This window comes from Vicugna pacos, chromosome 12 (genome assembly GCF_048564905.1).
Source record: "Vicugna pacos chromosome 12, VicPac4, whole genome shotgun sequence".
Lineage (NCBI taxonomy): Eukaryota > Metazoa > Chordata > Mammalia > Artiodactyla > Camelidae > Vicugna > Vicugna pacos.
In genome coordinates this window covers 65,960,249-66,017,644 of record NC_132998.1, presented here as the reverse complement: position 1 = coordinate 66,017,644, position 57,396 = coordinate 65,960,249, and the positions used below count along the sequence as shown (strand labels likewise).

At 57.8% G+C, this 57,396-nt stretch overlaps 1 protein-coding gene across 6 annotated transcripts; it reads left to right on the top strand.

Moving 5' to 3' along the window:
- The first annotated feature begins 18,013 nt into the window (after positions 1 to 18,013).
- Positions 18,014 to 51,447, top strand: BRD1 (bromodomain containing 1). Of its 6 annotated transcripts, XM_072973725.1 has the most exons (14): positions 18,021 to 18,214; positions 18,841 to 18,980; positions 21,059 to 22,436; positions 30,010 to 30,166; positions 34,528 to 34,659; positions 35,271 to 35,399; positions 35,804 to 36,116; positions 37,721 to 37,981; positions 41,981 to 42,475; positions 47,939 to 48,071; positions 48,448 to 48,575; positions 49,275 to 49,384; positions 49,543 to 49,697; positions 50,366 to 51,447. In XM_072973725.1, exons 3-14 carry the CDS (start codon positions 21,073 to 21,075, stop codon positions 50,547 to 50,549), a joined length of 3,561 nt encoding a protein of 1,186 aa, XP_072829826.1. In that variant the 5' UTR covers positions 18,021 to 18,214; positions 18,841 to 18,980; positions 21,059 to 21,072; the 3' UTR covers positions 50,550 to 51,447. The 6 variants fall into 6 exon arrangements, 5 of the variants coding, with proteins under 5 accessions (XP_072829830.1, XP_072829826.1, XP_072829825.1 ...); XM_072973724.1 differs by lacking the exon at positions 18,841 to 18,980; XM_072973727.1 differs by lacking the exon at positions 18,841 to 18,980 and having other exon boundaries at positions 18,022 to 18,214; positions 42,371 to 42,475.
- The last annotated feature ends 5,949 nt before the right edge of the window (positions 51,448 to 57,396 follow it).

Below are 57,396 nucleotides of genomic sequence, written 5' to 3'. Positions count from 1 at the left end.
ACAACCATGGTGAGCAGGCCACACTGCCTGGCTCCTACCACCCCTACCCTCCTGCTGACCACGCCTTCATTGACTGGGCTCCAGCTACACGGTGCTCCCCCAAGCCCCACACCACCCCACCCCACCCCACCTTTGCACTGACTGTTTCCCCTAACTGGAAAGCTTTTCCCCAGATATCTGCCTGTCTCACCCCTTACCTCTTCAGATCTTTGCCCAGAAGTCACTGGAGGCTCCCCTGATCTCTGCATACAGTGCCCCATGCCCCTCAGCCCCTCTCCCAGCCTCATCTCTGACATTTACTTGTTCCTGCTCAGCCTCCCCAGGTAGAATGAACACTCCAGGAGAACAGGGCTCTCTCTTCATGTGCAGGAAAGTACTATGCCCAGTGCTGAGAAGAGCAAGCACTCTGAATTCTTGGTGGAATGGCTTGACTGAGTCCACAGTGTAACCAGGCACTCATGGGGTGTGGACCTACAAGATTCTCTGTGCAACAACTCTTCCCAGAGGGACTCAGCAGGTCCACCCTCCCTCCCTTTCCTCTTCTGCAGGCCAGCCAGGAGGGGCCTGCTCTGACCCCTCCCCTGGGGGCTTTTGTTCTGTACCTGGGCTGGCCAGATAACGCCCAGTGGGGCACTGTGAGCAGGAAACGGGGTTCTCCCATCAGGAGACTGGCACCAGCATACACAGTTCCAGTGAGTGAGGACATCTAGTGACCCTTTCAGCAGCTCTACCAGCAGGCCAGGTGGGGAGGACTCCGGGTGGGCCAAGGTGGAAGGGAGTGTCAGGCTGCAGGGAGGGCCCTGGAGTGTCGAGCACCTACCAGGACCTCACCACGCTGTCTCCGTCGCCTGTGTGACCCCCCACCCCATGCAGAAGGTAGTCATATTTCGCCTCAGCAATGAGGACCCCAAGCTGGAGGCGGCTGAGGGGTTCCCCGAGGTCACACGGCGACAGGGGCAGAGATGGTTCTCACGTGGTCTGGGAAGCCTCGTTGTGACCCCAGGAGAAAGTTCAGAGACGGCCCCTTGAAGGTAGGTGTGGAATCGGGGCTCCTGGAAGAAAGAGCAGCCCCAGCCAGGAGGGAGCTGGAGAGTTTGTCAAGGGTCTCGGGTTTCAGTCTGAGCCCACATGGGCAGGGGATTTGGGAGCCCCTCCAAGGACCACACCTTCCACGCAGGCATCAGCGGGGTCACCTAGTGGGGAGGAGTCTCCACAAGGCTCCTCTGAACTGAATTCGAGTCATTTTGCAACACTGACCCTCCCCACCTCCTCACCTGGGGGGGGCCCTTCAAGGCCAAGCTTGACCATCCCCACCCTAGGCCTCCCAGGAGCTGGGACGTTTGTGGGATGGAAAGGAGTGTGCAGGGGCGACAGAGGACGAGCGGTCACTGGGCAGACTGGGTTGGAGAGGAAAGGTTTTCCCGGGGGCTCTGTGGCTGCCAATTCAGGTGGGGGTGCCCTTGGGGTTTGGGGGAGGGGAAGGGGCGCAAGGACAGCAACTTGGAGTTCGGGAGGGAGGAAGAGGGCGGAAGGGGGCAGAGTGACACACACACACACACACACTTGCCCAGGCTTGGGCCATGGGGATAGGCACGGGGATGAGGGGAGGACCCCCCACTCCCCAAGGCCACAGACCTTACACCTACTCGCCCACCCTCTGGAGCCTGCCCACCCGTCTTTCCAGGGCCTCTCCTGCCCTGCTTCTGGCTCTGCCCCAGGAAGCCAGCCTGAGGAGGCAGGGCGGAGGGGAGTCCAGATACCACCCCCACCCAAGTCTTCCCCCATCCAGGTATCTCGGAAGACCCTCCCAAGCCTCCTGGGGTGGGTGGGGCCTAGAATGGGCCCTCCAGGGCCTCCCTCCTCCCTGGGACCAGCAAAGAGGAAGTGCCTCTGCAGCTTCCACTTTTGAGCCGGTTCCTGTCACTGTGCTGTCAGAGGCGGGAGAACTCCAGCCCCCCGTGCTAGAGGTGTGACTATGTCATTGTGGCTTTTCTCTGGGTGGAGGGAGCTCAGGGCCCGGCTAGGGCAGAGGAGCTGCGAAGGCCTGCACTTAACCACTTCTGGAAAGCCTGCCTCCGGCCCTGGGACCTCACAGGGGCACCACATGGTCCTTGTCTCTGTGCAGGAGGTGACGTCCATGTGCTGGTGCTGCCAGCCTGGGGAGTGGCGGCCAGAAACAGGCGGGTGCAGGGGCCCCGGCACCGGGTGTGCTGACCCCGGTGGCCCAGCTGACGGCATGACAGGCCACCCCGTGTGCTGGGGGCCCCTCTGTGCTGCTAAGATCTCCAGGGCCCTCTGTTCCTCACTTGAGAAGTGGGAGTGATGGTCGCACCACCTGCTCCGGGTGGGAGGACAGTGAGAGGCCAGGGGAAGGGCTGCATCTGCCAGACTCCCAGCCCTCCAGACCTGCGCCCCTGCTGAGAGGACCACAGGGTCCCTCCCAGGTGGAGGCTCAAGGGTGGAACCACCCAGCCGGCTGAGAAGGTGAGGACACAGAAGGGCCGGGGAACAAATCTGGGGGCACTTAGCTGGAGTTTGGCCCACTCCTGGCGTGCACGGGAGGGGCTTGAAGGTGAACTGGTGATGGCTGTGTTAGAAGACGGCTTGGGTTGCTGGGAGGCAGTGAGGTGACAGTCCACGGGGAGGAGCATAGCACCTTCGGGAGACGCCGCAGAGGGCCTTCAGAGAGGACAGGATCTGGTAAGGGATTAGTGTGCAGGAGGGGTGCATTGCAGGGGGGGAGGACCCCAGCCGTGATGGAGTGTGTGGGAAGACAGCTGCGCTTACCTTAGTTTTTTTGGGGTGGGGCTGGGCAGGGAAACATAACAGTAGTGAGTGCCACCAGTCGGGAGAAAGAGAGGCTGTGCGGCTGGCATGGGGCGCTTGGGGTGCTCCGGAAGGAGCATGCAGAAAGTGTTCAGGTGCAAAGGCCCTGAGGCAGGGGAAACACCTGCGTGGGTGGTGGAATGGAGCCAGGTAGTAAGGGGCAGGATTGTGAAGGGGCTTGAGGGCCTGCCAAGGGCCACGGGGTCCAGGGAGAAGGAGAGTGGGTGACAGAATGCCCCTGTAGGGGAGAGCTGTGGCAGCTGCAGGAAAGAGCTCGGGAGACCCCAGAAGGCATCCTGGGTGAGAGCACGTGCTCCCAGGGCCTGGAGAGGGCATGCCCGTGTGCTAGCAGGCCCTGACTCGGCCAGAGGGTTCAGGTCCCCCCAGCCCCCGGCCTTCAGGCACGGAGGGCACCAGCTTACGACGGCGGGTTCTGTTTCATCTTCCAAGGTGGAAATGACTTCGGAGTTCATGATCATAACTAGGGTTGCCAGATTTGCAGACAAAAGTATAAATATTGCATGGGACATCCTCAGAGTAAAAAATTGTTGTTTATCTGAGTTTAAAATGTAACTAGGTGTGCTGTATTTTATCTAGCAATCCTAACCAAAACAGGAATGCTGTCCCCTATACACAGTCCAGCCAACACCAAATAAAGAAAACCTGAGAACTATCTATGATCATGCCCCACAAAAGACACTTTCAAATACAGGTGTGTGTCTTGCCCAGGCTTCACACACAAAGCTGTAGATTTTTAGAAAAGAGATTTTTACTACATGTACTTGTTTCTAATCTGCTGTTTCCACTTAACAAAATAGCTACTTGCAAGTATACATACTGATCGTGCAGGGTAATTTTTCACGGCGAGCACACAGCTCTGGGGACGGATCCCAGACGTGTCCGGTTCCCCATCAGCAATGATTCCCAGAGGAGCATGTCTCCTCTTGTGCCTTTGCAGACCCTTTAGTTATTTTTTCAGAAAACATTGCTAGCAATAGATTTTTTAAAATTGAAAATTGCATTGAGGTAATTACAGGTTTACATGCAATTCTAACAAATAATGCAGAAGGATCGCTTGTCCACCTGAGACCATTTGCCCCAGTGGTAGCTAACATTTCATAAAACAGAAGTAGAATATGGCAGCCAGGATAGTGACACTGATGCCACCCACTGATCTGGCTCCAGCTTCCCCAGTTTTACTTGTACTTGTGTGTGTGTGTGAAATTCTGTGCAATTTTGTCTGCCAGGCTGGTTTGTGACTCCACAGTCAAGAAACTGAAGAGTTCCAACAGAGCCTGCTCCTGCCGCCACCTCGCCAACTCATCCCAGACAACCGCGAATCTGTCCTCCCTTCCTAAGGTTGTGTCATTTTAGTGTCCCACGGGTGGAATCGAATAGTACATAACCTTTCGGGATTGGCCATTTTGCTCAGCATAATTCCCCAGACACTGATCTGCACTGTTGTGAGTGTGGATACCCGTCCCCCTCTGTTGCTCAGTGGTTAGTGGTCCGTGGTGTGGATGGACCGCCGTTTGTTCAGCCAACACCGTTGGAGGACATCTGGGCTGGTTCCAGTTTTGGTCGATTACAGATGAAGCCCCTACGACCATTTGTGCACAGGTTTTGGTGTGAACAGAAGTCTCATTTCTCTGGGATAATCACTGGGTTGTACGGTAGCTGCATGTTTAGTTTCTGAGGAAACGGATAAGCTGTTTTCCAGAGAGGCTATGCCATTTGCCGTCCACGCTAGCACATGTGCGCCATCCGGGGTTGCCACATCCCCTCCAGCACAGCTCGTGGTCACAGCTCTGCATTTCTGTCATTGTAGCAGGTGTGGTGTCTCCTGCTGCTGTGGTGGCGAGTTTGCATGTTCTTCACTGACATCTGGATATGTTCCTCCTTGAAATGTCTCTTCGTATCTCTCGCCGATTTTTAAAGTTGGATTATTCATTTATTTATTTTTTACTGCTGAGTTTTGAATTTTGAGAGTTTTTATATATTCTGTACACTAGTCCGCTGTCAGACGATGGGCAGATATTTTTCCCAGTCTGCAGCTTGCCTTTTCCTCCTCTTCACAGGGTCTTTCACAGACAAGTCTTACATTTGGACGAGATCTAGTTTATCAACATTTTCTTTTACGTCTTTTGCTTTTAGTGTCAAGTTAAGAACGTTTTGCCTAGATCCTGAGGATTTTCTCCCATAATTTTCCCTGAAAGTTTTATAGCTTTACATCAAAGTTTGTGATCCATTTTGAGTTAAATTTTGAATAAGTTATGAAACCATTCTCCTCCTCCCCCGCCCTCCCCCTCCCTCCTCCTTTCTTCAGCATGATTTGTTGAAAGGCTATCCTCCCTCCATTACAATGCTTTTACATGTCGGTCAAAAGCCATTTGGACATATTTGTGTGGGTCTGTTTCTGGGTTCTCTATTTCATTCCATTGATCTGTGTGTCTATCCCTTGGCCAACACCACAGCCTTGATCACCAGAGCTATAATCAGTCTTGAGGTTGGGTAGACTGAGTCCTCCCACTTTATTTTCTTTTTCAAAAAAATTTTTAGGCATTATAGTTCCTTTGCCATTCCATATACATCTGGGAATAATCTTGTCCATATCTACAGAAAACCTGGCTGGGGTTTTGATAGGAATTGTGTTAAACTTGTATATCAGTTTGGAGAGAGCTGGCGTTTTCATTATGTTTATCTTCTAACCATGAAAATGCTATGTGTCTCCATTTGTTTAGATCTGATTTCTTTCATCAGCATTTTATTGTTTCCAGCATACAAGCTCTGCATATGTTTTGTTAGAATTACACTTAGTTTTTCATTTTATTTTGAATCATTGTAAATGATGTTATATTCTTAATTTCAGTGTCCTTATATTCATTGCTAGCATGTACAAATACAATTGATTTTTTAAAAAATGTTTATATTGTATTCTGAGACCTGGCTGAACTCACATTAGTTCTAGGAATTTTACTGGTAGATTCTTTGGGATATTCATGTAGAGAATCATGTCATCTGCAGATAGAGATGGTTTTATTTCTTCCTTTCAGAGATAAATGCATTCCCCCCTTTTCTTGTCTTCTTGCACTGGCTAGTACGTCCAACACTGTGGTGATTAAGGATTGTTTCTGATTTTAGGAGGAAAACATTCAGGCTTTCATCACGAAAAATGTTAGCTGTAGCTTAGTTATAGTTGATCTTTACCAAGTTGAGCTCATTCCGCTCTATTGCTACTTTTCTGAGGGTCTTTAACCATGTATGGGTGTTGAATTTTGTCGTATGTCTTTTGTGGATTGACTGATATCATGTAATTTTTCTACTGTAGACTGTTAATATGATGGGTCACATTAATTTATTTTCGAGTATTGAACCATCCTGGCAGGCTTGGCATGAACCCCACGTGGTCATGGTGTGTTTGCACACGTATGTATTTTACACTTTACCGAATTCCACTTACTAATATTTTGTTGGATTTTGTATTTGTATTATGAAGGACTTTGGTCTGTAGTTTTCTTTTTTTGATACTGTCTCTCTTTGGTTTTGATATCAGGATAATGCTTGCTTCATAAAATTAATTTGGAAGTGTTCCCTTTTTTTCTCTTTTCTGGAAGAGGTTGTGTAGAATTGGTATTGATTCTTGTGTAACAATTTGAGAAGTCTCCACTGAAACCATCTGGGCCTGGAGATTTCTTCTCTCTTTTGAGTTTTAAAGTTATGAATTCAACTTTGTTAGCAGTTATATGGCTCTTCAAATTATCTATTTTATTTTGGGTGGTAGTTTATGTTTTTTAAGATATTAGTTCATTTCATCTGAGTTGTCAAATTTGTGTCTGTTGAGTTGTTCATAGTATTTTCTTGTTATCTTTTTACTGCGTGTAGAGCTCATAGTGACATCCCTTATTTTCTTCCCAATATTGGTTATTTGTCTTTCTTTTTTTTTCTTTCTTTTTATGATGAGAGTTTTCCAGAGAAACAGAACCAATAGGAGATACGCGCGCGCACACACACACACACACACACACACACACACACACACACACACATATGAAGCAACAGGCTCATGAGATCACAGAGGCTTGGTGGGTTCAAAATCTGATGAAGGCGACCAGCAGGCTGGAGACTCAGGAGAGGGTCAAAGTTCAAGTCCAAAGGTTGTCTGCCATAGAACCAGGAGGAGCCGATGTTGTAGGTGAACGCAGAAGGCAGTCTGCTGGGGAATTCCCTCTTGTTTGCCAGAGGTCAGCCTTTTGTCTGTTCAGGCCTCCTACTGATTGGATAAGGCCCACCTACTCAAAATCTATTGATTTAATTCTAAATCTCATCCAAAAGCACCCTCACAATAATCTCCAGAATAATATCTGGGCACTGCAGCCCAGCCATGTTGACACATAAAATTAACCATCACAATTCTCTTATTCATCTCTGTTTATAGGATCTGAAGTGATGTCTCCTGTTTCATTCTTGATATTGGTGACTTGTCTTCTCCTCTTTTACTTCTTTGTCAGTCTTGCCTGAGATTTGTCAATTTCATCGATCTTTTCAAAGAACCAGCTCTGTTAAAAAATCTTTGTCTCTAGTTTTTCTGTTTTCAGTTCCATTGATTTCTACTCTAATTTGTATAATCTTCTTCCTTACGCTTGCTTTGTGCTTCTTTTTTCTTTCTTTCTTTTTTAGGTTTCATTTATTTATGTATTTTTTATTGGAAGTACTGGGGATTGAACCCAGGACCTCCTGCATGCTATGCACATGCTCTACCACTGAGCTAGACCTCCCCCCCTTATTTTTGCTCTTTTTATTGTATGTGTGTGTAGGTTCTTAAGATGGGAGCTTAAATGATTGATTTGAACCTTTCCCTCTTTCTCAGATACATATCTAGTGCTATAGATTTTTCTCTCAGTGCTGCTTTAGTTGTCTCTCAGAAATTTTAATATAATGTATTTCTGTTTTATTCAGTTCAATACTAAAAAAATCTCCTTGAGGATTCCTTTTTGACCCATGGCTTATTTAGAAGTTTATTGTTTAGTTTCCAAATATCTGGATGTTTTCTTGTGGTCTTTCTGCTGTTGATTTCTAGTTTGATTCTATTATGATCAGAGAACATACCCTATGTGATTTCTATCCTTTTAAATTTCCTGGGGTTTGTTTTATGACCCAGGATATGGTCTATGTTGGATAATGTTACATGGGTTTTTGAAAAGGATGTTTATTCTGCTTTTGTTTGCTGGAGTTCTGTAAATGTCGTTTAGATCCTGTTGGTTGATGACGGTGTTGAGTTCTTCCATGTCTTTGTTGACTTTCTGTCTAGAAGTCCTATCAGTTGCTGAGAGTGGGGAGTGGCAGTCCCTAACTATAAGGTTGGATTTGTCTTTTTCTTCTTCAGCTCTATCATTTTGTTGCTTTATATATTTTTAGCTCTGTTGTTTGGTGCATAAATATTTAAGGTTATTATATCATGCAGCTGGATTGATCCTTTTATCATCATGTAATGCTCCTCTTTGTTCCTAGTAATTTTCTTTATGTTATCTGATTTTAATATATAATAAATATGAATATAGTATATAGTGTACATAATAATATGTAGTAAATAATATACTATAGCCAGTCTTACATTTTTGGCTAATATTTGGATTAGTCTTTTTTCATTCTTTTATTCTTACTCTACCTATGTCGTTATGTTTGAAGTGAGCTTCCTGTAGACAGCATATAATTGAGTTGTGTTTTTTAAAATCCACTCTAACAATCTGTGTTTTAATCAGTGCATTTAGACATTTCCATTTAAAACTTTGCTATTTTAAGGCTCAAGTGTGCCATTTTATTATTTGTTTTCTGTTTGTTTCCTCTCTTAATCACTTTTCTCTTTCACTTCTCTTGCCTTCCTGTGGGATACTGAACATGTTTTAGAATTCCATTTTGATTTTTACAGTGTTTTTGAGTATGACATTTTGTTTTAGTTTTCTCAGTGGCTCTCTGGGTATTACAATATATGTAAATAAATTACCACAGACTATTGATATAATTTTATTTATTTATTTATTTTTGAGTAAAGGTAGATTTGTTTAGAGAGATACATTGAAAGACGAGAGAAAGGCCACGAAGTGTGGGGTTGGGTGCTCAGATTAAAGTAAAAGTAGGTACACACTCCATAGACAGAGTGCAGGCTGTCTCCGAAGGAGGAGAGAGAGGGCCCTATTGATATAATTTTAGCACTTTGAGTGATGTGTAAAACCCTTACTTTCATTTAGCTCCCTTTACCATCCTCATTTAAAAAATAGGATTATCTGAAGTATTTCCGATGCATACATTTAACAGCACACCAGATAGTGTTGTAAGTTTTGCTTCAACCATCCTGTACGATGTCAGCAACTCATGACTAGAAGGATAATTATCATCATATGTACCTCTGTCTTACCCCTTCCATTCTTCTTCTTTCCTTCCTGAAGTTCCAAGCCTTCTGTTATCACTTCTTTTCTGTTTGAAGAACTTCCTTTAGCTTTTCTTTAAGGGTGGTTCTGCCAGTGACAAATTATTTTAGTTTTCTTTGTCTGTGAGTGTTTTTATTTCCCCTTCATTCCTGAAGCATATTTTCACTAGATCTACAATTCATGGTTGACAGTCCTTTCCTTTCAGCATTTGAAAAATACGCCACTTCCTCCTGGCCTCCGTGGTTTCTGATAAAAACCCCACCGTTATTCCAGTTGTTCTTCCCTTCAACGCAGTGTGCTATTTCTCTGTGCTTTCAAGATTTTCTCTTTGGCACTAGTTTTTAGGAGTTTAATCATGTGTGTGTGGTGTATATTTCTTTGGATTTATCTTGTTTGGTATTCACTCAGCTTCTTGAATGTGTAGGTTTATGTCTTTTGCCAAATTTGGAATGTTTCTCCCATTTAGTTCTTCAAATACTTTTTCAGCCTCACACTTTCTCCTCTCCTTCTGGAATCCAATGACACAAATGTTAGATTTATTTGTGTTTATAGAACCGCAAGTTCCTGAAGCTTTGTTCTTTTTTTTCCCACTTCAGTCTGTTTTCTCTCAGTTGTTCAGATTGAGTAATTTCTACTGTGTATCTTCTAGTTCATGGACTCTTTTTCCTGTCATACTCATTGTGTTATTGAGCCCATTCAGTGAGTTTTAAATTTTGGTGTATTTTTCAGTTCTATAATCCCACCCCCCCCCCCCTCTTTTTTAAGAACTAGCTTCTATGGTAAGATTTTCATTCTTCTTCTCCTTCTCCTCCTTCTTTTTTTTTTTTTTAATTTATTTCAGGATAACTTGTGATTGCTTGTTGAAGCATTTTTGTGATGGCTGCTTTACAACCCCCATCAGGTAACACCAACATCTGATTCATCTCAGTGTTGGTATCTGTTGACTGTTTTCTCTCATTTACATTCTTGGTATGACAAGTGATTTTCAAAATTATAATCTAAATGGTTTGGATATCATGTTGGGAGACTCTGAATCCTGTTTAAGTCTTCTATTTTAGCAGGCAGTCACCCTGCTACTGTTTAGGTGAAACACGTCCTGGCCTACTTTTGTGGGTTGTGGTTCCAACGATAATTTAGTTTTCAGAGCCCATGCATGTCTATTCTGGTATGTTTTGTTCATCTGGTGCCACTGGAGTTTCCACTGCATTTTGCTGGTGTTGCCTGTGGGGACAGAGGAGATTCTCCAGGCTGCCCAGAGCTGGTGGGTGGAGAGTGGGAGAGGTTTGACCCACAGAATGGAGGATGCTTCCTGAGACCTGGTGCCAGCAGGGTTCCTGCTCAGTTTCCCCGTGGGAGGACAGCCGGGCTTCCCCAGGGTGCGGGGTGGGAGGGTGCCCGGACACTGGGCCTCTGGTGGGGATGGGAGATTCCAGGCTGCTTTGTTTTCCCTTCAGTTGTATTTTTCTTTACCTACCAGAGTCCTGTAATTTGTCTGCTGTATTATTTCTCAATTTTTAAAGTTATTTTTAGTCAGAGGAACAGGAAGAGATGAGTCTACATCATCCACTCCTGAACAAGAAGTCTCTGATGTTATTCTTAATTTTTAAATTTATGTAGTTATTTATTCAATGAAAACAGCTTTATTGAGATATAATTCACATACCCTACAGTTCAGTCGTTGAAAATGTACAATTCAGTGGCTTTTAGTAATTGCACAGGGTTGTGCAACCCTTACCACAGTCAGTTCTAGAACTTTTTCAGCATCCCCCAAGAAACTCCACACCCATCTGCAGTCACTCCCCATCTCCCCTCCCCCAAGGTCTTGGCGACCACTAATCTGCTTTCTGTCTCCATGGATTTGCCTGTTCTGGGCATTTCATGTAAATGGAACTAGGCAGTCTGTGGCCTTGTAGCTTCTTTCACTTTGCACAACATTTTCAAGGTTCGTCCCTGTCCTAGCACGTTGCGGTGCTCTGTTGCACTTCACTGGCACACAGTATTCGATTTATGGCTGGACCACATTTTATTTATCCATTCATCAGTTGATGGACATTTGGTTTGTTTCCACATTTTGGCTAGCACGCATATGAATGCTCATGCACAAGTTCTGTGAGGACGTGCATTTTCCTTTCTCTTGAGCCTAAACCTAGAAGTGGAACTGCTGGTCACATGGTAGCTCTGTGTTTAGCATTGTGAGGGGCTGCCCAGCAGCCTTCCAGAGCTCTGTACCGCTCTTCATTCCCACCCGCCAGGCAAGAGGGTCGCAGGTTCTCCACATCCTCACCAGCACTTGTTACTATCTGACTTTCTGATTCCAGCCATGCTAGAGGGTGTGAGGTGGTAACCCAGCGTGGTTTTGATTTGCATTTCCCTGGTGGCTAATGACGTTGAGCAACTTTTCATGTGCTTATTGGCCATCTGTATGTCTTCTCTAGAGAACTGTCTATTCAAGTCCTTTGCCCATTCCTTAATTGAGTTATTTTTTTGGTTGTCGACGGGAGGACTTTGGCTTTTGCTCTGAGAGAGATGGGGAGCCACTGGGAGGTTCTCAGCACAGTAGTGGCCGTATGGCTTGGGCTGCTGGGCAGAAACAAGATACGGAGCTGCCGGGGGGGAAGCCGAGAGACTAGCCAGGACACCTGGATGACCCGGGTGAGAGACAACAGTGCCTGGCCCCGGGGTAGGGACAGAGGAGGTGGTGACATGGGGCGGGTTCTGGACACATTTTGAAGGGGGAGCTCACAGGATTTGCTGATGGCTCAAATGTGAGTAGGGAGACTGTCTCACTCTGGAAGCATGGAGTCACCATTACACAGGCGGTAGATCAGTACCCTGGGCGGCCGTGACAGAGCGCCGCAGCCCGGCGTGTCAGCCACGGAGACCGCTGTCTCCCCGTCCCGGAGGCTGGACGTCTGAGATTGAGGAGCCGGCAGGGCTGCCTCCCTCTGAAACCCGTGGGGGAGGATGCTTCCTGCCTCTTCCGGCTTCTCGGCGTTCCTGGGCGTGCAGCTGCGGCCCCGTAGCCCCGCCCTCTGTTGTCACGTGGCCCTCTCCCCGGGTGTGTGTTCTTACGGGACGCATCCCTGGATCAGGCCCCGATGACCTCACCTTAACTTGATCACCTGCAAAGACCCTGCTTCCAAGGCAGGTCCCGTTCACGGTGCAGAGATTAGGATGCTGATGTACATTTTTTCTGGGGGGGGGGCGGGGTGAAGACGGTGAAGGCAGCAGAGGAGACGTTTGGGGATGGAGGCCAGGCACGATGAGTTTGGTGTGCCGAGCAGACATTGCAGAGGAGATGCTGGGGAGGCAGCTAGATACAGGAGATGCCAAAGCACCGTTTTCAAAAAGTTAAACGTATGACTCTATGGCTCTAAAATGAGGATGTGTTAAAGATTTATTTAAATTGTTCATAAGGAAACTGGCATTGGTGGTTGGTGAGGCTGGTTCAAAAGACTTGCGAGAGGGAAGAACTTGTAGTGGCTGAAAAAAGCTTGTTTGACTGAGCTGGCTAATTTAGATTGAAAATTGGTGAATGTCCTACAGGGCCGTACAACTGCAACCTCTTCTAACTAATCTTTTCTACAGAGATAATTTCTGCCACTTATCCCTGGGCAAAATTCACTTGCTATCAGACAAGAATCACATGACCTGGCCACCCATTCTCTGCAAGCTAAAGGCCACACTTACAGAGTTGTAAAAAGCATCACCAATAGTGAAATAGAGCAAGTGACACAGCCGCACACCCTAGAGAATCTAAAACCCACCTTGGCAGCTTTGCCAGACCACACCCAGCCTCCCGTCGGAAGGACCCACCACTGCCCTCTGCTCACTGATGTTTTGGAAAATTTTCATTAGCCCCCTCTGTGATGTTACATAATGTCGCAGAAGGCTGGTCTCGTGTTTGGACCTGATTCACCCCCACGGGTGAGGGGAGAAGTGGTAATTAACACGCTTGCACCTCCCTGCTGGCTGGCATGTCTAAGCCATGTGAGGTCACCCAACGACCAAGGCCGGAAAGTCAGCTTCTGTCTGGAGGTGTCATCCCCAGAAATGTAGGGTCGAGCCTCTCTCACACCTGAGGTTTCATTTTTCTTGCAGGCTCTTCTGTTCCTAGGTTAGGAAACCGAGCCAAAGGACTCTCCCTCCGGTCTGCCTGCAGCAGCTGGGCGAGGAGGGAAGTCTCCTTGCGGCTTGTAAGACTGAGACCTGGTGCACAGTACAGGTCCTGGTGTGGGCTGTGGCCCTGGCTCAGCACAGAAGCTATAACCCTTGTTCTCGAGGTGGGTGGGTCAGGCTGGGCCCCAGGAGATGTGCTCTCAGGTGTGACACCCACAGAAGGCGTGGAAGCACAATCATTTTGTCTAATTACATCCTGGTTAAAAAAAACAGGACCGATTTCCACTGAACCTATGCAAATAACTAGGTTTCCATTAGAGGTGAATAGTCAGTAACCACGATATTTCCCAAATTCTGAAGTGAGAAAATGCCACTTTAAGGAGGTTCAGTTTGCTTGTGAAAGCTTGGTCTACTAAATGAAAGGCTAGATGTGAAATGAGAAGAAAGAAAAAGGATTTTATAAAATTACTTCTACCAGAAAACAGGACATTACAGAGTAACACCAATGTCTCCTTGCCTTTGTTCTTCATCAGTCTGAAGCTCTCAGTCACAGATACCCTGGGGTGAGGTGGGTGCGGGGCTGTGGGCTAGGAGGGGCAGGGGTGTCCCCAGGGCTGAGCCTCTGGAAGATGCATCTGATGGGGGCTGGTGGTTGGTGCCTCTTGGGCCAAGTTTCTGGCTGGGAGAGCCAGACGCACAATGGGGATTGAGCTGCGAGCTGCATGCAGAGGCTTCTCACTGTTGAAAATCATAAACATAGAAAGGGGGGAGGACAGAGCGAAATCTGTCGTATTGGAACTGAGGCTGTCAGTATGGACTCAAGGTTCATTCGGGGATAGCGGAAAAGGTACAAGTGTGTGTTGGTGTGCATGTACCGACACGCACACCCCCAGCTCTGCCGAGGGGACGAGGAATCTCACTTTGTAGGGCACTTCTCCTGTTTAGCGTCACGTGTCTGAAATGTGGCCCCGTGGCTCCAGGTGGCGTGATTCATTCATCACAGTGGCTGTGTGCTATTCCGTCACGTGGACACACCTCACTTTATTCATTTTATTGTCCCTGGACACTTAAGGGTCTCCCCTCAGTATTTTTGCTGTTAAAAACAGCGCTGCTTGGCACCCTGACACATCTCCTGATGGACCAGTGCAGGTTTCCTGGCATAGGACGTACCCCAGAATATGTATCAGCTGAACCCTACGAACCCTACAGCAGGGAGCAAGTGTTTCCCAAACTGCTGCAATGTCTCCCCGCAACAGGCACCTCTTCTTCCACAGGAAGCGGGGCGTGTCTCTCACCTCCCGAGTCTGGGCGGCTTTGTGCAGCAGGGACGCTGTGACCTCGGAGGCTACGATGTGATCCAGTACCCACCTGCTTCCCCTGGGACTCTTGCTCTGGGGATCTGGCCACCCTCCCACGAGGAGGTCCCCAAGGTCCTCGGACAATAGTCTGAGCCAGCTTGTCAGCCACATGAGGCACTGTCTTGGCTGTGGCCTCTTTAGCCCCCGGTGGAAGTGCCCCCGGGGGTGGCAGGATGGCACAGACCAGCAGAGCCCTCTGAATCTTGCCCAAACAGCAGACTCACGAACAAAAGGAATGACTTGTTTTGGGCTACAAAGTTTTGGGGCTGGTTTGTTATGCAGCAAGAGATAACTGATGAACACGGCCAATTTCTCTGAGGAAGGCCATACTGTCTACCCAGACAGCAGTGCCACCTGACGTCTGGCCAGCACCACATGCGAGTCTCAGCTGACCTGCCTCATAGCCATCACTGGGCCTTGTCGGACTTTAACAGCAGTGCTCATTGATGTGGTTTTTAGCTTGCATTTCTGAAATTGCTAGAGGTTGCTGGCCCTTTCTGTGTTCTCCACGAGGAAACTGGTTATGGGATCTGCTCATCCTTCTACGGGCTTGTCTTTTTCTCATAGACTTGAAAGGGTTCTTTCTATATTCTGGATTCTAATCACTTGCAAGGTATGTATGTGTTGCAAAAACCTTCGTCTTTAGTTTTTCATTCTCTTCATGGTTTTTTGAGGAATAAAAGTTGTATGGTACATACTTTCCATCCTTTTATTTTCAATCTCTGTGACATTTTAGGTGTGTTTCTTGTAAACGGTATTTAACAATATTTACATTCTAATTTGAGAGTCTCTATCTTTGAACAGAGGAACTTAATTCAGTCATGTCTCCAAAGACTCAATGTTTGAATTTACTCCTGTCATCTCATACGATGGTCCTTACTTATCAAGTATTTATCTTTTCCTCTTTTCTGCTTTTTGTAGGCACTGTCAATTTTTCTTCATTTCAGCTCTCCCTAGGCTGTTTTGAAATCTATAAATCCTATTTCCATTTTTCTAGTGGAAACCTTGATATCTCACCATTTTGGACTTTTCCCCACAGATCCTATGAGCCTCGGACAACACGAAGACCTCAGCATGCTCTCTCCCTGCCCCTTGCTCCCCTGCCATAGGCCACGGGAGCTCACGTGGGGCTCCCTCTCAACTTACCTTTCTTTGGATGGTCTAAACTGGCTGCTTCTTTTTTTTCCCCTATTTTTCTTTTTAGATTTACAATGCTGCGTTAGTTTCTGGCACACAGCATAGTGGTTCAGTCACACACATGTATACATGTATTCCTTTCCATTACAGGTCCCTATAGACCACTGAGCACAGCTCCGTGTTCTCTGGGAAGGCCTCGTTGCTCCTCTGTTCTGTACGCAGTATGAACTGGCTTCTTTGTTGGTGTCCATCCTTTCTCTTGGACTCACCTCTCATTTTGTTAGGTTGTATCTTTTAGTCCTTCTTGAGAGACTCACAGTGTGTGTGGATGTTTACAGGCTGTGAAGACACCTGTACTTTGCTGTCTCACTTGAATGCTGACTTCACTGTGTGGTGTTCTAGGTTCTAGATTCAATTTTCTTAGAATCTTGACAGGCACCCCTTCGCCAGTTGCCAATCAGGTTCAGTCTGACTGAAGATTCTTTCCTCTCTGCGTTTTTTGAGCTGGTCTCTTCATCCTTGGGATTCCGGGAGGTCACTCCGACAGGCCTTCGCTCCTCCTGGGCGTCACTTGGTCATTGGAGAAGCCACTCCTCCCGATGGTCTCCGGCTTGGGGGCTTGCATCTGGCTTGCCCTGGGGGAGAAGGTGCAGGCCCTGTATGCCAGCCCTCTGCCGCTGCTGCCCTGGCACACCTGCACTCAGAAAGCCGATGTCTGTGGGAGCGGAGTGGACAGCTGCAGCTCCGGCCTCTGTGCTGATGTGGTTGGGGCCCAGGGCTGGGGCTGCTCACCTCCATCCAAGCATGTGTCCAGAGGTGGGATCTCGCCCAGGGCCTTGACCACTGGCTGACCTTGGCTGCAGTCCTACCCGCTCCACCCCGAGCCTTCACTCTTCAACCTGTACACTTGGTGCAGTGGAGCACCAGTGCGGCTTAGCAGGACGCCCCCCCCCCCACCTAGGACACTTGGGTGGACAGGGCCAGCCCACTCCCAAGAAGGCATATGGTGGAGAATCCTAAGCGGTGGACCTGCCCCACCTGTCCACGTGGGCACAGGCCTTACCAGCTCAGAAGGGCCCAGCCTCTGCCCTGGGGGCGTGCCCCATGCTGATGGCCTCCTGCCGCCCCTCCCCCGGGGCTGGGCTGCTTCTTGCCACTGCCCTAACCTCAAATCCTTGCGGAAACCAGGGAACATTCTGGGCCTCTTCCTCCTCTGAAAACATTTTAGGATTTAATCTGCGGATGGAAACTGTCATGAAACCACTGATTTTCGGGTTTAAACGAAGGCCAAGGTGGGAGCTGCCAGGGGAGACTGGCTCGGGCTCCGAGCCACTGCTGCTCCGGGGCCTTTCGGCTTCGCGGGGACCCCAGAGCGGGTGCTCAGGTACTAACTGCCCAGGTGCGAGGACCACGGCACTCAAAGGAGGCGGGCGGGCTGGGCAGGCCCCCTGGAACCCCGCTGCCCCTCGCAGCCCCCAGTCCCCAGTGCTCCCCCACCCCTTCCAGCACCCCCTTCCCCTCAGCCCCCCGGGCGCCTCCATCCAGAGCCCACTGCCCAGCCTGGTGTCCCCCAGGCTCTCCCAGCCGCCCGTCTGGTCCAGGCCGTCCCCTCCCCGAGCCCGGGGCGCCGCCAGTCCCCCAGCACTCAGCCGGGCCCGCCCCATCAAGTGCCCCCACTCCTGGTCTGGCCCCCCACCCCTTCATCCCCACCCTGGGCCTCCCCTCGGGCCCGCCGGGCGCCCCCCCAGACGCCCCCAGCCCGGGAGTCCCGTGCCCACCTCAGGGGCCTGCCGGCCCCGCCGCCCCTCCCCCAACCCCGCGGCCCCGCGGCCCCGGCGCGCTCCGTCCCCGGCCCGGCCCGGCCCCGGCAGCCCCTCCCCCGCGGGCCCTCCCCCCGGCGGCGGCCGCGCGTCATGGCGGCGGCGGGCGGGGCGCGTCTCGCACGCAGCGCGCCGGGCGGAGCGCTCGCCGCATTGTTTGCTTCGCTGGGGAGCGAGCGAGCGAGCGAGCCGGCCCGGGCGTCCGAGCAGCTCCGCGCCCGCGCCCGCGCCCGCGCCCCTCCGCCGCCGCCGCCGCCGCCGCCGCCGCCGCTGCCGCCGCCCGCCCGCCGGCCGGGCCCCCGCGCCGGGCCTCCGTCCGGCCCCGCCGCCCGCGCGAGCCGCTGCCCACGAGCCCGCGGCCGCCGCGCCGGGCCGGGCCGGGCCGCCGCCGACAAGAGCCCGCGCCCAGAGCGGCGGCGGGCCGGGCCTGCGCGGCCGTTGGCGGAGGAGCCGCGGGCGCCATTAGCGCCGCCTCGGCCGCGCCGGCCCCCGCGCCTGCCGCCCGGCTCCCGCGGCCGCGGCCCCGAAGGTGAGTGCGCCGGGCCGGGGCGGGCCGGGGTCGCTGGCGCCTTCGCCCGCCGCCCGCCTCGCCCCGCGGCCGCCGCCGGCCTCTCGGTGGTTGTGCCGCCGCCATGTTTGGCGGCCGCGGCGGCGGCTCATTGTCCGCGGGCGGGCGGCGGGGCCGAGGGAGGCCGCGGGGTCGGGGCGGCGGCGGGGAGGCCGGGGGGCCGGGAGGAAGGGAGGCCGGCCGACGAGGAGGCCGAGCTGTCGGGCGAGGAGGCCGGGGAGTCGGGTGGGAGGCCGGGCCGGGAGGCGGGGAGGCCGGAGAGTCGGGTGGGAGGCCGGGCCGGGAGGCGGGGAGGCCGGGCCGGGAGGCGGGGAGGCAGGGAGGCCGGGTGGGAGGCCGGGCCGGGAGGCGGGGAGGCCGGGGAGTTGGGTGGGAGGCCGGGCCGGGAGGCGGGGAGGCCGGGAGGCCGGGCAGGGAGGCCGGGCTGTCTGGGTGTCAGGGCCCGTGCCTCCCGCCGCGGCTCCCGCCCAACGAGAAGGGAGCGGGCCGGGGTCTCGGGTCCCCCGGCTGAGCGTTTGCTGGGGGGTCGCATTATGTAACGGACACGCTTGGTTTGTTGAGCCGGGACGGGAAACTCCCTGTTCCAGGGCCGTGCTTGGAAGACTCCAGAGGGGCGCGCAGACCTGGGGCGGCCTCCGCGCTCCACCCTGCCGCCCGCGGCGCTGAGACGCCTGCGGTGAACCCGGCTGTCCGTCCTGGGCCTTTCTGAAGGAGTAAATTGATTGAGGTATAATCTATGGAAAATGCACGCACTGCTAACGCGCAGTGGAGTTTTGATAAAAAAAGTTCGTGCGCCCTGGTGAACAACACTCCCAGCGCCCTGAAGGGGTGGCAGGGTGGAGCGCACTCCTAAAAGTGGGTGGATGGATGGATGCTCTTACCTGGCCTGCACCTGTTCTGCCGCCGCGAGTGGCTGTGCTAACTCACCTGCACGGTCTGCGAGCTGCGGGCTGCTCCCGCTGCACCAGAGTTTAAAGGGGCTGTGCAAAGCCAGGCAGGAGATGCCCTGGTTTGAGAAGGGGAGCTGGTGTGGTGTGCAGTCGGCCCCTCCTGTGGCCACGTGGCTTTTTGGGCTGCTTTTAACAGTGATTCTGGAGAGGCTTCTTGTGCTGTGGATGGCCTCCTGGTGGGAACGCTTGTCCCCGTGCAGAAGCGCCAAGTGTGGAACCAGATACAGCGCCTGTGGGTGTCGGGAGGTGGTGGGCTGGTGAGGTGGTTGGGCAGAGCGACCGATGCCCACTTTCCCTGTCACAGTCAAGCTTTCACGTTACGGAGTGGCTGTGACCGTTAAGTGCTGTTCTTCCCGTGCAAAGTGGCCACATAAAGAGCTCAAGGCCCTTTGGGAGATTGTGGGTTTTGAAGGGCTGGTTAGAGTTGGGGCTCCTTGGTACTCTGCTGTCAAGGAGAAAGTTCCACGTTTGCTCTTGCGTCTGATGAGTAGCCACTGTCGCTTTTGCACCCTCCCTCACCCAGTAGGGACCCCTGAAGGTGTGGCGGGACGCATCAGGGTCCCTCTGTTGCAGGCTGTGGTGCTGACAGCCAGGGGCGCACCCACCTCCCTCAGGAGGGCTGGCAGGGCCAGGGCCTGCTGGGTGGTGGCTTGGCTGACCGCACCCCCAGAATCCAGGGCTGTGTGGGCCCCGGGAGGCCCCTGAGATGCCCCTGAGATGCAGGTGAGTTAGGGCTTGGCCGACAGTGGTGTTGTCCATGCTCTTCTTTATAGGGAATGCCTGTAAAATTTAAGATAAAATGTGGATTTCTGTTTGATGAAAGAAGTAGCTGCAGTCTGAAGGGTGTGTCTTAAAAAGCACATGTAGGGCTGCTGGGATTTCCTTGCGGGGGGCTCTTCCCGGAGCCTGGAGCCCGGGGCTCCCCCTCGGGATGTCCATTTGCTGGCCAGGCTCCTACAGTCACTTGCTTCCTGTCAGTGAAACGTGGTTTGGTGGGAGGGGTCTAGGAGTCAGCTCCTAAGGGGCCACTCTGCGTGGCAGGCGGTGGTCCGGACTCGGGGGTTCACAAGGGGGAGACTGAAAACAGACCCGTGTGGGGACAGCTGGCAGGCATCTGGAAAGAGCCAGTTCTCATAAGTCTCTGCGGCTGAGCCTGTGGGCTCCCCGGTAGTGGGGGCACCACAGGTGGTGTGGCGGTCTCTGGTGGCAGCTGAGAAGTTGCCCCGAGAGGAAGGGCCGGGCCAGGCCGGCAGAGGGCGGGGGGCTTCATGGTGGTCAGGCTGGGGCCTCCTGGGGTGAAGGCCCTGGGCAGGTGCAGGGCTTCCCTCCTGGGTCTGGGTGTGGCCACTGGCCCTGGGCGTGGAGGGAGCATTCCTGAGAGGATGAGAAGGTGGATGGACTGAGGCTGTGGCCCCAGCAGGGGTGCTGCCCCGGGGCCCCAGGGCTTGCTCCTGGGTGACAGCATTGGCTAGGAGTTGCCCTCCGTGCCTCCTGGAGTCCGGCCCTATGTGCAGGCTTTCCTGGGCTCTGGGCTAGCCCCCCAACCGTGGGGATGTGGCAGTCAGCTGTGACCTGTGGGTCTAAGAAGGTGACCGGCGGGCAGTGGGAACCGGAGTGTCCTGGGAAGGGCTTGTCACTGCCTGTGCCTCTGGAGGGTTGCAGCCTGCCCTCTCCTCCCGTCCCGGGGGTCCCTGTGGAGGGTGGCCGAAGTCCTGTTCTGAGTCCTGGGAGCAGTGGGTGGGGAGACCTCATGGACGGATGGGCTTGCTAGGAGTTTGGCTGTGGTTCACCGCGCTCAGGGGTTGTCACTTTGGGTCCCCGCGGGGAGCTGACGCGTCCTCTGTGTCTGTTTCAGGGAGCCAGTACCAAATGAGGAGGAAAGGACGAGGTCACCGCGCTGCAGCGAGGCACCCTTCCTCCCCGAGTGGCACCAAGCACTGCCCCACGCGGGAGACCCTGACCTACGCGCAGGCCCAGAGGATGGTGGAGATCGAGATCGAGGGGCGCCTGCACAGGATCAGCATCTCTGACCCCCTGGAGGTCATCCTGGAGGACGACCTCACGGCGCAGGAGCTGAGCGAGTGCAACAGCAACAAGGAGAACAGCGAGCGGCCACCCGCCTGCCTGCGCGCCAAGCGCCACAAGAGCAGCAGAGTCAGGAGGAAGAGCGAAGCCCCGCCTGGCGCCCACGGCACGCCGGCCTCGGCCTGCGCGCTGCCGGAGCCCCGGGTGCGCGTGCTGGACTACAGCCCCCCGTCCGCGCCCAGGAGGCCGCCCGCCTACTACAAGTTCGTGGAGAAGTCGGCCGAGGAGCTGGACGACGAGGTGGAGTACGACATGGACGAGGAGGACTACGCCTGGCTGGAGATCGTCAACGAGAGGCGGCGGGGCGACTGTGTGGCCGCTGTGTCGCAGAGTGTCTTTGAGTTCCTGATGGACCGCTTCGAGAAGGCTTCGCACTGCGAGAAGCAGAAGCAGGGCGGGCAGCAGTGCCTGATCGACGAGGACGCCGTGTGCTGCGTGTGCATGGATGGCGAGTGCCAGAACAGCAACGCCATCCTCTTCTGCGACATGTGCAACCTGGCCGTGCACCAGGAGTGCTACGGGGTGCCCTACATCCCCGAGGGCCAGTGGCTCTGCCGCCACTGCCTGCAGTCCCGGGCCCGGCCCGCCGACTGCGTGCTGTGCCCCAACAAGGGCGGCGCCTTCAAGAAGACGGACGACGACCGCTGGGGCCACGTGGTGTGCGCCCTGTGGATCCCTGAGGTGGGCTTCGCCAACACGGTGTTCATCGAGCCCATCGACGGCGTGCGGAACATCCCGGCCGCGCGCTGGAAGCTGACGTGCTACCTCTGCAAGCAGAAGGGTGTGGGCGCCTGCATCCAGTGCCATAAGGCCAACTGCTACACCGCCTTCCACGTGACCTGCGCCCAGAGGGCCGGCCTCTACATGAAGATGGAGCCCGTGAGGGAGCTGGCGGGTGGCGCCGCCACCTTCTCTGTCAGGAAGACCGCCTACTGTGACGCGCACACGCCCCCGGGCTGTACCCGCCGGCCTCTGAACATTTACGGGGATGTTGAGACGAAAAACGGGGTCTGTCGGAAGGAGGGCTCGCTGAAAACGGTCAGGTCCACGTCCAAGGTCAGGAAGAAAGCGAAAAAGGCCAAGAAGGTGCTTCGGGAGCCGTGCGCGGCCTTGCCGCCCGTGTGCGCACCCTACATCCCCCCGCAGAGGTAAGAGGTGGCCAGGCCCCCAACCCCCTGGCTCATGCAGGTGCCACTTGGTGGGGGTGCGGCTGTCGTGGGAGGGCCAAGTTGGTGAGCGGGCGGGTGCAGTGTCCCTAACGCCCACGCTGGCCCCGGGTGCACGAGCCAGGTCTTGGGCCCCCAGCACCCCAGGAGTTGTTGCCACCTTCCACGCAATGAGGTGCTGTTCCTTGCCCTGCTCCCCCCTGCAGAGTTCGGGGATCTTGTCGGGATTTGAAAGTAACGTGTTGGAAAGTGAGGCAGCGTGGCCGAGTGAGGCCAGCGCCGGGTGGGGAGTGGAGCTGGACTGATGGGGCTGCGTCGGGAGCCTTTCTGGCTTTCCTGAGCGGTTTCTTCGGGTGCGAGTCTGCCTGGAGGGGTCAGGCTCCGCCTCGCTCCTGCTCCTGCTCCTGCGTGCCATTCCCAGGGTCTCCCCACCCTGAACTCTTTTCCAACTCTGCTGGTTCCTCTACTACCGACTCGTTCTTTTGTCTTGTTAGGTGTAAAAACGTTCTCATTCAGAATACGGGTAAGTGACTGGGAGTTTCCCACCGGAGCCGGTGCCACGTATGGCCTGGGGAGCAGGGCCTCCGGACACGCTCGGAGCCTGGGGGAGGCGGCCCGCGCCGAGGGGCTTCAGAATGTGCTGAGGAGGCAGGGCCTCAGGACTGGGGTAAAGGTGCGCGCGTCTGCTCCCCAGAGCGCCTCGTGGGACAAAGGCACGTCTAAGGCACGGGGGGCTGCCACTCAGAATACTGCTTTAACCCGGGGGCAGTGAGTCCTTAGTTTGTACTAAGAGTTAGCAGTGTGACTTCCCAAAAGGAAGTTTTTTTGTTTCTATGGAGCAGTGCATACTCATTATGGGATCAGTAAATTCAGACAGAGTCTGTAAAAGGCGGTCATAATCCCTCATACCCAGGGAAAGCCTCTGTTAAAACCAGGGTGTCCTTTTGGGAATTAGCCTGACTCTTAGGACAGTTTCACTTGGATTTCTGTCTGTGGCTCAAAGTGTAGGGTCTGTATGGAGCACTGAATTGTCAGCTTTACTGAAATGAAGTAATCCAGCCATGATCCAACACGTGGCAGGGCCAGCAGTCTGAGGTGCCCCCTTGCCTGTGTCCAGCCCCGTGTGACCACCTGGCCCGGCAACGGCTGCGGGGCACAGGCCGGCCCGTGGGGCTGCAGCCATTTGCGGGTCTGGGGTGACCAGGCCTGAATGAGGAAACTTCTGCTTTGGGCCCAAACACTAGAGCGCACGGGTGGTGCGGCAGGGCGGTGTGCCGGCCAGCGGGGCGGCGTGCTCCAGCTTGTCGCCTCCGCTGACTTCAGTTGGGCGTAGAGATCAGAGACGCACCCGGGTGAGCGACTGTGGCCGAAGGCTGTGCGGTCCGTGTTGCCCAGAGCCTGGGAGTTGCCTCACCGCCCGCCGTGCTCCCGGCTGCCCTCGGCCAGTCGGCGACCCGGTGTGAGACCACCTGTGTGGCATCGGGACAGGCGCTGGGATGGAACTGTTGCCTGAGGAGCTGCTGGCCTGGCAGCCCCTTTCTCAGGACTGAGGCCCCGGGGTTGTGTAGCTGGGGAAAGCCGGGTGAGCTGCCTGCAGGAGGAAGCAGGGTTCTCTGGACGGCCTTCGGTGCAGGACCGGCTAGAGCTGAGGCAAGCCTGGGAGATCTCCGAGGAGGATCTGCCTGTGTCCCCGCAGAGAGGAGGGCTGGTTGCAAGGAGGCTGGGGAGGTGGCAGGGACTAGAAGTGCGTTTGTGATTTTGAGTGGTTCAAAGTTAGGTTTTCGAGGGAAAAAGAACTGAGACCAAGTAGCTTTAAGGTCATATGAGAGGATGTTGGTTTAATTTTTAAAAACTTTTTAGCACTTTTAAACTCCCAGGGTTGTTTTCCACATGTCTCGGTAGCAGAGCCCGGAGCAGAGATGTGGGTGTCGTGAGGCTTTGCCGGCCCCGTTCCGAGAACTCCGAGTCTGAGGGGCCCAGCCCGAGTCCAGGGCTGTTGAGGCCCAGGTGGCCCCGGCCCGTCAGTGGGGCTGTGTGCTCCCCTGGGTGGGCTGGCCGGGTCTTGGTGGGGTCCCTCGGCCCCTGAGGGTCCTGTCCCCTGGCAAGGACGAACTGCTCCTGTGTGGCTGTCCGGGTGGCACGGGGCCGTGCAAGTCTGTCTGCCTCTTCCCTCCCTCACCTGCTTTCAAAGTAAAATAAGTCGTTTTCTGACTTGGAAACACCACACATGGAAACGGAAAAGATATGAAAAGTCAAGTGTAAAGAAAAGAGAGCGTTCTGTTTTCTTCCCACTTTGCCTTCCCTTCCGAGAAGAGCCGTCGGGGCCTGCGCTGGGGCAGCCCTCTCTGTTGAAGCGGCTCTTCTGGTCCGATGCTCTCTGGCCCTGCACCCAGGACCTGCTGCTTCGCAGGGGATGGCGGGGACCAGCTGGGCAGAGGGGTGCGTGGAGTCAGAGCCTCCCGCTGCCCTTGGAGCAGTGAGCCCGTTCCTCTGGGCGCCAGATCTGGCCAGCCTTCCCTCCAGCTGCACCCTGGGCGTCGCTCTGTATCGGGGAGGAGGGGTCTCTGCAGAGGCACAGGCCCCCCGGCCTCGTTGGTCTGGGCTCGGCCGTCCTCTCGGGAGTCCGCCACGTGCACAGTACTCAGGGCGGTGAGGGCGCAGGTGAGGACGGAGTGCAGGGCCACAGCTCTGTCTCCGAGGGACACCAGGTGAGCGGCCCGGGTGTGCGGAGGAGCCTTTTTTCGTGTTGGTGGCAGTTAACTTTGTTACATTTTGTGAGAATTCTGATGGTGGGGGCCTGGGGGAACCAGAGACGCTGCTTGGCCTCCCAGGTGGATGCCCCACGGCTGCGTGGGAAGGAAGCTCTGAAACCACGCTGCGGAGCCGGGAGCTCAGGGAGTGAGGTGCGTGGCCTGTGGGGAGCTTCCGATGGACACTTGGGGTCACACCCGGAGTCGATGGGGCTTCGAAGCGGCAGGAGGCTTTGTGATGGGGCTCCCTCACCTCCACAGACCCCGGCAGGGACTGGAATTGCGTTGGGCTGTTATCTTTATTGCAGTTTCTACCTTTTTACCTGGAAATAACTCCAGATTTACAAAATGTTGGAAAAATGGAAAAACCTGCACCCAGACTCTGCTCACCCAGAGTCCCCTCTTGCTGACGTTCCTCCCGTTTCCCCAAGTGCGGTTGGTTCCAAAAGGCGGCCACCCTCCCCTGCAGCCTCCCCGCCTCCAGTCAGAACGGGTCGGGCACCCCTTTGCTCTGGGTGTCCCCACACCTCCTCTCGTCTCCTGAGATGGGCATGTTGAAAGAGGACCCCACATCCCGCCCCGGGAGAGAGCGGTCCGCGTGCTGACGGAGGTGCGCCCGGGACCGCGGGTGCCGTGTGGCCCCGCCTGGAGGCGGCAGTGTCCCTGCTCCTTGGTAGCCAGGGAGTCGCTGGTGCCTCCGCCAGACGGTTTCTGCTTTTGATTTTTCTGGAGCTGCCCAGGGTCCAGGGGCCCCTCTTCGCTTCAGCCCAGACGGCCTGTCCCTCGGTCTCGGGGCCTCCTTTCCTTGAGGGCGGGAAGTCCCTCTCCGCCTCTGTGCTCCCTCCAGTTCTTTCCCCCAGGAACCCCCTCTTCCCTGCCATGTGGGTGGTAGGTGTGGTTTGCGGAGGGTCTACCCCACTGGGGCCTGGGCACTGAGGTGGGCGGCTCGGGGAGGCCAGCATCTGGTGGGAATTCTCGTGGAGCTGGGCTCAGCCCAGTGGGCTGTCACTATCCACCTGACCGTGGGGATGGCCGTGACTGTGGGTGACGGCGAGGCCTGGCTGGGAGGTGTGGACACGCCCAACCCCGCATCTTGGGGCTCCAGGCTGTTGTCTGTGTGGTCGGAGCCCCGAGGAGGGTGTGGGTGGTCCTGACCTGCGTCGGGCTGGGCAGGGGGTCTCCTGGGAGCCGGTGCGCATAGAACCCCTTCCCTTGCGAGGTGGATTCTGGGCCGGTGGGGTCTGGAGGGTGGCTTTCACTCGTGCCCCCCTGACCCGCATCCGAGCGCTGAAGGTGAGCGGCGTCTGCTACAGAGGCGCTGACGGCTCGGTGAGTAGGGTCTAGCACCCTGCTCTGCAGAGGTGGCGGCTGGGGCATCACGGGCACTCCAGTATGTAGGTGGGGATCGCTTGGTAATGCAGTTTTTTTGTGTTTCATGACCTTTATATAAGAAGTTTGAGAACAGAAAGCTGGATTCTAATATCGATTTATCAAACATAACCAAAAAAACATTAAAGAACATCACTTTGGGGACCCTTCTAGCTCCGTTAACCACCCCCCGTCACAGTGACCACTCCTTGTAAATTGGGTGTGGGTTCTGCTAGGGCCTGTTTTTCTGGTGGTTCTGCCCTTGGCACGCGATCTGGTGTGGGTTTGGGCGTAGACCTTGAACACGGTGCTGTCGCACAGACGTGCACACACAGCATTGGTGCCACTGTGCAGCTGCATCACTGTCCCCAGAGTCAGTGCCCCGGGTCCCTGTAGTGGCGCCCAGGGCCGGCGTCCTCCTGGCACACTGTCCACAGCGGACGTGTCAGGTGTCGGTGTTCGGGTATGTCCCTCTCTGCCGGCAGCCTTGGGGTTTGTGCTCCTGTGTCTTCCTCTCAGCTTATCTTCTTGTTTTTAATGCCTTTAGAAACCTTTTTAAATTTGGAAATCTGAGAAGGGGGTGCCCGCCTGTCTGGTGGCCCGTCCGCCTCACCCATTCCTTCCTTTGATGCTTTGGGGCAGACCCCAGTCGTGTTACCTCATCGGCAACACGTCCGTGTGGATCCCGGGTGAGGGTCCTTAGAACCCGGAGCTTGCTGTCGAGAAGAAGCGGGCTTGGTTGGCACGTGCGTCCTGTCCAGGTCCTCGGCTCCTCCGTGTGTCCTCCGCGTCTGCCCCACACACGCCGCTCCCCGTGCCCACACCTCTGCCCACCCGCCCGGCCCCGGGCGTGGCCCCAGCCGCCCGCGGGGTCCTGCTCCCGCAGGAAGCCGCGCATCGCACGTGTTGGCTTGGCACGGGCTCGCTCCGTTCAGTGCTCGCTAGGACTTTACTGTTTTGTTGAAAGTTCATGGCTCCATAAAAACCTCTATAAAAAATTTAGTGTTAGAAACGGTGTTTTTTCAAGTTAGCACTTCTGGCCCTCCGTGTAGATCAGGTGTGCAGGGCGAGGAAGCGCGCCGCGGCCCCCTGAGCTTCTCCGAGCGGGTGGGCGCTCTCCTGTCTTCCCAAAGCCAGCCCCACCCAGGGCTGCCAGCTGGGGCGCCGTGCGGGGGTTGCCTTTTTGTTCCATGTCTTCATTTTACTTCACGGCTTGTGCTTGTTACGGCGTATTTAATTGTTCCTGAGAGCCTCGTGGTGGTCTTCTCAAAGCTCCGGGAGGCCCCCTTGGCCTTGGCACGGACCCCCTGTGGAGAGTCGCCCCCAGACCAGATGTCCTGGCCCCTCAGGCGTGGCTCTCTTTTCAGGGTGGATAGCAAACCTCCGGAGTGATTTCTCTCCCCAGAGACCTGGACAGTTGGAACCGCGCTTCCAGGGCGCTACTCCTGGGCCCCTGCTCCCCGGCGGGAGGCCCCCGCTGCTCTCTGCGTGCTGTGCTGTTCTGTCCGGCTCCTTGACACGCCCTCTTGGGCATTTGGAAATGCCATAGCATTGGTGTGTCTTGTTTTCTCTCGCTGGCATCGCCCCTGAGTCTGCACCAAGACCTTCCAGAGATACTTTATCACGTTTTCCCTCTGTACTGAGGGGCACACCAGGTCCTTATATCCCATGGGTGACGCTGGCTCCTGCCTCTCCCGTGGGAGCAGGGAAGGTGGCTATTGTGGTCCTGTCCTGATTTCGGGGGGCAGCTCCTGGTGTGCCCCGATGGAGGCCCTGGGCCCGTCTCACAGGACCCTCACCCCCATGTGGGTCTCGGGTCACGTGGACCCTGCTTTCCCACGACTTCTGAGGTGATCGTGTTCGCTCTCCGATCTGTGGCTGCGTGCGCTGTGTCCGTGGACCTCTTGTGCCGTGGCCACCCCCTGGAACAGACCTGGGCCCAGGCGCCGTGTGTGCCCGGGGTCTGGCCTGACGCGCCCCGCTTGTGCGCCTTTCGGTCATCGGGACGAGGCTGGGCTGATCTCGGCTTCCAGCCGTGAACCTCTTCTGAAAACCTCTTTTTTCTTTTTTCTTTTGTGGGTGGGAGGAAAACGTTAAACTGTTGATTGGGTTTCTAGAACAATCATTATAAATGTATTTAGGCTTTCTTTTTTAACGTCAGTTTTGAAAAGTTATATTTTTCTACAGGTTTGTCCGGCGTCCCAGATTTCACGATACACGGGTTTAGTTGACTTCTGTTCCATTTGTTTGTTTACTAGTCGGAGAACGCGAATCACAAGGTTTCCAGCGCGGTCGGGCCGCCCTGGGCTCTGCCTCATCCTGACCGGGGCCCTTGTCTTTAAGGCCCGCCCACCTCTGGTCGTTGAGACTCCTGTGTGTGCTTGTTTCCCATTTCAGGACTTTTTGCCTTTCTTGTCTTCTCCACGGCTTTACTGAGATTTCACTGACGTGTGATGTTGTAAGGTCGCGGTGTCTGCGGGGACCTTGGGCGCTGGCTGCCGTGCTTGTGGGCGGGAAAGGCCAGCCGGGGAGAGCCTGGTGCTCCCGCACGCTAGTGAGCTGGGGGTGCGCCGGCCCGAGGCCTGGGACCCTCCTCTCAACGTGCTCTTGCCAAATATCTTGTTTCTTAGAAAACACTGAACACAGAATACAGAGTCAGGCAGCTGCGTAAAGCAAGTGCGCAGCTTGACGGTTACTGCAGGGCAGACACTTGTAACACCACCTTGTGGGAAGGGAGGGCTGACCCGCCCTTCGGCGACCCCTCCCGCCCCCAGGACCTGTGGAGGGACTCGCCGTCTCCCCTTCCCGGGCACCGTGGCCCGCGTGCTTCAGAGTCACGAGTCCTTTGCGGCCTCCTTAGAGGTCCTGCTCCGAGGTGCCACGGGCCCGGCCCCAGAGTCGCTCTGCCCTCCGCCTGCTGCCCGCTGGCTTCACGGGCGTGGGGGACGTGGTGGGCGTGCTGGGTGCGCTGGGTGCTGGCACTGCTCTCCTGGGCACTCACAAGCGCTGTGCGTCCTCTCCTTCCAAGAGGCTTGGGGACATCATGGTCCCTGTAGTGAAGGTGGCCGACCCCAGCTGCTTCCGCCTTGGGGTGTTCCATCTTTCCTCCTCTGAGGTGACCAAGTGGGACCGTCCCCACCCTCTGTGAGAACAAAGGGTTCTGTGGGGTCTGGTCACACCTACATGAACTCTGGTGAGGCTCAAAGGAAGCAGGAACTCCCGAAGCTCTGCCGGACGCTGCCGGGAGTTAGAAGTGACGAGGGGGAACTGACTGTTCCCGCAGAGCCAGGGCGGCGGCGCTGGCGGCCCGAGCACCAGCTCTGAGATGCGTGGAGCACGGGGTTTGTAGGAGTGATGCTGTGGTTTCTAGTTTCCGTGATGGGAACCTGTTGTGTGTCCTGCTCGGCAGCTAAACTCTGAGTTTTTCCGTGTTCTAGATTAAATAGGATTGCGAATCAGGTGGCGATTCAGCGGAAGAAGCAGTTTGTTGAGCGAGCGCACAGCTACTGGCTCCTCAAAAGGCTGTCTAGGAACGGCGCCCCACTGCTGCGGAGACTCCAGTCCAGCCTGCAGTCCCACAGGAGCAGCCAGCAGGTACGTGGCCCGCCCGGCTCCCCGCCCTGCTGGCGCCGGGTGCGTGGTGACTCCCAGCCCCGGTCTCGGCCGGTCCTGGAAGCACAGAGGACCGTGTGCCAGCGTCAGGCCTGTCCGTGTCACGGGTGTTCCTGTGCTTTGAGTTCTGCCTCCCTCCCCGACTCTGCCCGTTGGAGGCAGGATGTCCTTGCCGGGGGCAGAGCAGCAGGAGGTGAGGCCCGGCCAGGGACGTGGGCCACGCATCCCTGAGGGAGTCACCTCGAGGGCCCCATGCTGGAGGAGACAGGGGCCACCACGAGTGAGAGGAAACCGGAGTTTTGTTTCTTGAAAGAGCAGAACCAGACGCGATCTCACACTTCAGTAGCCACTTTGGGTTTACAGAACCACCTGATGCTGTAGAGCAGGTCCCAAAGCACGGACTTAGGACAAGACGGGCTCTGTAAGACGCCACGGAGGGAAAAGGAACAGAGGGTTCTTCTGACCTTTGCCCCAGGCCCCTGGCGGCATCTCCCTTCCTGCTGAGGGGCCTCCAGGCTTGGCCTCCTGCCCTGCGCGGGCCTGCTGGGCGGACTGGTGCAGGGTGGCGCCCTCCTCTCCCCTGGCTCACGCCTGCCCAGCTCCAGTTGGGTTGTCCTGCGGCTGCCGCACCTGCGTCTGGAAGGTCAGCTGCTCTGCTCCTTTGCATCCTGCGTGGCGGTGGCTGAGTGGGTCTGGGGGCCGCTGTGCTTGTGGGTTGGAGACCGAGGGCTCTCTGGACCCAGCAGGTCCCTAGTGTTCCCAGGGGCTCCCTGGTGAGGAGTCACCCCTTCCGCTGTGCTCTCGGTTGGGGCATGACTCCGGGAAGCTGTGAGGGTCCTCAGCCCTGGTGTCCCCGCGCTGCACACTGAAGGGTCTCCCTTAACCCAAGGGTGCGGCCACGCTGGATGTGTGGTGGATGCGGCCAGGCATCCTGAGGCACTGCTGGCCTGTGAGTGCTCGGCTGCCCGGCACCTGACCACCGCGCCCTCCAGCATGGGGACAGCTGACAGCTTTGGACACACCCCTGTGTCATGTCCTGCTGCTGACCTGGGGGCTGTGGGTGGCCCCTGGCCCCTGTCCTAAACCTTCCGTCCTTCACTGACATACCACATGTTCCTGCCCTTCCTCCCGTCAGGGCCAAGTCAGGACTCGTGCCTGTGGGCTGGGAGGGCTGACTGCAGGGTGGGGGGGTGTCCAGGATGCCGCACAGCTGGAGTCGTGGGGACTGAGGGTGGCCTGGCTCACCTGGGCCGGGTCTCGGGGGACCTGGGAGGGGAGGGGTGGGGGCTGGGCCAGAGCCTGCGAGACCTCTGGGGCAGGAGAGGGTGGTGGGCGCAGCAGTGGGCGTCAGAGGATCGGGGCAGTGAGGCAGGTCAGGGCCTTCGTCATCGCTCCAGTGATGGCAGAGAATCCTCTCGGGGCTGGAGGGCCGTCCGCGCACACAGGGGGCCGGGCAGGGACCAGCCGCGGGGCTGGGGGCTCAGCTCAGCGTCTGAGCTTGGAGCCTGTGTGGTCTGTGCGTGGGACTTGGATGGGTTTGAGGACAGAGAAGCTGGGGGGTTGGGGGCCACGGGCATGTGAGAGGCTTGCTGGCACCTCAGGAGGGCTGGGGGCCGCTCCTGGGAGAACAGGAGCCCTCAGGAGGCTGACATGTGGACTTGAGACCAGGTGCTTCCGATTCACATCCTGCCCCAGGGGAGATAAGTTTCTCGAACAAATTCACTCACAGGACACCAGGGAGAGGGAAGTAGCTGTCCTGGCAGGAGGGGTTGGGAGGAGCCACGCAGGTATGGGTCCCTGTGACTTCACTGATCCCTGAACTGTGCCTGGGCCTGATCAAGAGAGAACCTGACTCCGGCTGGAAGCTCACTGTGGGGCTGCCACCCACCTTGGGAGTGAGCTCCGCCTTATGGAGGGGTGGGAGTGGGGCGCCCAGCAGTGTTCCCACCTCTCCCTGGCGGATGGTGACTTCCTGGGGGGCATCTGAGACATTCATGTTCCACCTGGATGTCTCAGTCATGGGGTGATTCTGAGGTCTTGTCAAACTTTGAAAGTCCTTGATGCTGGAGTTTAAAGGGCTCGTTTGTGTTTAAAGGGGCTCTTGCCCTGAGCTTGGCCCCAGAAGAGGGCAGGTGCGGCCCCTTCCTCCCATGGGGGACAGACAGACCGACAGACTGGCCGAGCTGGTCTGAGGGCAGACGAGGCACCTTTGCCTCTGTGGCTGTGGTCTGTCTGGAGTCCACTGGGGCTTGTTTTGACCTCAAGCGTGGGTCCCTGCAGGTCCTGGCTCAGTGGACGTGCAGCCCCTTCTTGGGGGCCTCCACTGGCCCTCTTCAGAGCCAGCTGGGGTAGGGCAGGTGGGTCCCATCCGTCTGTCCTGACCTGCTTGAGTGAGCACGCCCTGTGCTTCTCCCTGATGCAGGGGTGTCTCCGTCAGCTCTCTGGTGGCGTGAGGTTGACATGGTTGTCCTGCTATGCCCGGACAGTCCTGCCTCACCGTCCAGTCTGCTGCTGCTGGGATCAGCAGCATCCAAGGGCTGGGGCAGCTGTCCTGGGGTCTTACACCCTCAGTAGTGTCCTGGGAGTCAGGTGAACCTGCTGGGGCCACCACCCTGCAGAGCTGGTCTGCCCTGTGCCCCCGGACCAAGCTGGTCCTGACCATGGGCGGGGTCTGGCCCTCTCCCTTCCAGGCAGTAGGCGGCCTTTTCTCATTCGTTGGGTGGACATTGATTTGATTGCAAACAGTCTTCTAGACCCTCTTTCCTGGTAGCTTTTTGGTACAGCAAATAACTGGGTTACTCTCCCACTTTATGGAAACTTTTGGGATTGGTTTTATGTTGGAAACAAAGGTCTCTTGTAAGCAGAGTCAGGAACTCAGGCCCTTTTGTGCAGAAGAGGTGTGAGTCCAGTCAGGTCCTGGCAGCGAGCTGCCGTGTGCGGGGAGGTCAGCCCCCCGCAGCCCCCGGTTTCCCAGCCAGGGCAGTGAGCACCGGCAGCACCCGGCCGCCCAGGGCTCAGAGGTGCTTGTCTGCTTTTTTTTTTGCCTCCTCCTGCTCAGCAGCGTCTACAGCCTCTTAGCCGATGTTTCAGTGTCTTATTTCACACTGACGGGCGAGGTGATGTTCAGACACTCTTGGGGAGTTTGGTTTCTGAGCCTCTCAGTGCGCTAGCTGGGCCTGTTTACACAGTTATGTAAAGCCCTGTTTAGTGCCTGAGGATTTCAAGCAACATGAAAATTAGCCGGGTGATTCCAGTCTGTGGACGCTGAGGCTGCACCAGAGGATGCCTGGTGGAGAGGAGACTCCGGCCCACCCTTGGCCCCATGCCTGGCCTGCCGTGCCTCTGCTGCACCTCCCCGCCTGGAGCTGAAGATGCCTGGCAGCTCTCCCACCAGCCCTGCGTCTTCAGGCTCTGAGATCCGAGGAAGCAGGGTCCGCTGTGGATGGCCTCAGGGCCCATCCGCACGGTTCCCACCCTCTGGGCAGAGAGCTGCCTGCTGCCTGGGTTCAGACTGGGGTGAGCGCTGGGGAGGGGACCCTGCCGGGTGGCTGAGCTGCTCAGCTCTGTCCAGCAGGGGCGGGCAGAGAGAACAGTGTCTGAGAGTCGTGGAGCATGTTCTGGAAACGGATGCTGGGCAGGGACTCAGCCAAGGCTGTAGGTGCATGTGTGTCCCCAGCAGCGGGGAAGCAGAGCCGCTCTTACGTCCAGGAGATGGCACGTGAGGTTGGGTCGGCGGCTGCTGGGATGAGGAGGGCCCTCAGTACCGGCCTGAAGCCTTGACAGGGACAGATTTGAGCGTCTTGGGCTGTTTTGGGGAGGAAGCAGGGGAGCCCTGACTGCTCCTTCCTGCGTCTGTGCCCCCCACTCCCCTCCCTGGGAGCTGTGGTCGGGCATGTGGGCTTCCTGGCATCGGGTGGTTTTGGCTGCAGGCGAGTAGAAGTGGGCTCCGGAGCTGGGGACAGACAGCAGCCATGAGTGGACGGTGGCCGCCTGGGACAAGCGTGCTGAGGACCACAGGTCCGCGCAGAGCCTGGGGTCAGAAAGGGGGTGAGGACGTGCCTGGGGCAGCGAGGTAGGAGATGCAAGTCAGGCGGCCCCGCAGGGCAGAGCGCGCCATGGGAGGCCCCTGGTCGTCCCACCTGGACTGCACGCTGCCCGGTGCTGTCAGAGTGCCCTATCCATGGACCCTGGTCCCCGGCCCTCCCTGGGCCGGCCGCGCGCCCGTGGGGCTGAGCCGCGCGGCCTGAGTGCCCGTGCCCGTCGAGCCCTGTGCCTTTGGCCTCTGCCGGCCCGTCCTTGCGGCCTGTGAAGGGTGCAAGGCCGACTCCCATTCTTTTTCTCAGAGGGAGAACGACGAGGAGATCCAAGCCGCCAAGGAGAAGCTCAAGTACTGGCAGCGGCTGCGGCACGACCTGGAGCGCGCGCGCCTGCTCATCGAGCTCCTGCGCAAGCGCGAGAAGCTCAAGCGGGAGCAGGTGCGGCGGGGCGGGGTCGGAGGGGCGGGGCGGGGGAGGGGTCGGGGGTGCGGAGGGGCGGGGAGGGGCGGGGTCGGGGGTGCGGGGCGGGGTCAGGGGCGGGGAGCAAGTGCAGAGGAGTGGGGTCGGAGGGGCAGATGGGGGCTCAGAGAGGGTGTGGAGCAGGTGCGGAGGGGCGGGGAAGCAGGTGTGGCGGGTCAGAGTGGGGGAGTAGGGCTGGGGGCTGGGGAGGGCTCCTGGGATTGGGGAGGCGAGGGGGAGCTGTGTCCTAGGGGCATCGGTTCTGGCCCCCTGCTTCCTTCAAGTCCTCGTGAGGAGTGCAGGCCGGGTGACCCCCGGCCCAGACGCACGCGGCTTTGTGGAGGGGACCCTGACCCCTGTAGTGAAGGAGGTTGGTTAGGGTGGGGGCAGTGTGGTGTCTGGCACGGTGTCCTGGGAGGCAGTGGGTGGGAAAGGGGGTGCGTGTGCTGTGTGAACTCGGACCACTTTGTGCTTGTGGCCTTTGAAGTGGGCACTCTGATCCGCCTGGGTGGCCCTGAGCACTCAAACAGAAGGTAGCTTCTCAGAGGGAGGGTGGCCTAGGGTGCTGAGACCCATGTGCCGGCCCCCAGGTGAAGGTGGAGCAGATGGCCCTGGAGCTGCGGCTGACCCCGCTTACGGTGCTGCTGCGCTCTGTGCTGGACCAGCTGCAGGAGAAGGACCCTGCCCGGATATTCGCCCAGCCTGTGAGCCTGAAGGAGGTGGGTCTGCTGCTCCCGGGTCCCTCATCCTGCCTTGAGTCTGCGATCACGAAAGTGACGCTTTGCTGTAGAACACGGGAGATACACTAGGCGAATGTGCCTGCCTAGGAAAAAGCTCTTCCGGGTGTCCGTGCCCCGACCAGGCCCTGCGTTTTTAACTGGGGGCCTTGAGTCCCGGGAGGGTCCGTAGAGGGACTCAGTTTGGAGTGTCTCAGCGCTGCCGCCTGGCACTGGGTGGGGTGCGTGTGTGCGCGCGTGGCCCTTAGACAGCAGGCGTGCTGGCTGTGCAGGGGGAGTTGGGATGCGTGTGTGCGCGTGCGGCCCCTAGACAGCAGGCGTGCTGGCTGTACAGAGGGAGTGAACCCTGGCTTGTCTGCAAGTGAGCATCTCCTCCCTGAGCCCAGGTGCCAGACTACCTGGACCACATTGAACGCCCCATGGACTTCGCCACAATGAGGAAGCGGCTGGAGGCACAGGGGTACGGGACCCTGCGGGAGCTGGAGGAGGACTTTGATCTCATCGTGGACAACTGCATGAAGTACAACGCCAAGGACACAGTGTTCTACCGGGCCGCTGTGCGGCTGCGGGACCAGGGCGGCGTGGTGCTCAGGCAGGCCAGGCGCCAGGTGGACAGCGTTGGCTTCGAGGAGGCCTCGGGGACGCACCTTCCTGAGCGGCCTGCTGCAGCCCCCCGGCGGCCTTTCTCCTGGGATGAGGGTGAGTGTGGCCGCAGACTCCGCGAGGGCTTGTCTGGGAGAGGGAGCACAGGGGCCACGTGCCGACTTGATGCCCCTGCTGGCCTCGGGAAGGAGAGAGACCGGCGAGGTTGAACGTCTTCAACTTCGTAAATCCAGGCGGTGTGACTTTAGCTTGTGATCCATGTAAAAATTACTGAAGGTGTTATTCACCGGTGTTAATTTTCTCTCTGCCACGTGGTGTACGTTTCATACTCAGCACATCTCTGTTCAGAGCAGCCACATTTCGGGTGCCCACTCAAGATGTGCGGCCAGGGGCCCCGAGGGGGCAGCCCGGTCTACCCGAGACAGACTGGGAGGCAGTGTGGTCAGGGCAGTGTGTCCAGTGGGCCCTGACGGACTTCTCAGGAGGCTCTGTGGCCAGAGGGAGGCTGCTGCTGTTGGGGGTGGACAGGAAGCAAGCCTGGTCCTCCTGGACCCCTGACCTTCACTCTGTGCTTGCTCGGTGGCAGAGGCGGTCTCGGGACGGGCGCCCGGTGCATCTCAGCGGCCTGCTCGCTTGTTCTGGTTCTTGGGAAACTGGCTGCCCCGCCCTGGCTGCCCCTCTCTGGGCACCGCGGACCTCCCTGGGCAGGCAGGGGCCTTCGGAAGATGTGTGTTGCCTGTGTGAACTTCTCACCCAGGTGTTGGCTCAGGGGAGGGCTAGGAGTGAGGGTCCAGATTCCCTTCTTCCTCCGCACCTGGGTGGGGACGCAGGCGAGCCCGTGACCACGTGTTTCTCCTGGTTCATCCTGCTGTGCTGAGGGGCAGGCCAGCCGTTAGGAAGGGTCCCTCTGGGGCTTCAGATGACAAGGCTTTCGAGGTCGTTATCTGCGTTCTTAGTATCTTCCCCTGTACTGCTGTCTTGTCTCCTTCGCACACAAGACCGGTGCTCTGGTGAAAGGTGTGTCCGTGGAGGGAGGCGGGTCCCTGGCCCGGACGCCATGCTGCCGTTTCGGCCCCCTCACCGCTCCCTGCTCACACTTTGATGGTCAGTGGGCGCCGTAGACCGGCTTTGGTTCTTAACCACTTCTCACAGGTTCTAGGTAACCTATGCTTTGTGTGTTTAGGTGTTTGGCTTCAATTGAAATTGCTAGTGATTTTTGTAGTAGTAAATACACCTGAGATTCCGAATTATCGGTGATTTTTCAGCCCAGTTTTCAAAAAGTGCCCCTAGCAGCCTGGGCCTCGGACCGGGGCTCAGACACCAGGTGTGACGTACAGACGCCCAAGCTGGTGCCTCTGGGAGGTCCACGCCTCCCTTGGGCTCTACCTTGTACCTTCACTCGGCACAGGCCGCCAGTCTTGGCAGGAAGGCTTGGCCTGGTTGTGTGCCCAGAGCGGGTGGTGTCCCTGGGTGCTGTCCCTGCTTCCATGCAGTGTGGCCCCATGGCCTGGCCGGCCGTGGACTCAAACGCTTTCCTCAGGAGCATTGTGACACCCACGGTGTGAGGCACACGTCTCCTGTGGCCACAGGCCCTGGGTTCAGAGCACGGTGGGGGGTTGGGGCTGTCCCACTATGCCGGCAAGGCTGTCTTAGAAGGTGGCACTGGTGCTGAGGACTGACCGTGCGTCCTTTGGCTTCAGTGGACAGGTTGCTGAACCCGGCCAACAGGGCCCACATGGTCCTGGAGGAGCAGCTGAGGGAGCTGCTGGACACACTGGACCTCACATGCTCCATGAAGTCCAGTGGGTCGCGGAGCAAGCGGGCCAAGCTGCTCAAGAAAGAAATTGCTCTCCTTCGACACAAGCTGAGCCAGCAGCATAGCCAGCCCCCGCCCGCTGAGTCAGGTACTGGCCGCTTGGAAGAGGACGGTGCTCAGCTGGGGCAGGAGACGGGGGAGGAAGGTAAGCACACTGGGGTCTCGGGCCAGGGCCGCCCTCACTGTGAGCTGGGAGGCACCTCTGACTTGGTGCCTGGAAACCTCAGAGCAAGAGATGGAACCCTTGGTGCCGCTGTGCCGCATCCTGGCGCCTGAGAAAGTTTAGGGCGAGGAACGGGCTGTTGTCCTCACCTTGCTTCTGAGACACTGAGAAGCATGGCTCAGATCTCACACAGCCCCCTGAGGGAGGAGGGGGAGAGGTGGCCGGTGTGGCGGGAGGCGGCTGCTCCGGGGCCAGGACGGGGAGGGGGTTGTGTGGCCACCACTGGGTGGCTGGGGCCGTCTGGCGGAGGGGCTGTTTGGACCCCCCTCGCTTCCAGGCTCCCTGTGATGTGCCGCGGAGCGGGCGAGGGGCTCGGGCTGGTGGTGGCCGGGCCTCGGCCTGGGACGTCCCGCTTGCTGGTGGGCGGGAACCGCGGCCCCGGGCGGGGAGCTGCGGGGCCCAACGTGGACGCCAGTTCAGCAAGGGCCCGGGCGGTGGGCCACGGGGAAGCTAAGCTGTAGGATGGGGTGGGAAGTCCTTCCCCTGCTTCCTTCCTTCTCTGACTTGAGAATCAGCACGTTTCAGCTGCACAGAGTAGAAGGTGGAGTGAGACTCCATCCCCCACAGCTGGCAGCAGTTGGTTTAGGACCTTCCTGGGTTTTTCCCAGCTCGTCCAACTAAGAGTAACAAATATCAAAGCAGGACAAAGGGTTGTTCTACAGTCTGCCTTTTGAAAAAAAGCGGAGTCTGCGGTGGGCAGTCAGCCTCGTGCCCCTGCCGTGTCCTGGCGGCGACCAGGTGTGATTCCACGTGGGGGACCGTGAGGCAGTGGCGGGGGCGGCCTGGAGCCCTGGGCTTCTCCTGGGCTCAGAAAGCGGCCCCGTGTGCACGGTGGAGGGTCTTCGTGCGGCCTTTCCCTCCTCCCGCTCCTTCTGTTCAGGCGACTGCGGTGTGAGCGGAGGCTCGGGGCTCCCCTTCTGGGTGACCGGGGAGCCCCGAGGAGCCTCGTGGCCCACAGGCGCCATCCCTGCCCTCGGGTGTGGTTCTGAGCAGCACTTGCTCGCAGGACCCTTGACACAAAGCCAGGCCTCCGTGGGGTTCTGGGCGGGGCCCCTTTCTGTGCCCCCGGGGGTCGGACACCACAGGGCCTGGGTGTGGGCCACTCTGGGTCCCCTCCTGCTGCCTGAGCTGTGCTCTGGTTGAGGGATGTCTCTCTTCTCTTGAGAAGAGAGTGCGCTGAGGGAAGAACTTGCCAACTGGCTGACTCAGCATCCCCAGAGCGGCTTGTCTGGTCTCACTTGCTGGGCGGGCCCCCGCGCACGCAGGTGGACTTGCGATCAGAGGCGGCCTGGACTCCCTGGTAGAAGCGCTGAGCGTGTGGGAGGGGCGTTTACCTGTGGCTGCCAGAGCTGTGGGTGGGGGAGGGAAGACTGCTCCAGCAACCGGCCGGGGTCGGGGGGGGGGCCTGCAGACAGGCGCTGGGGGTGCTATCTGGTGGCAGCACTGGTGAAGAAGGCCCAGCGCAGCCATGCGAGCTCTTGTAGGAACGGGGCCTCATCGCCCTCACGGCACAGAAACGGGACTCCTCTGGAAGACGGCACTCAGGGCCTCGGTGCTACCGCCGCAGCCCAGAGACTGCTGGCCCCTTGCCCTCAGACGCGCCGTCTGGGCTGTAATTCAGCGTTCCCGAGGCTCCCACTGGAAGCTTCCCAGGAGGTGACGGGTGGGGTCGGGGCCGGCGGGGTGGAGGCGCACCCGCGGTGGCAGCTCTTGGGGGCCTTGGTCTTCTCTTTCACGCCAAGTTTAGTTTCCGGCGACCCGCTGAGTGCAGAGTGGGGAGGACAGCGTGGCCGTGAGGGGCCCTCCAGTGGCCGGGTTTTCGGTGGTGCTCTGAGCTGCCTTTGCTGTTTCAGGACTGGCCCTTCCTCCTTCCTTGAAGGCTCAGGGCAGCTGGGGCTTGCGGCCGGTGGGACCCAGGGTTGTGGTCCAGGCGGGCGGCACCCCGAGTCCCCGGGCTTTCTGTGACTTCGGTGTGGAAGTGCTGGGTTGGCGACCAGGTGTGCGGCGGGTGGGAGAGGGGCCGTGTTAGCTTCCTGCAGGAGCTGCGTCGGGTCGGGCCCCAGAGGGTGGCGCCGTTTTCTCTTCTGCATGTGTGATGAGTTCCACTCAGCGCGTGGAGTTTCAGATGCTGTTTTACAGGCTCTGCGTTCAAATCGCATAGAGTTCAGAGGTTAATTGAGTATCTTTTATGAGCATTGAAGTAACGTGTAGTTGTCGACAGTCTGTGTCTTTAAAAGAATCCTTATGCGTGTGTGTGACTTTGCAGTGAGACGTCTCGAGCCCAGGCTTCGCCCTCCTGGCCTTCCTTCTCGGAGAGACCTCTGTGAGGCCACAGGCCAGGGGTGGGGGCAGGCCCGAAGCCGCAGGTCGCTTTGGGTGGGAGGAGGGTCGGGAGGCCTCAGTGCGCGGCCGAGCTGGGGGGGATGTGGGGGAGGGAGGGCCCGGGTCTGGGGGCTTCTGTGCGTGGCTGGGGCGGGTGCTTGGTGGCTGTCCGGGGGAGGGAGGTGGGCGCAGGGGCTGTGGGGCTCTCAGGCTCTAGTCTGAGGCAGATACCGGCCCTCTGGGTAGGGGGCCAGCCTGTGCTTCCCAGACGCCAGGTGCACGGTGGCTGGCTGGGGAGATGCCCACGGGAGTTTGCTGTCAGGAACAGGCCCTGGTTTCCGTCTGGCCAGTGCCTGGGGGACTGAAGGGCAGGTGGGAGCATCTGCAGGGTTCACCTCCGTGTTTCCACCGTTGGGTTGCATGCTCCAGTCTGAATGGACTTTTCTAGGAGCTTTTTGTCCAGGAAAGGCTCTCCCTGGGGGTTCGGGCCCTGTCACACGCTGTCACCAGCTCCGTGGGGCCTTGGGAAGCAGAGGCACCTCGGGCCGAGCCAGCTGCCCGTGGAGCACTCCCGGGGTCTGAGCCTGGCCTGGTTCTCCTCACGATAAGCTGGGAGAATTCTCGAAACATTTGCTTGCAGACAGAAGCGAACCTTGGGAGTTGTATAGCGTTTCGTTTTCAAAATGACTTTGGATTTCAGATCTTAACCTTATATATCTTGAATGGTTCTGGGGAAGTCTGCAGGTGTCATAAAGTGAAAACTGTACTTTGTGGTGATGCATAATCCTCCTTGTCCATGCTTTGTGTCACATGTCCCGCAGCCAGAGTCAGTCTAGCTTGGAGAGAAACCCCAGGCTGGCCCGGACGGGTGCCTTCCCCGCCGCCCTCTCCGCTCTGCGGGCTCCTCCCGCTGACGGGCCTCCCGGGGCGGGCGCTCTGGCTTTCAGGCTTCTCGTTTTGGTGTAATTTTCACAAGCCTTTCTTAACAGGTTAAAATACTCTTTTCCCAAAGATTGTATTTCTATCTTCAAAGTCAGAGTTAAAGGACTTGCAGCGATTCAGGGCGTGGCACAGGGTGGCGCACTGGAGAGCCCGGTGGGGGTTCCCACTTTCCTCCCCGCCCACCACCACTGCCTGGTTTTTGACACGATTTAGAATACCCGGGTCAGAAATCAGACTTACGTGCTTGTTTCCTTCTGTTTGCTAACCTCATGGCCCAGGTCAGGACTGTGGGAATGCCCGCTTAGACCCCTTAGTTACGGGAAGTATTTTTCTTCCACAAGGTAAGTGAATTGTTGATTGCAGAATTGTCATGAACGCGAATGATGTACTTAGCGTCGGCACCAGTGAAGCAGTCTTCAGGGTTGTTTGCGAACAGTAGCTTTATGCACGTGGGCGCCAGGCGCCTGGGTCTTCAGTGCTAGGGCGGCGCACAGTGCCGCCCAGCGGCCCGGGCCCACTGCCTGCAGACAGTTATGTGTGATGCTTTGTTTCCTTAACTGAATAAGTATTTTGGTGGACGTCACATTTATAGTAAGTTTTATAATAGATTTTATAATTATCAGTTTTCAAAAATCACTTTATTTATAATTTTTTCAGGAGATAAATCTCCCCCTAAACTTGAACCATCAGATGCATTACCTCTTCCTTCAAACTCGGAGACTAATTCAGAACCACCAACCCTCAAACCAGTAGAACTCAACCCAGAGCAGAGTAAACTATTCAAAAGAGTCACATTTGATAATGCATCACATAGCACTTGCACTCAGAGCGCACTGGTAATCGGACACCCTCCAGAGCCCTCCCTCGCCAGTAGTGGCGATGCGCCGGCGGCGGCCTCCGCGGTGGCGGAGCCATCAAGCGATGTAAACAGACGCACTTCTGTTCTCTTCTGCAAATCGAAAAGTGTAAGCCCCCCAAAGTCTGCCAAGAACACTGAAACCCAGCCAACTTCTCCTCAGCTAGGGACCAAAACCTTTTTGTCTGTAGTCCTTCCGAGGTTGGAGACTCTTCTGCAGCCAAGAAAAAGGTCGCGAAGCACCTGCGGCGACTCCGAGGTGGAGGAGGGGTCCCCGGGAAAGCGCCTGGACACAGGTAACTGCGCGGGCGCCCTTCGGCCGCGTCCTCTCGGGGCTCTCGGGGCACAGGTGTTGGGAGGTGCTGCCCGCCTGTTGGTTTTGCACTTTTCGGCCAGAATTCTCTTAATTTCTAGAAAAGGAGACAGAAGGTGTGTTTTTTTGGAAAGCCGTACGTCATAGGTCTGGGGCGGCTACGGGCCGGGGTGGGGGGCGGGCGCAGTGGCCCTGCGTGTCCCCTCCCACAGAGGTCCGAGACCAGGGGCTCCGGGGCGTGGGGGGTGCCCAGCGCAGTGTCCGTGCACTTACACGACCTTCTGGCGTTTTCTGGCTGTCCTGAGCAGCCCGGTTGGTGCTGACACGAGGGATCGGCACCTGCGGAAATAACGCTCGGAGGCATTTCTCATTCACCGCTGAGTTTTCATAGCGCACGCTTGTCTGATTCGTTTATCGAGATCACCCCCCGCCCCGTCGGCCTTCGGCCACATTGCGGAGTCTGTCCTTCCAGCCTGTCTGACCTCCCGCGCCTGCGCTGCGTGAGCTAGCGCCTGTCCTCCCAGCTCCCTCAGTGGAGGCTGTGCCTGTTGGTCCGGGGGCGCCCCGTCGCCTCTCCTGGGGGCGTTTGTCTCAACACCCGCTGGTCCTGCTCAGGGGGCACAGCCTGGCCTGTGTCCGCTGTGGGTCCATCTTCACGTCCGCACAGGAGCGCGGCTTCTCCTCTCCTCCCGCGCTCGAGCAGGCGGGGTGGGCCGAGGTCCGTGCGCTCCCACGTCGGTCCTGGGGTCTGGCGTCTGGCGGGAGCGTCCGCGTGGGGGGCCGGGCTCCAGCGGTGTAGGCGGCGGTGTGTCGCCTGCGCCTCAGCGCACAGGTGCTCTGTCGTGGGAGGGAACTTGCGTGCGGGTTAGTTTCATGGAAACCTCACGCTCCTGTGCGGTTCCTTGGGTGCCTTGCTGTCAAGCTGGTGCTCTTAGTGACTTGTTGGGAGTGTCTTGTCTCCGAGTCCTGCGGAGCTGCTGAAATATCCCACCGACTTGGACACCAATGCAGACGCACCCCGTTCCAGTGCTCGGGTTCCCTCCTGTGCCATGGCCTTTCTCAGCCACATTTACTGAGACTCTTGCTGTTTCCAGCACCTGGGGGTCCCGGTGACAGCACTGGGAGGGTTGAAGGGTGTTGTGTCCCGGCCAGCGTGACCCTCACTGACTGGCCGTCCTTCTGGCTCCCTTGCTGCCCATGGGCCTCTGACCATTGGACTCCGGGCCTCCTGGGCCCCTCGTAGAAAACAGGGCTCCCTCCTTCCAGTTTCTGGGCCTGAGCTGGGGATTCTGCAGGTTTTGGTGGTGATGGCGAGTCTCGGGGGGGGTTACCCCAGCCCTTGCTGGGGGCGCGTCTGTCAGTGCCCATGACCCTGACTGAACTGACCCCCAAGTGGCGGTGGGTGCAGTGTGCACGATGAGGCCTGGCGCTCTCCTGCTGCTGTTGGCTGTGCCTCGCCTTGGCCTCCTGTGGGCTCCACGTGCCTGGCCCCTGGCTCCAAGTCACAGTCTTCCCTGTCTGGGGACGCGTCCCGGCGCTTATCCGTGTGCCCCGCCTGGTAGGGAGTCGTCCGGTGTCCACAGTGCAGTTCGAGCAAACCCGGCTTGTTCATTCTGAGACCCCCGGGCCCTCTCGCTGGCAGTGCCGTGGGCCTCCTGCCCACCCTTTAGCACCTGACTGCTCCTGGAGTCGGTCTCCAGGACCTGTGCTGCCTCCCGGCTTCCTCCTGGGACTGCTGGTCTCCCCCGGATAGTGACCCGCCGGGCCAGGACTTTCGTGCCCCGGCCTCCTGAGAGCCCTGCCGCGTGGCGCCCACGGTGCGTGTGCATGTGTCGGTGCGTGTGTGTGCGTGTGCGCCTGCCAGTCTTCCGAGTCCTCGGCTGCTCAGGGTTTTGGAGGCTGCTCGGTGGTGCCTTCAGTCAGACTAAATGGCTTTTTCGCTGTTTTCCAGGTTCTCATTTTAACCACTAACATGCGGGTAGTTCACTCTTTGGATCCTAATTATTTTCTCTTGCTCAACTCGGACTGGAGTTCTGCGAGTGGTCACTGTGGAGCAGAGGTCACTGCGTCCTTGCCTTTCCTGTAATTCTTGCGGATGATGTTGGGAGCACCTGTCCGGCCGTCCTCCAAACAAAACACAAACAGCAGCACTGGGAGGAGCTGGGCCCGCCCCGCCCGCCCCTTCTGTAAGTCAGCTGGCCGCCCGCTCGTGCCCAGGAGGCGCCCGTCCTCCGCTGGCCGGGGTGCAGAGGGAGCCTGCCGCCTCCGTGGATGTCTTACGTGGATGGAGATTCTGACCTGCCCCAGCCGGCACGGAACCGGGTCTGAGCTGAGCAGGGGGTCTGGCTGGGGTGCCCAGGCCCAGAAGGACTGCAGGCTGCCCGCAGCCCCCGGACACCGTGCGTGAACACCGACTCCCGCGCTGCTGGCGCTTCACCCCGGGGTCTCCGCCGGGCCCTCTCCCCCGGCTTCTCTCTCCTCTCACTGCTCCTCCTGGTCGTCCCGTGGATCTCTGAGCAGCTCTGTCTCTGGTTGCCACGCCTGAAGCCGGCTGCCGTGAGCGAAGTCTTGGCTGCGGGACTAGTAGCGCCTTGTGCGGGTGTCCGGGCGAGCCTTCCCCGCTGCTGCTTCTTCCTGGAGCCGGTCCAAGCAATGCAGTTGGTTGGGGTCATGTTTGCTGTTTCTGTGTTCTTATTGAAAGTGGAAAAACGCACAAAAATGCAATCCTATTGCCAGTGGTAAAATAAAACCGTGTGAACGAGATGAGAGGCACACCCCCTGCTCCCAGAGGCCGGCTGCAGACGCTGTGCTGCCGGGCCGACAGCGTGCATCCTGCGAGGGGAGGCCCGTAGCCACGCCTGGGGCTGGCGGCGTGCGGGCCCCCCCTGCTTGCTTTGCCTCTCGCGGGGCTGTCTGCCGTCCAGGAGGTCGCCAGGGCCTGGCGGGCGTGGACCCCGGCTGACCTGCATGCCTGTGGGCGCGCCTGGGGGCTTCTCGCCGCCTGGTGGGCAGGAGGTGCTCAGGAGGAGGTCACTCGGGCCACTGCTGGCCGGTGTCCCAGGAGGCCCGGTGTGCCTGGACTCTAGGGCAGAGGAGGCGGCTCTGGGGGCGCAGCTTGCGTCTCGGAGAGGGCTGGCCTGTCCCCGAAGGCCTGGCTCAGGGCGGCCTGACCTGGGCCTCAGCCAGTAACAGTCAGCCAGGTGCGGGGCTCCAGCGCTGCGGGGACGCCAGCCGTTTATGGGCGTCTCTCTGGCACGTTTCCATGCAGATCTTTGACCCTGCCAGCTGGCTGTCCTCCCAAGTCCCCGGTGGCAGGACCCGCGGGCCAGCTGGCGGCGTGGGGAACTGGGGAGGGAGCTGGTGATGGTGACAGTGAACCTGTGCGCGAGGGGTCACGGCCGAGGGTGGGGCTGCCCCAGGGCCCATGTGGGTGTGACCACAGTGGCCTTGTGCCCTCGGGCTTGTCTGCGCTCCGTGGTCTCACGGGAAGGAAAACCCTGTGTGACTGCCCTGTCTCCTGGGGCAGGCGAGTCCTCCAAGCCCCCAGGGAGACGAAGGGGCACGTGGTCATCGTCCGTCTCCCCGTGAGGACTCGTGCTTCCGGGCCTTCTTCCCGGGTGTCACTTGGGAAACCGGCTGCAGGCAGTGGTGGTGTGGGGGTGGTGGGCGTGTACTGTCTCCCTGGGGTGTCAGGAGTGCGGCCTCCTCCGTGTTCTGCAGCTGGGTCGGGGTCCTGTCCTCTCTCTGCACGCGGGAGGCCCATCCCTCGTCTGACCTCCGCTAGGCGTGCTCTGTGCTGGTTCCCTTCCCGACTGGCCTCCGCCCGCCGCCCACTGGCCCCTCCTGTCTCTCGCCCCGGATCTTGCCAGGTGCCTGTCAAGGGGGTGAGACTCCCCGCCACCCTCTAGGGCTCTTCCTGCTGCTTTGCCTGGAGGTCTCATGGCTGTGCGTCCTTGTCCCCTGGCCTGGTGCCTGACGTCCCAGGCTTCCCCAGAGGGTGCAGGTGGGGGTCTCGTAGCCTTGCTGGCGCTGGACATGCGCCTGGGGACTGGTCCCTCTGCAGATGCGGATTCTGACTTGCCTGACTCAGAGGTGGGCTCTTTGCCCTGGTGTGGAGTCCCGGCGAGCCTGGACGGTGCCTTCTGCGCCCTCCCAGGGACTGTCCCGGGCCTGCTGGTGAGTGGGTCGGCGTGGGTTCTTCGAGTTCCCACCCCGCAGCATCAGCCCAGTTGCTTCAGTGCTCGGGCCCGTGTTTCCAATATGGTTTGGTCGACTCTTAAAAACGTCCAAATTCTAGAAGTGAGTGTAACACCTACCACCATCCGCAGGTACCACTTATAAACATGAACGAGGTTTAGAATTGAAAATACGAAGTTTTTCTTAGAGCTGGTGGCGCTGAGTCCGGCAGACGTGGAGGGAGACGTCTGAGGAGCTCCCTCGGGGAGCGCGGAGCGCCAGCGTCTGCGGGGCAAGGCCCGCCCGTCTCCGTGTTTCCACGTCTTGGCCGCCGAGGTGCACGCGCCACCCTTTGTTGCAGAAGACTGTACGGAGCAGATGGAAACACCCTGTGATCTGGCCGCCTGCTTCAGAGACTTTTCAAGAAGTGGATTTTTAAATTTTTGAAGCACGAGGAATGGGATTCTTTTTTGGGAGAGAAAATAGGCCCTTCCAGCTGCCGTCTCCCCCAGGGGAGCAGGGTGGGCCTGGCGGCGTGGGACCTGGGCTGCGGCTCACGGCACCTGCCGAGCCAGAGTCGGGACCGGGAAGGTGTTCCCGCTTCCTGACGCCAGGCCCTCAGGGCAAGGTCTGAGGTTTGGCTTCGAGTTGCAGTTCGGTCTCGACGCTTCTCAGATGCTGAGATGTTTTGTGGGCTCCTGGGGTGTTCAGACCTCAGTGAGTCGTGGTCTCCGGGTGGCGTGGCCCCACCCCCGCGCCGAGGCCCCGCCCCCGCGCCGAGGCCCCGCCCCCACGCCGTGGCCCCGCCCCCACGTCGTGGCCCCGCCCCGCGCCGTGGTGCTGATGGTTCGTAGCTGCTGGAGCCGGGGCGCCCGTGTGTGCGGGTCGTTCGCCTTCTGTGTCAGCGTTTCCGGAGTGTTTCTGAGGTTCACGCTGAGACGCTGGGGACGTGGACGTGCTGATGCCCGGGCGGCGCGTAGTTGACGAGGGCGCGGTGTCCGACCTTTGTCTGGGGAGGGGCCGTGCGAGGCTGTCTTCGCCGTGAGAGCCTGCTGCTTTAGACCAGTGTTCCCTGGGCCAGTCCGCTGTGGGTTCACTGTCCCTTGTCTCTGGTCCCGCGGGTGCATCCGTGCCCCGTGTTCTGGGCGCGCCGGGTGCCAGGCTGCGCGGGACGCTTCTGTACGACGCCCCCCAGCCCCGGGTCAGAGGTCGGGTGTGCGGAGCCGCCGGCTGGGGGGCCGAGCTCAGGCGCCCGGTGCCTCTGTTGCAGGTCTCACCAATGGCTTTGGGGGTGCGAGGAGCGAGCAGGAGCTGGGCAGCGCCCCGGGGAGGAAGGCCGCGCCCCGCCGCCGCTGCGCCTCCGAGTCCAGCATCTCCAGCAGCAGCCCGCTTTGCGACTCCAGGTGGGTGTGCCCCACGTGCCGCTTCCTGTGTGACCTGGTGCTCTGCTTGGTGGGGTTTAGCCAGAAAGAGGGAAGCAGACTGTAAAGATGTTACTTTCATAAACTTTTTTTTGTCTCAAAGTCTTCCTTTTATCGGGATGGTGGGGAGGGAGGCCCTGCTGTGCCCCATGGAGACTGCGGTGTCCCAGGTCAGAGGTCAGGTGTGTGGAGGCTGACACAGAAGGCGAACGACCCGCACACATGGGCGCCCCTGTGTGGCCCCAGGCTTGTTGGGTGCGACCTGCCCCCCCCCCCCCGACTTCTGGGGCCTTCGCCTGGCTCTGGGGGGCCCCCCCCGGCTCTGGGGCTGCCTGCGACGCTGCTGTTTCCACTGCAGTTTCAGCGCACCCAGGTGTGGCCGAGGCAAGCCCGCCCTGGTCCGCAGGCACACGCTGGAGGACCGCAGCCAGCTGATCTCCTGCATCGAGAACGGGAACTACGCCAAGGCAGCCAGGATCGCGGCTGGTGAGTCTGCCCCGCCTCCCTCGCACGGCCTCCCTGGCCAGTGTTTCCAGGGGCCTGCTAGCGGGGCCACGTAGCCGCTGTTGGAGGTGCCAGGGACAGTTTGTGTGGGACACTTGGCTGCCTGCGTTCAGGCCCATCTGTCACTTGCCCTGGAACATGGGGTGGCAGGGGCGGCGGTCCCCCAACCTTCAGTGCCCAGAGGAGGGTTGGGCTTCAGTGCTGGGCTGGCGCTGGCCAGGCTGCGGGTCGGGCCGGGAGCACCCTTGCCGCGAGAAGTGGCCGTGCCTCGTGGAGCGAGCTGATGCAGCCATGAGAGCTCAACGCCGCCGTGGGCTGCGTGGAGAAGGGGGCTGGGACTGGGTGGGCTTCTGAGGGAGGTGCTGAGAGGTTGGGCAGGTTCCTCTGAGTCGGGGTGTGGGGAGGGCAGGGCTGGGTAGGTCTTTGAGGGGAGCCAAGGCTGTGGTTCTGAGTTTACAGAGATGCTTTGGGGGCCCAGCCCCTCCCTGGAGGTTGGTAGGAGGGGCTCAGAAGCGGGGAGCTTGTTGGGCACCTGGAGGCCAGAGGCCCTTGAGCTGGGGCGGGCTGAGGACACAGGGTGATGTGGCTGCAGGGGCTCTCTGCTGCCCTGGGCGGCGTTGGCTGGGCGGCTGTGTCAGGTCCTGGGGGCTCTGCTGATGCTCCCCCACCCCCTCCCCCCAGAAGTCGGTCAGAACAGCATGTGGATTTCAACCGACGCAGCAGCCTCCGTTCTCGAGCCCCTGAAGGTCGTGTGGGCCAAGTGCAGCGGCTACCCTTCCTACCCGGCCCTGGTGAGCTGTGGGCAGGCAGAAGCTGTGTGTCGGGGGGGCGGGGCAGGTGCTGGGGCCCCCATGCGGGTGTCGGGGTGTCGGGGTGTCGGTGGGGCCCGAAACTCCTCAGGGGTGCAGGTGCAAGGTTGCAGCTGTGATCGCGGGTCCTCCCTTGGCAGATCATCGACCCCAAGATGCCACGTGTGCCCGGCCACCACAACGGGGTCACCATCCCAGCCCCGCCACTGGACGTGCTGAAGATAGGTGAGCACATGCAGACCAAGGCTGACGAGAAGCTCTTCCTTGTCCTCTTTTTCGACAACAAGAGAAGCTGGTGAGTGCGAGTGATGGCTGTGCGGATGCCGCAGGAGCCCTGTCGTCCTGACCTTGGGCGCGGTGCGCAGCTCCACTCCCTCCTGCCTGTGTCCTGCGTGGGTCCGTGTGGGCTCCCAGACCCTGCCAGGAGATGCCCCGCCTAGGGGGCCCCAAACGTGCCACGGCCCCGACCCCGAGTGCCCGTGGGCACTGTCTCCACACGCCCCCTGCACTGGGCTCCTGTGCCCCTCAGAGCTGTGGCCCTTTCTGTGCCCGAGGCTGCTGGGTGTGTGGGGCTGGCCGCATTGGCAAGTGCAGCTGGATTGGCTTTGTGCGTCTTGCTGGGTGGTGGCTGTCAGCACCCCGGCCCGCCTGCTCCCTCACCCTGACCCCCTCCTGCTCAGACCCAGACAGCGACTCGGCCGGGCCTGGTCCGGTCCTCGGGCTGCCCCACCGCTGGGGCGTTGTTGGGTCTCCCCGAGCCACCCTGCCCCCACCCTCGCTGAGTGAGTGCCCGTGTGGTTGGCCTGTGTGCCCCTTGGTAGGGGTGGTGAGGGGCCTGGCGGCCCCTGGGCAGTGGCGAGGAGAGGCGGTGCCCCAGGCTGACACTGCCGTGGGGGGGTGGGGGTTGCGAGGAGGGGGTGACGCTGCTGCGCCAGCCTCACCGTGCGTCTCCCCCTTTAAAAGGCAGTGGCTCCCCAAGTCTAAGATGGTCCCCCTGGGTGTGGACGAGACGATCGACAAGTTGAAGATGATGGAGGGGAGGAACTCCAGCATCCGCAAGGCCGTGCGCGTTGCCTTCGACCGCGCCATGACCCATCTGAGCCGTGTGCATGGCGAGCCGGCCAGCGACCTCAGCGACGTGGACTGAGCGCCTGTGCGTGGTTCCGCGCGCTGTACATGCTGTACATGCTTCACCACTTAACTTATTCTGAGTTTTAGGGTTGGCTTAGTCCTTTCCCGGGGAGGGAGGGCTTCACTTGCCGTTTTCTACGACACCGTCCCGCTGGGCGCGGTGGGTGGCGCGGGCGTGCCCTCGGGGGAGCTGTGCCCGCGGGTCGCAGTGGAGGACGTGCTTGTGCCACTTTCTTTGATCTGTAGCTTTTTTTTAAGAAGACTTTTGAATGTTTAATAATTTTGTGAATCATACTCTTTACACAGAGTACCACTTATTTAATAAGACGGGATGTAAATTTACAATGACAAATGTGTATTTTAAGAAAGAAAACGACATTATTTTGAATGGTACTTTGTGGAAAGAGGTGGAGGATAAATTTATGCTTGTGCATCACCTGCAAATCACCAAAAACACTCCGCCGCCCCCAGGAGGCCCCCCGCCAGCCTCCCACGGGTGTGCCTACCAGCGGATTATTTATTGTAGAAAGTGTATTCATTTGCTTTATAAGGAGAAATAAACTTGCAGAAGTATATTGCTATGCATTTTTATACAGGCACATACAGATCCAACTTGCTTTGGGAGCAGGATGTGTTGTTTGTTGTGTAAATGACTCTGGCTGTGTGTTCTTTGATTTTGTAACTTGTAATCTTTTGTTTACAATGCGGGGCTTTCTGTAACTTGTTTTAATTTAGGACACTTTGGTAGCAATAGAAACTTTGGATACATTTTTGTATGGTACATGTGATGTATATAGAATTAGTACTTTATTTTTATTTTTAAGAGGTAAAGCATTATGTTACGGGAAAAGGTAGGGTGGGTTTCCAAAATTGCATTTTTTATATTAAAAAATAAAGTCAAGATTTGGACGGTGTGGCCCTTTCATTCCTGCATCACTGGAGCGCGGGGCGGGTGTGCGTGCTGGCGGCCCTGCGGGGGTGGGGGGTGAGGGTGAGGGTCCCAGCGGAGCGCGACACGCCTTCCTCTCGAAAGCTTCAGTGTCGTTATTTATTATTTTACCTAATCGAATTTTTATTTTAAAGCGGTAGGTCAGATTTTAAAGCGCTTTTTCTTTTCAGTCACCATTGTTTGTAACATCTCCATAGAAACTTGGAAATAAAACATCCTCCTTTGATAATTTTGTCCCCCGTCTGACAGACGCTTTCTCTGCCGTGGCTCCCGGGCCCTGGGGCTTGTGTCACTGCCAGCGAGGCCCCCGCTGTGGTCGGAGCGGGGGCAGGGGATGCGGGCTGCACTCCACGTTGGGGCAGAGCTTGGGCTTCACACCCAGATCCCCGCCCCAGTCTGGAGGGGGTCAGAGGGAGGTGCCGCCGCGGTCTGCCCACCCCACTGGAGCTGGCCCTCGCCGCCACTCCCCATCTGGGCCTCCCACCGAGCACCCGCTGGGAGGGGTCCAGCTTGTCCCTGTGTGCCCAGGACCTTCCCAGCATCCCAGGAGCCTCCTTGGGCCCCCTGCCCCTGGGACCTCTCCCCAGGCAGCACGCAGCCCTGAGGACTGGGCTCCTCTGATGGCCCAGGGCAGCCCAAGTAGGCCCCTCCTTCTCGGAAGCTCGGCTCTGCCCTGACTGCCCCACACTGGGCATGGCTGTGCCTTGGCCCCAACCCTCAGCAGGGGCTTGGGGCTGGTGGTGGACCATACTGTCTGGGGCGGCGGGCACCCTGGGTCTTAGTGGGACCTCCTGGGCCCCACTGCCAGCTTGGGTCAAGCACCACGGGGCCCTGGGGCTCCTGGCAACGGCTTCTTTTTCCTTGAGGTGTTTTACAGCGTAGAGAACGTCGGAGTCGAGTCTGCCAGGACCAGACATGCCCATCTCCCTCTGCTGCTTCTGGCACATCCTTCTTGAGTTTATCAAAAGCAACTTCAGACACAGCGCAAGGACGGGGGGATGGGAACTGGGAAGGGGTGCAGGGGGCCGGTGCACGCCCCCGTGGTGTGTCGGCCGGGGCAGGGGCGCCTCCCCGCCTCTTGCTCTTTGCACAGGTGTCTCTTCATGTCTGACCACTGCTCAGGCTGAGTTGAGGCATTTCTTGGATGTTCTGGAGGCCTGTCCCTTGCAGGGTGGCTTAAGGTGGGGACAGCGGGCTTTGGGGTCTTTGGTTCTGGCTTGTGAGCAGGTGTCCTAGGCCTCCGGGGGCCAGTCAAGGGGTGGGTGGGGGTGGGTGGTCCCCAGGGGCTATATGGGGAGGCGGAGGGGCTGAAGGGATGGCTTCAGAGTGCAGGTGGGTCCCTAGGGGTGGCTGGGGGCCTGGGCCCAGCAGAGGTGTCGGCCCCTTTGAGGCTGGAGGCTAGGCGTGCTCTTGGGTCCCCAGCCCCAGGAGGGCTGACGGTTTCTCCTTGAAACCTGTAGTTAATCCGATGTGACCTGCTGCCAGGGCCCCAGGCCCTGTGAACTCGGGGCCAGGGGGGACGCCGGTGGACACTGGGGTCTCGTGGTCTGGGTATGTGGCCCCGGCATCCACAGAGTGCCCACTGACCTGGTGCTGCTGTGAGTGCAGGGTCAGAGCCATGGCCAGCCTGGGGCGTTTCGTGTCTAGGACAGTATAGACGGTTCTCGCCATGTGGCTGGGCTCCTGGCCCTGTTCCCCTGGGCAGGGTCTGACCACGTGGTGCGGCCCCCTCCCCAGTTCTGTGGGTGGTGACCAGGGTTTCCCCACAGCAGACAGCTCGTGTCCCCCCACAAGCTCTCTCCGGGGACCCCCCACCTCCAATGTGCCCTCTCCAGGGCCCCCCTTCCAGGGCCATGTACTCCCAGATGTGTCCTCTTGGGGTCTCCCCTTCCGGGTGGGATGGATGGATGTTCTGCTCCTGAACCTGGTGCATTGGGCTTCTCGGGGGCGGGTGGGGGGGCAGAGGTCTCCCCCTTTCCTCACTTTTCCCCAGAAACCAAAGCCGTTAACCCCTCTCTGCCTCTCCGGGGCTGATCCCAGCCTGGGGAGACTTGTGGGGACAGGTCTTGCCACCCTTGCTCAGACCCCAGCCCCTCCCACGACCCCCAGAGGAGCTCCAGCAGTGGGCAGCTGAGACCCCCAGAGCAGGGGTCCTTGGGCCTCATGCTTCCAGAGCCGAATTCTGTGGTGTGGGGAGCAGCTCCCCCTCAGCACCAGCTGCAGAAGAGGTGGCCGAGACTCCACCTGACCTCCCTGCACCACATCTCTTTGTGTTGTGATGAAGCCTCTTGCAGTAATGTCCACAGCCTCCAGGCTCCTTTGCGGCTAGGGGAGGCCAGATCAGCGGGAAGTGATTGGAGTGTCACTCCTGGAAACGTCCTCTGCGTGGGAGGAGCTTCTTCCTTCTGCTGGCTGGAGTGTGGGTGTGGTGGACAGAGCTGGAGCAGCCACCTTGGACCGTGTGGGGAGTCACAGAGCCACGAGATGGATGGAGGCTAGGTCCTTGATGCACGCCCAGTCCTGAAGATTTCTTATGTGATAAAAACAAGCACTTTTCCCCTTTTAAAGCCACAGCTGTTTTTCTTCACAGCAGGTAAATTTCAAAGGGTCAAAGTGAAGAATTAAAATTCCAGAAAAAAAATCATGTTGTGATTTTTTTAGTAACCACAGAGTGGGGATCATTTTCTAAATGTGATGCAACCTCTAGAAACCCTAAAAGAGAATCTCAACATATTTAACAATGTAAAATTTAAAAAGTTGTGCAGGCACGGTAAAAAAAAACCCACCATCATTCACCAGGTCAGAAGAGCAATTAGGAAGAATATTTGCAGCTCAAACCATAGAAAAATGTCCTTAACATATAAAGGTTCTACAAATCAGGTTTTAAAACACCACTAACAGGATAGAAAAAAGTGGGCAAACTATGGACTCATTTCACAGAAAAGTAAATCCAACGGGCTCTAAATATATAAATATATTACAAACATTTCTTTATTGAAGCGCAGTCAGTTACAATGCGTCCGTCTCCAGAGCACAGCACAGAGTCCCCGTCATGCACACACATACGTATATTCATTTTCATACTCTTTTTCATTCAAATTATTACAGCATATTGAATATAGTTCCCTGTGCTGTACAGAAGAAATATTTTTAAAAAAATCTATTTTTATGTATAGTGGCTAACATTTGCAAATCTCAAACTCCCAAATTTATCCCTTCCCACCCCCTTTCCCCTGGGAACCATAAGACTGTTCACTATGCCTGCGAGTCTGTTTCTGTTTTGTAGACGAATTCATAGCGTCCTTTTTTTTTCCTTTTTAGATTCCACATAGGAGTGATAGCATATGGTATTTTTCTCCTTCTGGCTTACTTCACTTAGAATGACAGTCTGTAGTTCCACTCACGTTGCTGCAAATAAACATATTTAAAAATGCTCATTTTCACTAATAGTAATAGAAATGCAAATTCAAGCTGCACTGAATGGCGATTTCTAAACTGCAGGATTGGTTGGCAAAGAATCAAAACCACAGGAAATGTGGAGGTGAAGGGGTGAGCCCTCCCAGGCGCTGCTGGTGGGCAGGGCCGAGGGGGCCCCCTGGAGAGGAGTCGAACCATCCGTCCGCCCGTGGACCCGGTGCTGCAGCTCCGAGGCGTTTATCCCCAGGTGTCTTCTGACCAGGGTGAAATGACTCTACCAGGTTGCAGAATTTGGTCCAAGCAAAAGGTTAGAAACAACCTAAATGTCACGCCCAGGGGGATGGCTAAGGTGCGTGGAGGCACCCCTGTGGTGCGGTCCAAGGCCGCTGTTTGCAAACAACCAGGAAGCGCTTTACATGCCGATGTGGAGAATCTTCAAAGTCAAGAGTGTTTACAAGACATGGACGCAACCTAAGTGTCTGCCGGCAGATGACTGGATAAGAAGATGTGGTGTGTATATACAATGGAATATCCCTCAGCCATAGGAAAGAATGAAAAAATGCCATTTCCAGCAACCTGGAGGGACCCAGAGATGACCATACTAACTGAAGTCAGGCAGAGACAGACATCACATGAAATCACTTGCATGTGGAATCTAAAAAAATGGCGCAAATGAACTTCTGTACCAAACAAAGAGGCTCACAGACATAGCAAACAGACTTGTGGTTGTGGGGGGGGTGGGGTAAGCTGGGAGTCTGGGATTCGCAGACACACACTACTGTATATAAACAGATCAACAGCAAGGCCCTACTGTGTGGCACAGGGACAATATTCAGTGCCCTGCAGCAGCCCGTACTGGGAAAGAATACGAAAAGGGATGCGTGTGTGTAACTGAATCGCTGTGCTGTGCGTGGGGGCTAACACAACACTGAAAACTGACTATACTTAAATAAAAAAAAACTAAAAAAAAAAAACAAACCCTGGAAATGAAAAAAAGAATAAAGTGGACAAAGCAAAGCATGGAGAGCATTTGTGTCCCAGAGGGAACTGGAGTCTGCAGCCCGAACGGCGCCCGTGTGGGGACGGCGTGGGGCCCGCGGCCCGGGAGCGCGTGCGGAGCCGGGCGTGCCCGAGGGGACCCCTCCGCGTGCGGCTGGCTGGGGCCCGGCCTGGGGTCCCAAGAGCTGCCTGCCCAGCTGCATGGGGTCCTGGTGTCAAAGGATGGGCACCCCGGGGGGCAGACATGTTCACCCGCTGGCCGGGCGGCGGGGGCTGCAGGGGTCAGGCTCCGGTCGGGCACACTGGGCTGGCGCTGTGGGGACCCCTTGGGGCACTGTGTTGCCCCCTCCTCACCCGAGGCTGTTTATAAGCCAGAAGCTCACTTTAAAAGTGCATCATTTCAATAAAAACAAATTTGGTAGTAGCGTGGTCTCCACCCTTGCTTACTGCTGAGTTACAAGGCTCAGCGTGGGCACAATTTCATGGTTGTCTCTCGGTTTACACATGAGACTTGTATTTAAAAATAAATGCTTTGATATGCTGGAGGGGTTATTTTATTTGGTCTTAAAAAGCGACATACACCAAGTTATTGAAAATTAAAAATTCATCAGTGTTCTGAGGCTCCATCGGTGGCTCACTGAGACACGGGCAGTGATTTGTCAAGGCCGAGGGGGCTGGCCTTGGATCTGTTCTGCAGACCTGGAGAGAAACCGCAGGGAGCAGAGGCTCCCTGGGGGGTCCGTCTGGGTGGGGGAGCGTGAGGACCGGGCGCCCGGGAGGGCCGGGCCCCCCCTCTCAGGGGCGCGGACGGGCACTCCCAGCAGCAGGCAGGCCCCGGGGCCCCCGGCCGCCAGGTGGGCCGGCGCGGGGCACACGGGGCTGAGTCGCGTACCTGAGATGCTCCTCTCTGCGCACGATGGGGCTCTGTACGCTCCCTCGCTGCAGCGTGTCTCCCGTTATGAATGAAAACATCTCATCTCTCGTGGTGCTAGCTCCCACCCTGAAGCCCCCAGGCCCCTCCAGGCCCCGACTCCTCTTGCCTGACCTAAAATGGGTGCCCCTGGTGGAGGGAGAGAGGTCTGAGGCTGTGGCAGGGTCCGGGGTGGTGGGGGGCAGTGGGCAAAGGGTCCTGGGATGAGGGGGAGTGGCTGCAGGCCAGGCTCCTGCTGTTATTGATAAAACAGCCCAAAGTTGCAAGTGGCAGCTGTGGCCCATCCCCCTGCCCCCCTCTGGCTCTACGCTGGCTCTGTGACCCCAGCCTCCGTGACCTGTCCCCACAGTGGGCGTGGGGCCTCAGGTGACTGGTGAGGTCTGAGGACAGGCGGGGCTCTGCGCTGGTGGCTCAGCCCCCAGGTTCGAGCCAGCGGCGGAGTCACCTCCCTGGCGCCCTCCTGCCACAGGAGAAGTGGCCGGAGGTGTCTCCCCCCTTCCCCCGAGCGGAGGGCTGGGCTCTAAGGGGCTGCTTGACGAACAGACACCAGCCAGACACGTGCACACA

Coding starts and splice junctions, on each gene's coding strand:
- BRD1 (XM_072973724.1), top strand. CDS start 21,073: ATGAGGAGGAAAGGACGAGGTCACCGCGCTGCAGCGAGGCACCCTTCC. Junction 34,660..35,270: donor AGAAGCTCAAGCGGGAGCAG/GTGCGGCGGGGC, acceptor GCCGGCCCCCAG/GTGAAGGTGGAGCAGATGGC. Junction 49,698..50,365: donor TTCGACAACAAGAGAAGCTG/GTGAGTGCGAGT, acceptor CCCCTTTAAAAG/GCAGTGGCTCCCCAAGTCTA.